Below are 72,089 nucleotides of genomic sequence, written 5' to 3'. Positions count from 1 at the left end.
CCGTGAGCCATGGCCGCTGAGCCTGCCCGTCCGGAGCCTGTGCTCCGCAACGGGAGAGGCCACAACAGTGAGAGGCCCACGTACTGCAAAAAAAAAAAAAAAAAAAAAGAATTCAGCTAAGAATATGATGAGGTCTTGGGAAGAGCATTCCCTTAGGAAACTCCTAAATGCTGATTTAGCTCTCCTAAGTGATCTGGCTCTCCTACTTTGGACTCTATTCCAAAATTTTTTTTTTTGGAGTGTATACCAACATGTATTAATGGGTGCTTTCTCAAAAGAGACAGTACATCATTATCACAAAGGAGCGGCCACTTTCAAATAAAAGAGTATATGGATTAGTGTACAAGGTAAACGTTTCGGTTACATCGAGCCTTGGTGAAACTGGTTTACCACTTTGGCTCTGTTGCCACATGGGTAGTGGATCAGGCAGCCAGAAAAGCATGGACTCATTTCAACTGTGGAAGTTCAGGGCGTTACTCCAAGCCAGAAGCGTGGCCATGGCCAGCTGTCTCAAGCCTCTGTGTGTACTCAGTAACCAAGAGTATGTTGCAGCATATGCTGTGTCAGATCCAGCCATTAGCCTTCCAGATCAAGTTAGGGGAGTCTTTCTTGCATTTGGTGCACTAGCAAGAAAGCTTCAGTTGAATTATAGGGATCAGGAAGCAGAAAGGTTGAGAGACTAAAGCTCAAAATACAATTTGGACTTTCACTTGTCAGCTCTTAATAGTAGCATATCTACTTTCGTCTCCTTATAGAACTAACATATACATAATATGTAGATGCAGTTTTTTCAAGACTCCACACATCAGCTGGAATGGAGAAGTTTCCTCTCTGAAAAATGTGCAAAAAAGGATATATTTACTCTCTTAAACATAAACCCCCAAGAGGTGTTGTTTTCTTTCTGTACTAAGCCTCTCCAGTTTTCTACATTTTTTTCTATAGGAATGTGATTATGTAGTATAAAGAAAAACTAAAAACTAATAGGAGAAAACAAATGACTTTGAGAGTCCAATGTCAAAGGTGTCATGCCAATTACAGTAAAAAATCAATTAATAAAAACACAGCTCTCAGCAGCAATGCAAATAAGTGGAAAGTCTGAATTGCCCTCTTTTATGTAAAACACAAAAAATGTCAGAAAAACAAGCTTATCTCATAGATGTTAGGAAAGTATGATTTTCAAGGTAAATTCTAGAGTTTGAACAAATTAAATCCATCTCCTTACATAAACCCGTCTACTATAGAATGAGTCATCGTTCCACATGGTAGCTCCAAATCCTTGATGCTCAGTCATCAAAGAAAGAGATGATTTTTTTAACATCCTTACTTACTAAACCACAAGAATAGCATAATAGAATTTTTAAAATTTGGTTTCTTTTTTTTTTAATTGGCTTTTTAACAAAGAGGAATTCTCAAGTTCAAAGACTCAGTTGTATTCATTGTACTGCCTCCAGTGCTTAGGCAGGTACATGGCACAGAGTTGGTACTCATAAATTCCTGATGAATCAAAGGAATTTTAACACCAATTGTAGGAGCTGTATAATTGTCCTGAAGAAGAAACAAAAAGTCATCTCAGCATTGATTGCATCTGGAAAAGAACCACGCTATAACTTCTATCACTACTGTGTCTCCATCAATGATCCGAGAATTCAATTATCTAAAAATGCAGTTTCCCCTATTTTTCAGGAATACATTGTCGGTATGGTTGAATTTTGCTAGGAGAGACAGACTGGCTTTCAGGCTGAAGTTGCGACCCTGAAGCTGATTGCTTGTACCCATAGTCCAGATGGTCATTACTAGCCGTGAAACCTTGGGCAAGCCACTTTACTTCTAAATACCTGTTTATCCTGGTAAGAATAGTGCCTACCTACTCAGCTTTTTGTGAGAATCTAGTTCATATATGTAAACCACTTGTAAAATGAATGTTCCCTAGCACTTCATACGTCTTAACTATTTTATTTTTAATGAGATTCATAAAAGGAAAGCATTATATCTCAAATGTCTTATCACTTATAATTTCTAAGACTTTCTAGAGTAACCAGAGAATAACTGATTTGCTTTTTAATATATTCCTGGATGTCAAAAAAAAAATAAGAAAGTTCATTTGGCCTCTAAAGTTTTGGTTTAAATATAAACCCACCATTATCTCTTGAAATCATCTTATGGCAGCCTTAAAGTAATACGATTTATTCAGAAGTTAGTAAAGAGATTTTCTATCCAAGAGAAGCTTATAATTCATTAGCCAGAGGCTGCAAGAAACATTATATACACATTTAGAGTCTGATTAAATGTCTGGATGGCTATTTTTTCTTAGGAAAAATGTTTTCTATTCTTTGGCTTGGTAATTTATTTTACTTTAATAAAGCCAATACTTTTTAAGACAATGAAAAATTCAATAAAATGACTATGATTCTAAGACCCACGTGAAAAATATTCTTTATTTTTTTTGGAGATAAAAATTCCGATAAATCAGTTCACATCCAGGTCACTGATACCAAGCAATTCTCTGCCACTATGGAAGCCTGTCTGAGTGGTTCTGTCCTGGGATTACTGACTTGTTTATAGAACGGGAACAACAGGACCAGAGTTATATTCTTGCTGCCTCTGTTGGTCAGGTAGCTGTGATATTTCCTTCACTCTTACAGTGCTCCTTATTCAGTAAAGCAAATTAATTTTTCACACATCTAAATATTCTAAGAGTCTCACCACCAACAAGAAAGGTTAAAGTGTCAATAAATATTTGGATTAAGGGTGAAATAGAAAAAAGTGAAAGCTATTGGCTTTTTAAAAATGAATAAATCCTTACTTCAATCCTTTTTCCAAAGCTAAGTGCTTAAGAGAAACATACGTGTCTTTCAGAGCTATGGGCTGAAACCAGTTTCCAAGTTGGAGGGATAAGAGCTGTAAAATTCAAAAAAATGCTTTCATTTACTTATGGATAATACGAGTCTGTAACAAAATCTAAAACGTAATTAATCAATTATAAAAATTCAAATAAAAATACACTGTAAGAGCACGAATTGTAAGTAATGTACCCATTTGTTGCTCTTTCCAGATTACTGTTTTAGGTGGTTCTTGGATTACTGAGACCTTTTCCTTTTTAGTGATGCAGTGAGAAAAGCATCAAGATAGCAAATCAGAAGATCTGAATTCAAATCCCTGTTATTTCCCATCCATCTGGCTGAAGGCAAGTCTCTTGACCTTCCTGAGCCTTAGTTAATATACCGATAAAATCAGAATTTTATGAGGAAGATAGAGATCATGAACCTAATGAAAATGTTATCAGTGTTTTAAAACAGCAGCAACTCAGGAAGTCTGGCCCTTGATCACAAACAAGAGTGCCTGGCACAGAGATGGAGTGAAATATATGTTCATTTGAACGTTCATCAATGCATGAATAAACAGATGAATGTATAGTAGATAAAAGACTGTGACATTTATTTCCCAGCCTGAGCGGAAAAAAAAAAAAAATAGAAGCAGGAACATCACCCTCATTTTAGATAGTGATTATACTATTTAAGTTGTCAGTTTCTCTAATGCATAAGATGCACACTGCTCAATATTTGGCAAGCTACAAAGGTAAAGATCCTGAATCCAGGGGCAGAGAGTGGAGATGCTCAAGCTCAGCCTAAGTATAGCTTTTGGAGCTTGAATCCCACCTCTGCACCTCAACTGCTGTGTGATATTAAGCAAGTCACTTAAATACTCTGTGCCTCAGTTTTGTCACACGTCAAATAGGAAAGATAACAGTTTTATTACAGTGTATTAAGCGTCAAAAGAGATAGCTGAAGTATAGCACTTGGTACTCCCCCCCAAAAAAACACATTTCTGGGGTAACTTCATCAGGGAGAACTGATAGAAAATACACCAAGATGGCAACATTGGTATAATTATTTCCACCTACAATATTATAAAAACTATCGAAGTTTCCCATTCTTAGGCAAAGTTATTTGGCTTGGTTTTAGCCGACATGGTCCCAGCAACATTCCACAGTTTCAGCTAGAGCTTGCAAAATACATGCATTTTTAAATAGGAGGTCAGATGCTAGATGAATTATGGAAATAGCAGCAACACCAAGTCTGTGCATATACTGATCTCTTGAAAGATCATGTTAATGTCACTTAGGTATAACTCTGAGAGCTACTTATAGTCTTCTCTGCCAGGTAAGTATTTTAAGTTAAAAAAGCAAGGCATTATCCAAGGCATTATCTCATTTAATTTCTAAAGCTCCAAGGCTATCACTACTGATCTTAATTTCTAAGATCTGAACTTTAGTTCTGGTTGTGACACTTATTAGTTAGACAAATTTATTATGTCACTTAAAGTCTCTGAGCTTCTGTTTCCTCACGGAGTTAATGAGATTCTCAGATTAACATAGTATCTGTGGAACAAATTACAAATGGCAAACCAAGCCAATGCTCTCTCCCGAGGTCAGTTGATGATGTTGTTTTTGTGCCCATTCCATTTTCAGAGGAGAGAAAACCAAGTATTTTTACATTTTAATTTAATTGAAAGAAATGTTGCTGGCGATGGTATGTTATCTTAAAGAAAAAGGGTGTTTTATCTCAGAAGTTATTGGGCAAATTTAATGGAAGACACACAGTGAGAAAGCAAAAATATCTGCAAAACGCCACACACAAAAAAGATTTTGGAGCTATTTTGGCAACCCAAGAAGGAGGAAGAGTGAGGTTACATGGAACCAAAAAGAGAGGATCACAGGTAAAGTCCTAGAGAAAAATGTTGAGAAGGAGAGGCCTGAGAAAAGACGGCAAAGAGGAAATTCCTAGTATATTATTGGCTAGGGAATTTTGCAGAAGAGGAATGCCTAATACTCAATTTTAAGTTGTTTGATCTGCGCTTGAAATAATCATCCTCTGTTTATCCTCAGCACTTTGGTAGAAAGATACTGCGTATAACTGTCTTGCACTGGTGATGCTTCAGGGTCAGGAAATAAAGTTCCTTTGTGTGATGGATTGCACACACTTGAACTTACAAAATGGGATTTAGTCTTTCCTTCAGTCTTAATTTAGTTGACCAACTTGAAATAATTTACTTTAAGGCTGCATCTTGTGAATGTGATTATTCATCAGGGAAATTCTCCCATAGCAACAGATTGCCAACAGGTCATGTAACCAATGTTTGTATTCTAAAATACATGTATTAAACATATTCATAGAGGAAGCATGTGACAGACAAGGAGCCACTTAACAGAGACACCATGGACCTGGGGTTGAAGAATAGAACACAAAACCAAAATTGAGTTGAGCTCAATGGTGTGGCCAAGATGTCCTAAAACATTAACCCTGTACATATCCCCATGGTGCCCCAAAACACACACAGCATTATTTCTAGGAGTCCTTAAATTCTGGCTTCTGTTTTCCGTGATGTATTCTTGCCTCTGAAATTAACGTGTTTAAAAAATATTTTTTAGCAACTAAATGCTCATTTTTAAGCAAAATTGTTCCCCCATGTTGTATGCATTGTGACATGTCCTTGTAAGCTTTTGGATCCTTTGGAAGAAAGAGAAATAGGAGTAAAAGACTTCAGTATCTATGCCTGTTGTGAAGGAGAAGTTTTGGAGTCGTTTATCAGAACTTAGAAAATATATTTGCTTGACGGCAAGTTTAGATCTTCTCAGAAGTATTTCATGAAAAGATGTGCTGAAAATTATATATAAAGTAAGCAGCCAAATTTCATAATATGAAATCTCTGAAATATAAACAGACCATTAAAAAAAGAACATATCATTTATTAGGCACATGCTTCCCAGAAGAGCTGAAATAAATATTTATCTCTATAATGCAGGAAATATTTTCCCAGAAATGGGTTATATTCTGTGTTTCATCAGCTCAACAAATGCCTGATGATCTCTTTTAACTTCTCTGTCTTGAATGTCAACCAAATACATCAGGTCAACCACACACTCTTCAATCTTTATGGAGACCTTGTTGCTAAGGATTCTCAGAAGCAAGGGGTAAAAGAAGTGGTCAACAGCAATTACACTGAAGAACGTTCAGCCCTGACCTCCGTACACAGTGAGGAGAGAGGCAATAGATGCCCTATAGTAATTCAACCTGTACCTGTTTAGTGCCTATCTCCAGGGAACTCAGGTACCACGAACCTTTGTTTGACCCATCTCCATAAGCAGAGCATGGATCTGGTCTCCACACTTGCAAAAATAGAGAACTAAGATGTAGCACAAGTAAATAATCTTCCCCAAGGCAAAAATCTGTAATGGTATTGAAAGTTGGGCCCAGGCTTCTTAAATGTCGAGTCACCGCTATTGTTTAGCATAGTTTCTATTAAAAATATTCAATTTGTCCGCCTGCCGATGCAGGGGATGCGGGTTCGTGCCCCGGTCTGGGAGGATCCCATATGCCGCGGAGCGGCTGGGCCCGTGAGCCATGGCCGCTGGGCCTGCGCGTCCGGAGCCTGTGCTCCGCAACGGGAGAGGCCACAACAGTGAGAGGCCCGCATACTGCAAAAAGAAAAAAAATATATATATATATTCAATTTAATCATCTTTTTTTCCTAGAGAGCATAAAGCAATTTAAAAGCGATCATGTATTTGAGCTGACTACAAAGAATAAAGATGCCTTGTCAAAAAGGAAAAAAAAAGTGCCTAAAGTATTAATTTCCCTTTCACACTGACAAAAGCATTAAAGAATCTCTCAGTTATAAAATGTGAACTTTCTTCCTCTATATTGATTTGGCAAGTTACCAAACTCTATTGACTCTTCCTTTATAATACATAGGCTATCTTTTCGTCTCACTTTCTATTCTTTCAAGACCTCATCCACTCTGATGGCTTTAATTACAACCTATATGTGGATGACTCTCTAATCTGTACCTCTGGCTGAGATTTTGTTGGGGCCATCAGATACCTCCCCTTGAATATTCCAGAAGGATGTTGAACTCAACATACCCAAAATTTAATTTATCATCTTTTCTCTGAAATTTGCATTTCTTGTCTCAGTAAATGGCATCACATCCAATTGTTCGAGCCAGGAACCTGGGAATTTCCCTGACCCCTTCCTCTCCCTGACCCTCCATTTCCAAGCAATCAGTAAGTCTTGTTACTTCCACATTCTTTTATTAATCCATTTGCATCACTTGAGACTCACCCTTGCTTCCAAAGCCCTGATTTACCTAATTGAACTATTTGATCTTTTAGCCTCCCTTGCTGCTAGCATAATTCTAGCCAATGAGGTGTAAATGGATTTCACCCCATAAGTTTTCCAGGATGGTTCTTTGAAAAGATGACTAACTAGCTGTCCCGTTGTTTCGGCCCTTGGTCTACAATTTTCCCCTTCATCCTGCATAGAATGTAGGTACAATGTTTGAAGTTATAGCAGCCCTTTTGTGGCTATGAGGAGAAAAGCCACATGTAAAATATGGTGAAGCCAGAAAATAGAAGTCTTGGTCCCTGATGACAATGTAGTACTACTGTGTTAGGATTCTCTGCCTTCAGATTTCTTATTATTTGAAAAAACAGACCAATAAACCAAAAAATCCATCTCTTATCTCATTGAGCAAGTCACTTGCTGTGTTTCTATTACATGAAGCCAAGAAGGCCTACCTCTGACACACCTCTCATATTCTGATTTTCAGATCCACCAGCAACATTCCCTTTCTTTTTTTTCTTTTTTTTCTTTTTTTGGCCACACCTGCATTGCTTATGGGATCTTAGTTCCCTGACCAGGGATTGAACCCACGCTCCCTGCAGTGGAAGCGCTGTCTTAACCACTGGACCACCAGGGAAATCCCAACATTTCCTTTCTTAAAATCCTTCATGCGCTCCCACTGCCCTTGGTATCTTTTTCAAACTCCTAAGCAGCACCTACAGTGTCCTTCAGATGTACTCCTTACCTTCAGCTTGAGCCTTATCTGCCCCATCAAGTTCCAAACGCTAGCCTCAATGAACTACTTTCAGTTCCCCACACATATCATTCTATCTCTCAGCCAAGACTTTGCATATGGTACTCCTTCTATGCAGAATGTCTTCCTTTTATAACTTCTCAACTTTATTTGGCTAATTTCAATAGTTTTCCAAAACCTGCTTAGGAAACATCCCCTAAAGGAAACCTTTCCTAATCCACCAAGCCTAAATCAGGTTCCTCTCATCTAGGTCTCCATGACAACTGGATACCCGGTATTTATCCCTATCAGAATGGGAAAAAGATTTAAAAAGTAATGGCAACTGTTTTTAAACTTCTCTCTCTTCCCCAAAAGACAATAAATTCCCTAAGAAAAAGACTGTGTCTTAAGGACTATTGTAACTCCAGATATTGTACTACAGTATCTGATAAATCATTCATAGTTGTTGAATGAGTAGATGAATGAATGCATTTACATCACACATATCTATCATTCAAACTCAAACCCCTCTCATTATGTGCCCATATAATTATCCATTCTAATTCATCTGCTATTATTCAAGAAGTTGCTGTGTATAATTAAACACAGAACAAAAATAATGAAAATCAGGAGCTTGCCTTGAGCCACATTTTAACCAGAAGAAGGTATTGATCCCCGAGTAAGTAAATGGGGATACCCGTGCTCTTTAGTGTAATTAAGCTTATACTTAGATGTATTTAAATAATAGAATTTAGTAACATATATATTAATATCTTTTCTTTTCTCTGTTTTTTTTTTTTTATTGATTGCTGTGATTGAAAAAACCTCATATAAAGACACTCCTTAGGTGCACTGAATCAGTACATACTGACCTGGAAACAATCTTAAGATTGATGACTTACTGAATCTATAAGAACTGATTTCCAAAGTGGAGGCAAAACCAAATTTTTCTAATTGATGATTTCCAGGCTTACAAACACTTCTTGAGAATTAAAACATTCCAAGAGTTTGGAATGTAAATTTGATGTTAGTTTCTTTTTTGTTTGTTTTTTTACAGTTTTATGAAGTTATAAGTTATATACCATACAATTAACCAATTGTAAGTGAAGAGTTGGAATTTTTAGTGTATTTATATAGTTGTGCAACCATCACTGTAAAACAAATTTATAACACATCTATCACTTCCCGGAGTTCCACTGTGCCCATATGAAATCAATTCCAGCTTCCGCCCCCAGCCTCAGGCAACTACTCATCTGCTTTCTATCTTGAGAGTCTTGCCTATCCTAGAAATTTTGTATAAAAGGAATAATATAATACTTAGTAATTTTTGTCTGGTTTCCTCTACTTTGAATAATTTGGAGAGAAGCCATCATCTATATTGTTCCACGTTATCAGCAGTTTGTTCCTTATAGTATTGGTCCATTGTATGGACACACTACTTGATGGACAAAATCCATCCACTGCTTGATGGACACTTGTGTTGTTTCCAGTTTTTGACTATTATGAATAATACTGTTATGAAAATTCATGTACAAGAATTTGTGTGGACATATGTTGTCATTTCTCTTGGATAGCTATCAAAGAATTGAATTGATGGCTTATATTTTAAGTTTATATTTAACTTTTAAAGGAACTGCCAAACTGTTTTCCAAAGTGACTGTACCATTTTACATCCTTACCAATAAAGAATGAGAGTTCCAGTTTATTACATCCTAGCCAAAACTTAGTACTATCACTTTAAAAAAAATATTATGGCTAGTCTAATCTGTGTATAATGGTATCTCCTTGGAATTTAATGAGTAATGACATTGGGCATCTTTCCATACATATATTAGCTATTTGTTGTCTTTGTAGAAATGTCTGTTCAATTATTTAGCTCATGTTTTTTTATTTAGTCAGTTGCATTTTATTACTCAATTTTTTACAAGTCCTTTATTGAATATATGGTTTACAGATATTTTCTTCCAGTCTGTGACTTGTCTATTTATTCTTAATGAGGTGTATGGGTGCTTAAGCACAAATGTTTTAAATTTGGAAGTAGTATAATTTATCAATTTCTTTTATGGACCATGGTTTTGGTGTAATATTTAAGAAAGTTTTGCCTAACTCAAGGTCACAAAGTTCTTCTTTTATGTTTTCTTCTGTAAGTTTTATAGTTTTGTCTCTTATATTTCAGTTTTTTATCCATTTTGAGTTAATTTTTGAGTACGGTGTGAGATGTGGTTCTAAGTTCATTTCTTTTCATGTGGCAATTCAATTTTCCATGTGGCATCATTTGTTAAAATGACTATCATTTTCCCCACTGAATTGCCTTGGTACCTTTGCCAACAATCAATGTGAGGATTTATTTCCATTTGACTTTTTTTAAAATGTGTTTTTATAAATACGAGGTTTAAAATGTAAAAATAAAATAATTTTTTTTACAAACTGCATGCAATTAAATTAACTTATGGGAGAGAACTTTAATCGAATAAGATGCTTATATGTGGATGGACAAAGATAAAACCAAGTTCAGAGTTGAGTTATATCACCTTGCTAGGAAATTCCTTCAGGAGATGAGGTTGTCATTTTGCTGTTATCCTGTTTTAACTAGTAAAACACTTCAGCCTTGGGATATGCTTGTTTCATATTCTGTTTGTCATTTCCCTCCAGATATCACCTAAGCTGGATGAGTAATAATTAAAATGCACAAGAACAGATGTTATTCGGTCTGTCAGGCACTGAATAAATGTCTGATGTGTCATTCCTTCCCATTAACTGTGGATAAATATCACAAGAATGGTATCTTAGTTTCCTAGGGCTGCCATAACAAATTACCACAAATTCGGTGGCTTAAAATAACAGAAACTTATTATCTCACAGTTCTGAAGGCCAGAAGTACGAAATCGAGGTGTTGGCAGGGGAGGGTGATTCCTTGCTTCTTCTAGTTTCTGGTTGCTCCAGGTGTGCCTTAGCTAAAGGCTGCATAACCTCGACCTCTGCCTCTGTCCTCGCATGGCCTTCTCATTTTGTCCCTGTGTCTCTTTTGAGTGTGTCTTATAAGGACACTTGTCATTGGATTTAAGGACCACCCAGATAACCCAGATAATTCATCTTGAGATCATTAGCTTAGTTACATCTGCAAAGACCCTTTAGCCAAATAAGATCATATTCACAGGTTCCGGGCATTGGAATATGGACATATCTTTTATGGAGCCACCATTCAACCTATGAAAAAATGGGTAGAAGAATGGGGAAGGCGGCAGAATATCACTTGTTATTCACTTCAGTGGCATGTCATTTTTGGACAAGCACAAATCTCAAACCTGGGATTTCAATGCCTTGGGAAGTGGAAGATGAAAAATTCAGGAAAATGTGGAATCACAGAGATAATTTCATAAACGAGCCACTAATTCTTATCTTTTTACATTTACTATTTTTTTAGGTTTTTTTTAACATCTTTATTGGAGTATAATTGCTTTAAAATGTTGTGTTAGTTTCTGCTGTATAACAAAGTGAATCAGCTATACATATACATATATCCCTGTATCTCCTCCCTCTTGCCTCTCCCTCCCACCCTCCCTATCCCACCCCTCTAGGTGGTCACAAAGCACTGAGCTGATCTCCCTGTGCTATGCAGCTGCTTCCCACTAGCTATCTATTTTACATTAACCTCTTCTAATTTTATACCAGCTGAAAACTTGATTGGTTTATTGTTTATGTCAGAATTATGTTTTAAAGAGAAAGCATAGTTGACTTGTATTTCAATGTCTAACTTAATTTTCTAGATAACTGAGAGTTAAGTCTTTAAAGTTTCAGTAGAAATCTTTCTACTGAAAAAGAAAGATTTAGTGGGCGTTAGATATTTTTCACACACTAAAAAGGATACATTTAATATCATTTGACAAATTCCTTTCATTTACTCAATCCTCTCTTCCCTTTTAAAATTTATGTCATTCATTGATTCCATATTTCCTGGGTTATCAAGGAACTTGCACAAAGTTTTTAAACAATAGCAACAGGCTCACAACTTTTAACATTTCACAGACCACGTTCCATTAATACTTTCTTTACAACATTTTTTTCTTCATCGACAAATTTCATAGTAAATTATGCTAGATTCCACTGTCTCATTTACCACACCATTCAATTTTAACTGCACTCTGGTTTAAACACTGTTTAGAACCCTTAAGAAAAAATACAGTATATTCTTAGATGCTGAGAGTAAGTAAGCAGGAGAGATATGGGTCAATATAGGTAAGTGATATTATTAGTTTTCATATTATTGTGACTGTTCAATAATGACTTTCCCAGTGGTTATGAGACTCCTTGTCACTCCTTTCCTCTCATCTTGATGAAATCTCTTCACTGAGTGATCTCTTTCATTCATAACGTGGTATTTATAAATTATTGACTTCTAAATCCCATGGCTTATTCTCAACCTTCATCTTATGCTTCCATGCATTAATTGGAACCAATTATACATTTAGACTTTCTTGTTCTTTGGCTTCCATGACATTTTGCTCCCTCTGTGATCTGTTTGCTAGCCCTTCTTTTGCCTTCTGGCCCCTGAATATAGACTCTCTTGGTATTCATACTTGAATATTCAAGTATGATATGCTATTCATACTTGAATATTCAAGTATGATATTCAAGTATGGTATTCTTGAACTTCTTTTCTCACTCAAAATTCCACTTTTATCTATAATCTCCATACTTATGACTCTCAGATTGAAATCTCAAATTCTAGATTTCCCCCTAGAATCAAGACCTGCATTCCAAAATGCCTGCCTGTAATCTCCATCCTGTTGTTTCCCTTTCCCTTAAAGTCACCCAGCCTCATTATTTTCCCTTCAAAATTATTTTTTTCCACAACCAGAGTTTCTTAGTGGCAATAGTGTTTTTTCCTGTCACCCAGATTGAAACTGAAAAGTGTTTTTTAAGATCACATTTCTTGGTAAATCCTAGCTAAAAGTAGAGCAATCCTCTCTAGTCTATGAAAGTCCTCTACTTTGAATATCCACCTATTTAAAAGCTCCCGTATTTATCAGTGAGGGAAAAAGGGAACTATATTTCCAAGCCAGATGAGAAAAAAATTAATCCTGGAGACCATAGTCTCCATGAGAAAGGAAAGCACTGTATGATTACAATATATGAGTTTTTTTTTAAATTTCTCTTTATCTGTTGTTCTCAACATTCAGTGACTTACCAAGCCATATACATTTGTCTTCTTCAAGATCAAAAGGACTGGGAACACAGATTGAGCTCTAAAGATGTTTATCACAGTGTTATAATATTAGAAATTTTAAATTCCCAACACTAGTGCATTGATTGACTAAATCATGTTTTACATATAAAACATGTAATGAATAATCTGCACTAATTTAAATTTTGTTGTAATAGTCTATTCATTAATATAGAAAGATATTATATGCATCATTGAGTTTAAAAAAAATGTTGGAAAGAACAGGAATAGGACATCCAAGGAAAAATACTAAGGACTATTGCTTCAAACTGTTACCAGTGGATTTCTGCATATGAATGTAAAGAATGTATGTTCATTGTGTGCCAGGCAATGCTTAAAAAAGAAATGAAAGGGGCTTCCCTGGTGGCGCAGTGGTTGAGAGTCCACCTGCCGATGCAGGGGACACGGGTTCGTGCCCCGGTCCGGGAAGATCCCACATGCCGTGGAGCGGCTGGGCCCGTGAGCCGTGGCCACTGAGCCTGCACGTCTGGAGCCTGTGCTCCGCAACGGGAGAGGCCACAACAGTGAGAGGCCCACGTACCTCAAAAAAAAAAAAGAGAAAAGAAATGAAAGAAGTAAAATAGATTTAGAATAGTCTAAGTAGCTTAAAGAACACCTATTTTCAAAGAATCATAGAATTCAGAAAGTATATTAAACATCAAGTCCAAACTCACTTTATATGCCTTGTGGCAATGGAAGTTGAGTGATTTGCTCTATGTCATACAGTTGATTATGACAAATGTGGAATTTGAGGCCTCTAACACCATTCTATTAATTCCCACCATTTTCCTATCACTGTTAATATGACAAATGCATCCACTTTTGACATTTTAAGCATGTGTGAAAATGAATGCACCTTCAAAGCTTGAGAATATTCAGCTTTATGGAATCCAAATAGCATTTTAAAGCAGGAATTTTTAGACATAATTTGTATTTGAATTTCTTTTGTCCCCTTTTCAATGGGTGACTATTAGTCAGGGTTCTCCAGAGAAACAGAACCAACAGGATATATCTCTATCTCTATCACTATCTCTATCTCTATCTATCTGTATATATCTATTTCTAGAAAGAGAAAGATTTATTATAAGAAACTGGCTTACATAATTATGGAGGATGAGAAGTCCCACAGTCTGCCATCTGCAAGCTGAAGGCCCAGGAAAGCTAGTGGCATAGCTTCAGTCCAATCCCAAAGACCTCGAGAATCAGGGGAGACAATGGTGTAAATCCCAGTCCCAGTCCAAAGGCCTGAGAACGAGGATAAATAATGCTGTAAGTTCCGGTCCAAGTGCAGGAAAAAGCCAGTCCCAGTTCAAGTGCTCAGACAGAGAGCAAGTTCTCTCTCTCTCTGTCTTTTTGTTGTACTCAGGCCCTCAAAGGATTGGATGAGGCCCATTCACTTTGGGGAGGCCAACCTGCTTTACTCGGTTTACCAGCCCAAATGCTAATCTCATCTGGAAACATCCTCACAGACGTGCCCAGAAGTAATGTATAGCCAAGTATCTGGCACCCATGATCCAGTCAAGTTGACTAATAAAATCAACCATCACAGTGACCTTGGCAAAACTGCTTAACTTTTCTGAGCCTCAGGTACTTTGCCTGTAAAATGAGGGAATTACTATCTATTCCACAGGGCTATTTTAAGGTTTAAATAAGATAAATAAGTTAAGAGACCTATCCTTGCACATAATGACTGTTCAATCAATGCCAGTTCCTTTCCCTCCCTTTCCCTTTATTGCTTATGAAAAGATCAGTTTAGTTGTACTACAAACCTGTTGTTATGGGTTGAATTGAGTCTCCCCAGGCAAAAATAATTACATGTTGAAGTTCTAATCCCCAGTACCTCATAATGTAACTCTGTTTAGACACAGGGTTGTTAAACAGGTAATCAAGTTAAAATGAGATCATTAAGGGGAGTCCTAATCCATTACAAATTGTATGTCTATAAAAAGGGAAACATTTGGACACAGAGACACACACACACAGGGAGAACTCTACTTGAAGATTGGAGTTATGCTTTCACAAGCCAAGGCACTCAGAGGCTATGAGATGGGCCTGGAACAAATCCTTTCCTGGTGTCTTCAGAAGAGGCATGGCCTTGCCAATACCTTGATCTCAGATTTCTAGCCTCCAGAATAGTGAGACAAAAAATTTTTGTTGTTTAAGCCACTTAGTTTGTGATACTTTGTTACAGCAGCCATAAGAAACAAATCTACCTGTATTTCTTAGATTGACCATAATTTGAAATGACATCTCTTAGGGATAATTCCTTATTAGTTCTTATCAGAATACGTAAGGTTCTTCTTTTCCAATTTCAAAGAAACTAGGTCCAAAACCCCTTCTGGCCCAACTCTTAGTTAACATGCCTCTTCAAGAATGGAGAAGGTGGGCTTCCCTGGTGGCGCAGTGGTTGAGAGTCTGCCTGCCGATGCAGGGGACACGGGTTCGTGCCCCGGTCCGGGAGGATCCCACATGCTGCGGAGCGGCTGGGCCCGTGAACCATGGCCACTGAGCCTGCGCATCCGGAGCCTGTGCTCCGCAACGGGAGAGGCCACAACAGTGAGAGGACCGCGTACCGAAAAAAAAAAAAAAAAAAAAAAAAGGAGGAGGTAAGAAATCTCCCTGCTATAGGACCTGGTTCTAGTTTTTCAGAATCTTACTAAGTCTAGGCTACTCATACAGGTCATGGGGTTGATGGAACAGATAGGTAGAACAGATGGATAGGTAGATAGATAGACAGATAACAGATAAATATAGAAAGAGAGAGAAGGAGATCTCTATTTCTATCTCTGTATGTATGTCTATATTTGTAGTTACATTATCTGTATCTATATCTGTTCTGCTTTTTAACAAATGTGATACCACAAGGTTTTTTCTCCCCATTTTGTCAAAAACTTGCTGAAAACACCATTTTAATAAAATTGTCATGCTGTACTCTCATGCATTTGTACTTAATGATGACTTACCAACCATTAACATATCATTAAGCAACTGATGTCCTTTCGCCTTTTGGCCACATCTTTTAAATAAAGCTTTGCCCGCATTTCAGAATATTTTTTTTCAGACAGTGTACCAGAAGGCCAATTACTAGGGCAAAGGCCATAAACATTTTTAAGATTCTTGATACTTATTGCAAAATTGCTTTGCAGTGAAGTGGTGTTCCTTCCTTTGGGGTTCAATCCCAAGACAATTCTTTGTAGCAAGAGAAGAAAGAAATAAGGTCATGGAGGTCAGTTGGGAGTATTAGTGTTCAACTGCCACCAGCAGCAAGTAATGAATATTTCCTTGTGAAAAAGCTCAATGCCATGCATAACGATTACATCATATGTAGGTAATTCAAGAAATGTCTGGCTCAATCTTTCTGGAGCCCCAACATTTAAGTGCAATTTGGGTATTAAATTGTCCATTCATGCACTGAGTTGAAGGTATCTCTGTCCCCTCTGTTCTCTGAGTGTTTCTGCTGACCCGCACACTTGAGTGTTTAGTTCAGAGATAATTTTCAATAAATTGTTGTCACTTGAAAATAAACAGTCTGGACAATGTATGGTTCATTTGGAACACTGAGAAAATAAACAACCTAGGATATGCTTCCTTCCTGTTTTACAGCCCTTTTTGGAATGTGTGTTCCAGATATTTCCCCGTCTTCCCTAAAGAAGAAGGTTTTATTTAAAATAAAGCTGTTTATTTGGCACTTCTGGGCAGCGAACCACAGCAATGGGTGGCTTTGCAGCCCATCTTCGAAGGAATCAGTTCATCCTCCTGGTGCTCTTTCTTTTGCAAATTCAGAGTCTGGGTCTGGACGTTGATAGTCGTCCTACGACTGAAGTCTGTGCCACACACATAGTTTCACCAGGACCCAAAGGTGAGGAAAGAAAAATGAAATGCTCATATCTAGTAAGTAAGCTCTCTTACTTCATCTCTTAACCCCTCTAGCCCCCAATGACTTTCTCTACTCCCTTCCTTAGAGTTCTCTCACTTTCCTTCTATTTTAGAAAAATCAATGTCTTGTTACTTATTTTAAGATCTCCCTTGGTGTTAGGTAAGAGAACGTGGGAAGGCGCTGGAAGGCTGGGGCAGGGATGTGATGGAATTCACCCAGGGCGGGGGGAAGTTCCATCTTCCATGCTGCTCCAGGGGAGATACACAAGCAAGACATCAACCTTCTGGAATCCTTTCCTTAAGAGCATCTCTGTTCATGGGCTGTTTTTACTCCAACTGCTTTCTCAGACTGATTTTGGTAAAGCTACTAGACAAAAGCTCAGTAAAGTAAAAATGAATTCTTTCATGTATTTCATACATTAATGGGCTTCTGGGTTCCAATGAAGAGGAGAATTTTCATCAAGGATTGGAGGTGGCATAGAAATGAACATTTCTTTATTTGAAAGTGGAGTTTTAGGGCCAAGTGCCTTCAGCTGAAGGATGATAGAATATTGCAAACATTGTTTTTCAAGTAGAGCCAAGGTCCAAATGAGCTTCAAGCAACTGGTTGGTAAAAAAAAAAAATGCTGCTGTTTTCCTGGTTTCAGCTCTGACCCTTTTGTTCTGAAAGTGGTCACTGCAGTACAAATTGGTGCTCCCTCATTCGTAATTCATGCTATGTTTCTCCAGGCTAGATGGTGGAAGAACTGCATCTGCTTAAAATTTTAAGTAGAAAAAAAGGGTCTTTAAAAAAAAATAGAAAAACATTGCCCCGTGCTTGTCAGTTATTTAAATGTGTATTGCTTAAAGTGCATTTTTCTTAATCAGTGAATTAATTTCCTCCTAAGATTGCAATCCAAGTTTTAACCTTTGATACCATAGAATAAATGCAGGGAAGGACAATGAGGCCTTGGGGCTTCCAAATCATTTCTTGGGTGAATAAATGAATAATGCGAGGGTAAATGTTCAGAAAACAAAGTATCAATTAGAAATAAAGTACTTACTTAAAACCATTGCTGGACTTTTCATAGAATAGAGGACATTTTGTATTATTCCTGGGCTTTCATGGGAAATGCTAAAAATTAAAATTAAAACTTGGTCCCTTCAAATGGGAGAATCCATTTTAGAACAGAACTGTTAAGCAGTTTTCCTTGCAGAGAAACTGCAACTTTCAAACTGGAAGAAGAATGGACAAAGAATTGTTAAAATCGTGTCCAAAATATCGTCCCATTCAACAGTTCTATTCATTCCAACTCAGCCAGCATACATTGAATACCTATTAAGTGCTAAGCACGATTTTAGGCACAAGTGATGCATTCAATTATATATATTAGTGTCATGAGCAATGGAGACGTAAATAATTTAGGAGGGAGAGCGGGGGGCAATTAATATTTGCTGGATACCAGCGTGGGGTCCACCATGAGGCTTCCAACCCTCATTTTTTTAACGTAACACAAAACTTCTCCCTTCCCATTAGAAACTCTAAGGTTTCAAACAATGGAAACCTCTTTAACTCTCTTCCTGAGCCTGTGTAGAAATTATGAGATGATTACAAGCAGAAGTGTGACAGAATGAAGAAGCAAGTGCTCCTGGGGAGGAAAGACTTGGGAAGGAGCCCTCTAGAGCTCCGGGTTTCGGAACTAAGTTATGGACTTGGTATGATTTCTCCTTCCCCTAGAACCTGGGGGCTTGGCATCAAATGGGTTCTCAGTGGCTTTTTTTATTAAAAAGATTATAAGATTCTGGAACGTACTGCATACCAACTAAGTCCCAGGCATCATGTGGGATTCTAAAGGTTTCAAGCTAAGGAAGAACTTGTACCTACATTGAAAGCTGGTGTTAGAGTGCAAACTCTTGGGGTCAGTTAACTCATTTTTAGTTTGCAAATTGCCTGTATGTGTACCACATGCATAACATCAAAAGCCTATTCATTACTACCCTTCCTCTGCTCTATGTCCTGTGCTAGACATTGTGGATACACCAAAACACAAGACATGTTTTTTTTTTTGTCTTCTCTCGAGATATAAACTGCCATCTACTCTACTTCATCCTGTCATGAACACGGTGACAGTCCTCCCCACCCATGAATAAGGCAGATTTGTATATTTATCTCTACAAAATGACAAAAAAAAAAGCTTGATGGCTAAGCAAACATTTTAAAGAACTGGATTATTGCTTTTGTTTAATATATATTTTTTAAGAGCACGCTGGTCTATATTTTTCTCCATGGCTAAACATCTCAATACCATAGTTATCAGCACTGTGTGCAGAAACTTCCAGATACTCTGAGAAACAAACAATAAAAGGAGTTTTCCCTAAATTCATTTGGGAGACTTGGAATTTAATAAAAATATATAGAGTTGCAAATGGAAAACCATTAATACTGCTCTGTCATATAATATATCGTCTAAGACAGACACACCATTTTTTATTGCACTGCTTCCCAAGCTTGACTTAGTGGGAAAAAAAGACATTGGATTGAATCTGCTTGATCTTCAGGATGGTATTACATCTGTTTATGCTTCCATTCTTTATTTGCAAAATGAGCCTCATCACAGACCTCTTTTAAGAATAACATCGGATAATCAAAGTGAACTTTAAGCTGTGTAGACATTATGAATAGATACTTAACAGATTCTATTTATCTTTCCTTCTTCTTATTTGTCTAAGTCTTTTGAGTAGTCATTTTGAGAATAAGTATTGCTCTAGTTATAAAAAATTCTTCATTGAAAGCCATTTTTATTTTTCTTTCTATGCCTTAAGCTTATTTTATGCTGCTTAGTAGGAAAATGTTCTCTTCTTTTTTCCCCCCACGTTGGTGGTTTCTTTAAACAATTTGTGTGAAATTCTGACCTCTAGTGGTTTTACTTGAAAACAGCAATAACAAGAAATTTTAACAAGAACTGTTAAAAAGAAATGTAAAACCAATAAGAAATATTTGGGTGATGCTTCACAATTTCCAAGGAACTTTCAAATACATTATCTTGTTTAAGTTTCACAATTTTTCAACGTGGTAGCAATTACTTTAACCTGAAAGATAAGGAAACAGTCTCTATGAGGCCAAGTGGAGGTCCCAAGGTCTTCCATGTAGATATTACACAGTCATGCAACTTGAACTTGACCCCTGGCCTTCTGGCTCTGTGTCCACCATCATTCCATGACATCTACTAGAGTCTATTAGAATCATGTTTGAAAATACAGCCCACTGACCCCTTTTTGATAAATGGATAGGCTCTGCCTCAGAACATGGAATTTATGCAAGCTCACAGCCCAACATTGTACTGGACCCTAAAACATGCTGAAAGTGATCACGTGCCTCATCTTTGATAATGAACTCCATCACTTCATTCGTTTGTTTGGAAATTAATGATATTTCACCCTATTGCTTATTTTGGTTTTTGGTTTAGGAGGTTTTTCTTTCAATGAAATTTGGGTGTATGTCTATGTATGTGGTCTTAAAGCTCCTTTGCGATCCATCTGGCTTCTCCCAACTTCTCCCACCTCAAACTACTTGTCCACTTGTAGTCTGCTTCAGGCATCCTTGCTTTGTCTCCCACTCCCGACCCAGGATTTTTGCACTTGATGTTCCCTCTGTCTGACCCAAACTTGCCCCAGATCTTCCCAAGGAGAGTTCCTTCTTCTCATTCTGGTTTTAGCTCAAATGCCATTTGCACAGTGGGGCCCTGCCTGACGACCCCCTTCACTCTCTGTCATAGTTCCCAAGACATTTTGTTGTTATTTTCACAGACTTACTACTAAATGAAAATCCCTTGTGTTTTTATATATCTACAGTCAGTCCTAGAATACAAGCTTCATGAAAGCAGGGGCCCTGTTCATCTTGCTGAGTGTATTTTCCTACTGTCTAGAAGAGTTCCTGACACATAGCGATTGCTCAATAAATACTTTTTTTTTAAGATTCCTTTTTTTTTAAAATGGTACAGTTACTTTTTAATTTATTTAATTAATTTATTTACTTATATTACTTTTGGCTGTGTTGGGTCTTCGTTTCTGTGCGAGGGCTTTCCCTAGTTGTGGCAGGTGGGGGCCACTCTTCAACGCGGTGCGCGGGCCTCTCACTATTGTGGCCTCTCTTGTTGCGGAGCACAGGCTCCAGACGCGCAGGCTCAGTAGTTGTGGCTCACGGGCCTAGTTGCTCCGTGGCATGTGGGATCTTCCCAGACCAGGGCTCGAACCCGTGTCCCCTGCATTAGCAGGTAGATTCTCAACCACTGCACCACCAGGGAAGCCCTCAATAAATACTTTTGATGAAATAAACAAACCCAAATTTTCCAAGATCCCCTGACCGTTGCTTGAAAATAGTTTCCAAGGATGTCTTGCAGTTCCCCAAAACGTGTTGCAATGCTTCCAAGAAAACAACTGGTCTTGGGAGACACTGCCATTGTACCACTTCAGTGGTCAAAGAACTTTCCCACCAGTGGCCACTGGTTTTCTGTAAGCACAGCTGTGCCACCATTTCCCTGGTACCCCCTGTCTCAACCTGGCCTGGCCATTAACTCAGTGCCACTTCACTCAGTAAGGAAGGCTTTCCTTTGCTTCTGAGGGCACAGCAACTCCTACAAGTCGCCATCTTGACTCCACGCAACTGGCCTGTGATGAACTCATGGGGCCAAGCAAGGCTCTCTCCCCTTCAGCGTGACTGTAATGACAACCTCAGTCCTGGTGGTGGCAGCAGTAATACTAACACACATTGGCTAGACGCCATCGACCCGGCACTGCGTGAGTGCTATCCAGCCATTTTTAAGTTGAACTATCTCAGTAGACTTTGAGAAAGAAGACATTATAATTCTCATCTGACAGATGAGGAAACCGAGGTTAGAACTATTAAGTCACTAGCCTAAGGCCACACAGCTGGAAGGTGGCGGGTTGAAACCTGATTCAATTCTGGTTGGACTTCATGCTCCAATCAGAATGCTAAACCGTCTAATCAGCTGGAGGGGCCCCTAAGCAGTGTTGACTGCATCACAGGATTTTACAGGGCAGGATGAAACAGCTACTTTAGTTTTTGCTTAAAGCTCCTATTGGTCCCTATGGAACCCATGCACGGGTGGTCCAGGGCCCACATCTGAGTGCCAGACACTACAAGGTACATGTGGCTTTGCCAGGACGTAAACCTCTGTCTTATGGGATAGTTTCTTTCCCAGAAAACCCCTTACCTCTAGGAAATGGACTTCAATCTGGCCAGTATTTTTTCTGAACATGGCTCTGCATCCCAGCAGTTGACACACTTGAGTTACTTCCCAGAAGTGTTCTCAGCCTCCAAACAGATGGCCAGTATGCCCAGCAATATCTGGGTCACTTTCACACTCCAATCAGAAGTCTCACTATGTGTAAAATAACTTCAGAGTTTATTTGATTTAACCCCAGTTATTTTTACATTTGTGAAAACTGAAACCCAGAGAGGTAAAATCACTTGTTCTAGTTTACACAGCTGTTCATTGGTGGCAGAGCTAAAACTCCTCTTCCAGATTCCCAAGCCAGTCATTGTTCCATTCCGCCATGTTCTACCATTGTCCTCAGGTTTTTGTTTTGTTTTGTTTTTGTTTTTGTTTTTTTGTTTTTCAATATGCGGGCCTCTCACTGCCGTGGCCTCTCGCATTGCGGAGCACATGCTCCAGACACGCAGGCTCAGCGGCCATGGCTCATGGGCCCAGCCGCTCTGTGGCATGTGCGATCCTCCCGGACCGGGGCACAAACCCGTGTCCCCTGCATCGGCAGGCGGACCCTCAACCACTGCGCCACCAGGGAAGCCCTGTCCTCAGGTTTTATCATCCTCATTAGGCATGAAATGATCCTTCCTTAGGTTTTATAAATTCACATTAGAAAAGGAGGTCAATGTATAAACATGGTACAGAACTGTTTTAGCTGGGTCACCTTGGTACAAATTAAGTTGCTGATTTCTTTCTGGTGACTTTATCAGAGAGGTTAAGCAAGTAGGTATTTTCCCAAAACCTTTTTTTTAATTGTATTAATTCACCGGATTCTTTCATTAAGAGTTTTAATGTGTATGTTATGCACAAGGTCAGACCAAAATTTTAAGAGGCTTGGCTTTTTCAACTTTATATTCCAATGGATGGATGTTCTGAACCAATTTTTCTCCTCTTTTTCTCTTTGAATAGATGCCAAGAAAACATTTCAAGGTTAGGTCAGGAGGGGAGAAATAAAAGTCCAGTCAATCAAAGTGTGGGCAAAGATGAGTGAGGATGTAATAACCAAAAAAAAAAAAAAATTAGCTTGTTTCATTTAAGAAAGTCGTATCCTTTACCTATACCATTTCTCCCCCCAACTCACATAATAATTTGGCTATATATCAGTTGTTACTAGGGACTGTAGTAATAGGTGCTTGCATGTTGGTAAAGATCATGGGCTTTGGAGACAATGTATGGTTATGAATTTGAGCTCTGCCACTTACCTACCGATGTGATCTTAAGTCTCAGTGTCCTCATTTTTTAAATGGAGATAATTTTATTGCCAATCTCAAAAGCTGAATTTGAAAATCAAGACACGTTTAGCGTATAGCTCAGCTATCATCATTATTTTTCATTAGCTTCCATTGCTGTTAGTAGTCACCATAAGTCTTCTCTCCCACATCCCTAAACAAAGGCTCATAGGTTGTAACCTTGGTTCTACAAACAGAAATCTACCAGGGAAATGCACCACCTTCTGCTCCTTGCTGCCATTTCCTACCTATTTTAGTCTCACTGCAAAGTCAACTTTTATTCATCAGACGCTCACAAACTTGAGACCACCCTTTCTCTTCACTAATGGTGCTTGCTTTCTGTAGTTCTCCAATTGAGCCTGGGGCTTCTTATCAATTAAATAGGAATAATAATAGTGTAAATATACCCTAGTAGGATTAAATGAATTAAGACAGAAAAAACCAAGCCTCAGTCCTTTTATCTGTAACATGGGTTAATAATGGTATGACTACTTCATAGGATTGTGATGAGGAGAAATCAGCTAAGCCACATAAAGCATTTAGCACCATCTCTGACACATTGTTAAGGACTCTTTAAATATTAGAAAACCACAGATTAGCAAAACCCAAGGGAGAATGAGAATTATTTTTCCTTCTTCTTCTTTTTTTCCTTTAAGGAATATTTTCCTTTAGCCACTGTCTGTACCCTAGGGAGGCAATTCTGTTGGTCTTAGGTCATTAGCCATATGTGTAGGCCAGATACAACTTAGATGTCTTTTTTTATTTGTGTTTATAAAATACTACTTCTGGAAACTTTCTAATTCTGTTAGAAATGGTTTTATTTGGCCTCTCCACATCTTTTCAGGATATTCCAACTGATAACCAGTCTGTCTGGTTTTCACACTGCTATGTGATCTGCAATATTCTATAATTTTCCAAAATTCTTTCAGTTATATTTTACAGCTTTCTCTGCTCTTTTATAAAGGAATTATAAATATATGCAGTTAAAATCTGACACTCAGAGACTCAAGTCAAGTAGCATCTGAATAATTTAATTGTTTTCATATTGTTTATCATGATTGTTCTTGATTTGAAAACTCTGGAAGCATCCTTTCAGGTCTCTTGACAATACTTGTATCTGTGAAATAAATCATATAAATGCGAGTCTTTAAAATTTACAAAGGGTTTATCCATTATTTCGCTTTAGCTCCACTGACGTATTATAGGAATCATTATCCCTATCTAAAGAGAAGGAAACTAAAGCACAGTACTCTTGTTTGTGACTCTTCTGAAGGTCATTTATGTAACATATCACCCAGGGATGGGTGTATGTGTAAGACATTACAATATTGGTTGCAGTCAAAAATATTTTACATGGTGTTGTTCTGCCTGGCCTGAGATGAACAAATATTTAGAAAAAGATTTTGATATTCAGAGCCAATAGCTATGACTATAACATCTCTCTCATCAGACCACATGCTGAGTGACCAAATGACAGGACAACCAAAAGGAAGAGACCCATATGTCCAATGGGAAGTTGGCAGCAAGGGTGACAGTGTGCTCCAGACCAAAATGAAAGTCCACAAAGAGACTGGGAGACTTTGATATACCACAAAGGAGCGTCTCTGGAACTGTTTTATCAGTGTTGCCCTAGCACTTGAAGAGCAAGTCTTGGACAATGCCACCAATGATCTTGGGAAAAAGCCAGTACTAGACCATAGGCACAGACCAAATACACTGAAATAAAGCTCACCTAGAGTGTACAAAGGGCTATGACCTGCCTTCCTAGATTAGAGTACTCCTAAGGGGACATTATATTTTTATTAAAATGGGCAATTTTTGATTAACATATACATAGGTATCTATATCTATATTGAGAAATAAAATATTGCCTGTCATATCAGTAAACAAAGGATGTCACAGGTATCAGCGATTACAGATTGCAGCCGCCTCCAAAGGCCAGCTGGTGAGCCCTGAGGGAACACAGGAAGGAAAGAATACCTGCCGTCCAGTAGCCATCAGACTGCAGCAACCCCCAGCGGTGAGCCCTGAGGAAACTCAAGTGTGAAAACACAGGATACTGGCCCCAGAGAGCTGAGGTGCACATCAAAGGAATGATTTCTGTGAGCCCAGACTCTTGCATCTTCCCATACATAGAAAAGCACTAAATTCCTAAACTTGAGATATCTAGTTTTCTTTCATAAACAGTAATCTTTTGTTCCGACTACCTGCCCTTTGTTGCAAAACTCCTCTATATCCTAGCTGCCCCCTCGCTTCCCCAGAACAGTTTTCTCAGGGTTACCTGAGATGCTGCCTCCAGGGCTTGAAGTCCTGTTTGTCTGCCAAATAAAACATAACTCTCAACTCTTAGGTTGTACCTATTTTTTAATCAACAATATCTATATCTATATCTACATCTATCATCTCCTGATGATCAAGGAAAGCAATACCATGTTGGTATTATTCTAATGTTGCCCAACAATACTAACATGGAACTTGTTCCTGCTCCCTCTTTCTTGACTAACATTTTAACTCTGAACAAATGAGCGTATGCAAAACTAAAACGTCCAGCATTCACAGCTCCCAAGGTGTTCCTGTGCCTTCCTAAAAAGTTTTATTACTGGGAACTGAAACTACCAAAATGCATCGTCCCACTGCCTGTCCTCCTATATCCCTTTCTGTCTTACCTTTTGGAATGAGGTTAGGGCGCAGTACTCTGCCATGTCAAAAAACATCACTCATGTAACAAAGTGACTTGTCAGTAGAGACCTAGTCTTGGAGCAGGGGTGTCCAGTGGAAGAGGAACTAAGTTTCACTCTACCTCCTTTTAGGTAAATAGGATGGATCTTTATTTTTATTTTTTATTTTTTTGCGGTACACGGGCCTCTCACTGTTGCGACCTCTCCCGTTGCGGAGCACAGGCTCCGGACGCGCAGGCTCAGCAGCCATGGCTCACGGGCCCAGCTGCTCCGCGGCATGTGGGATCTTCCCAGACCGGGGCACGAACCCGTGTCCCCTGCATCGGCAGATGGACTCTCAACCACTGCGCCACCAGGGAAACCCTAGGATGGATCTTTTAATAAGGTAGAAGACAGAATTTTTTCCCTATCCCAGCTCCAGTGGCTTCTATGTAAATATTCATATGCTTCATTATGCTTTGTTAACCTCATCTTCATCGTACCTTGGGTTTTCTTTTTTCTTCTCTTTCTTTCTTTCTTTCTTTCTTTCTTTCTTTCTTTCTTTCTTTCTTTTTTCCAGGTTTCATAGCTATTCTGTAGAAGTTGTATTTATTGGGTCTGAGCAGCCAAATGATTGTATAAACCAGAGTAGCCAATGGAAGTTTTTGAGTAGGAGAATGATGTAATTAAATTTGTTTTTCAGGCAGGTAAATCTCTTGGAAGGGATGATGATAGACTGAAGGATGTGAGAAGCTCCTGGTGGAACATGAATTACAAACAAGGGATGCATTAAGGCTGTCGGGAGAGGGTGTATTAGAGAGATTTTAGAAGCAAAATGGCAGATTATAATGAGTTCCACACTGTGTTTGAGCCACCTATGAACATCCAGATGGAAAAGTCCAATAGGCAGTTGAAAATAGACATCATAAATACTTTTTAGGCATTTTTTCTTAATAAAAGCTAATCACATGACCTGTAGCCTCGACTCTTAGTTTTTATATTTTGTCTTATTTAGTGATAGCAGGGAGGACTGCCTTTCTCACAGATAGTCGGGGGATATTCGTTTATATAATAGCAGTTATGACTTACACTTAATAACAACACTACTCTTTTTCTTTAAATTTGTTTCTGCCCCACTTTGTACTGAAAGAAAATTTAGACAGAATATTGTATGTTACATCTATAGAGTATTGTAAACATTTCAATGCCAGAAGCACAAATCTCTGGAAGCAAAAATATATATCAGCCAGGGCGTGGCAAATCCACACAGCCAAGGTGTGAGCTAAAAGATGCATTGCTTCCCCTTGGCCTCTTCTTTTTATCCCTCTAATTTCTTTTCTTTTTTCTTTCTTTCTTTCTTTTTTTTTTTTTTTTTTGAGGGGGTTTCTCATTCTCTTTATTTTATTGTTTTTTAAATTGAAGTATAGTTCATTTACAATGTTGTATTAGTTTCAGGTATACATATATATGTATATATAAGTGTGTATATATATGTATATATATCCAAGATATACATATATTTTTTTTCAGATTCTTTTCCCTTATAGGTTATTACAAAATATGTATCCCTCTAATTTCTAGTGGCTGGAAACTCTGGGGGCCGATTGGATGATACTGTCATAATGTAATATTTGCTGAGCACTCACTGCATTCCAGGCACCGTTTGGCCCTTCACATGTATCATCACATTTACTCCTCTCCACAGCACCCTGGGGAAGATATTTCACTGTTCTGATTTACTAATGAGGAAACTGATGCTGAAAGAATTGAAGTAGTTGCAAAATCTCACAGCCAGTGAGTGCTGATCCCAGATGCCCTGTTCTTAACCACTGCATTGCATTGCAGAAACACAGCACTCAGTCCTAGATGGATGGGATACCTCCTCCTTGCATTTGTTTCTGCTGACTTGGCTGTGACTGCATTTGAATAATGAATGATATGTTCAGGCAGAAGAAAACCTGCCCCACAAAACTTAATGTTGTATTTTTCATTAAGGATAATGTTAGTTGTGTTTTGTTTTTTGTTTTTTTCCTCCCTGTTACTCAGACATGCAGTGACTGCAAAAGACTTGTAGGTTCCAAGTAGGAATTCTTTTTAAACAAAATAAGCCTGAAAACAAAGAGTGGGTGCTTTGTAATTCAAGTAGGAAAGATTGCAGGATTCTTGAAATTCTCACTTTTTTTTGCTAGGTTACACAGGACTGAGGTGAAGGGGGAATGAAGTTTATGGGTCCCTGGAATGGATGGGTAACAGTAAAGGGATTGGTTGACAGCATGCCATGCATATTAACAACCCAGCTAGGGCCATATTAAGCACCTGATAAACATTAGCTGTTATCATTATTGACGTTGGTATTATTGTTATTGTGATAAATTAGTCACAATATACATATCTCCTTACATTTTGTATTTCCTTGCATTTGTTTAGCATATTAATATTGAAAAAGCACTTCCATTTTATTTTCTTATTTGATATGTAATCTTGTCATCTGAGGAGAAGCAGTAGAGATGAGTAAAAGCCTAGTCTCCTTACCCCTACATCATTGATCTTTCCAAAGGCTCACCTTGTTAGACGCCAACAAAACAGGCAGTAATTTCCCCTTCAGAACATTCGTGACATTTACAAGACCTTGCTTGGTGCCTCCTTCCCACCAAACTTTTCGGCTTAGGTCATGTCTTGTCCAAGCTAATGTTGTATCCCTAGGATCCAGCACAGAACTTGGTAGCTGGTTGAAACTCAGTAAATATTTGTCCAAGGAATGAATGAGTGAGCACATTGTGAAGTTTAAACAGCTCTTGAGAACAAAGTGTAGAATGTCTGCCCTTATCACAAGGAACTTACATTCTGAAGTTAAATAACAATGCAATTTAAAATAATACTTCAAGGCAGCAATTAGAAAGTAGTAACAAGGCACCAGATGGTGAATTACCAAGGAAATAATTTTACCAGTAAATTCAGATAATTTAGAATTTAATTTGAGGCACGACTCATTGGTACGATTTATAAAAGGAGAAAAGGGCCACAGTTCCTTTATATTATTTATGATTTATTTTTTAAATCATAAGAGTAATTCAGGTTTGTCGTAACACATAGCATGTATAAATGTGTACAAAATAAAGATATATAAAGAAAAAGGTAATGATCTCTCTTTTCACTGTGACGCTGCCCTCGACAGATCCAAATCTCTCCTGTAACCATCATTAATAGCTTGGTATTAACACTTTTCTCTATATTTGCTCTGTTCATTTGTTCTTTCTTCTAAATGGGATCATATGCATATGACTCTCTAAGAGACATTCTTTACATAATATAACATGGAGCTCACTCCTTATTCAGAGATCTTTCTCATTATTTTTAGTAGTTGCACAATATTCCTCATATTTTCATCAGTCTCGTGATGATAAACTTTCAGATTGTTTATTTTTTTTGTTTTTGCCACTACAAGCAAACAGTCTCATGTATACATTTGTTCTTACAGTTAAGTCCCATAAAATAGGTTCGCTAAGGTAAAACAGAGTATGTGGATTTTTAATTTTAATCATGATTGACAGATTATTTTGCAGAAATGTTGTAGCAATTTATGTTGCCAAAAGCAATGACTGAGTGCTTTCTGTAGCTATGGCAACTTCAGATGCAATTAATCTTTTATAATTATTACTAAATTTGGAAAAATATGATATTGACATCTACACATGTATGTTTTTCTGACTAATAGTCTGGGCATTTTATCCATCATTTACTGTTTATATTTTTAGATTACCTTTTAATTTCATTTGTTGTCTTGTTTTGCAAAGCAGTTTGCAAAAACGTTTTGTACGTTAAAAATATTAATCATTTTTTATGTCAGTGTTTGATTTTTTCCTTGTCTCTCATATTTTTGTTGATAAACTTTATATATTTATGTGGCATATTTTGTCATATAAAGACTTTTAATTTCTCATATGGTCATATATGTCTTTTACTTTATAACTTTTTCCCCTGAGGAGATGAATTTCAAACAGAGAGAAAACCATGTGCCTTTCAATGGGAGCAAACATTGAAAGACATTTTAATGAACAATGGATAGACAAGTTGGGCAGGAATAGAAGGTTATGCAGGTCAATGTCAGAAAATAATGCCAGAAAGTTCCATTGATACCAGTCTGTGAAAGTCCAAACACTAGACTAATTAGTTTGGACTTGGCCTAGAAACACAGAGGAACTGCTGAAATGTTTTCAATGGGGCAGTTTTATAATGAAAATGTGATTTTATACAGATTAGTTTGCAAGATGGTTTGAAAAAGTGAAGTTCAGATCCAAAGAAACCAGGATTTCAACAACTATATATAGAACAGACACGATTCTAGGCCCTTGGAACCACCAGTGAATAAAACACCATGAAGACCATTTAGGGCTCACCTGCAAGGAACACGGGTTAGTGTACAAGGGCAGGAAGAGGTAAAACAATGGCAGTAGAGATAGAAGGAAAAAGAGAGGATGGACGTGAGAAAAAATAAGGATCAAGGTGGGAGTTAGGAAGGAGGAAGAGTCAAAGCCAGTTTGGGTGTCGAGCCTGGGGGATTGGAGCCTGGGGCATTGAAGCCTGGGGCATTGGAGCCTGGGGGACTGGAGCCTGGGGGACTGGAGTCTGGGGCATTGGAGCATGACACTGATACTGGAAGATGGGTAAATCAGAAGAGGAAACAAAAATATGAAGTGGAGGGAACAGTAGAGACAGATATTGGTGTACAGATCATACTCAACTTACAATGCGGTTGCATCCAGATAAACCCTTCCTAAGTGGAAAATATCATAGTTGAAAGTGCATTTAATACACCTAACCTAGGCAACGCCATAGCTTAGCCTAGCCTGCCTTAGACATGCTCAGAACACTTACATTAGCCTACAGTTGGGCAAAATTATCTTTTTAAAAATAAGGTGTTGAATATCTCATGTAATTTATTAGCTACTGTACTGAAAGTGAAAAACAGAACAGTTGTCTGGGTACAGATGGTTGTCAGTGTATTGATTGTTTACCCTCGTGATTGCATGACTGACTGGGAACTGCAGCTCACTGCCACCACCCAGCATCAAGAGGAAGTATCATCTTGCATATCGCTAGCCTAGGAAAAGAGCAAAATTCAAAAGCTGAAGTACAGTTTCTACTGAATGCATATCACTTTTGTATCACTGTAAAGTCAAAAAATTGGTACATCAAACCATCGTAAATCGGGGACTGTCTGTACTTGCCTGGGCTGCCTTACTAGATTATAAGCCTTTCCCATAGACCCCCCAGCAGGCTGAAGTCAATTCATTAATCAGCCATTATTAAGAATGACATTTCAATCAATTAGTAATTAATTTGACTGTATTTTCATTAACCTCACATTTATCCATCTTGTTTTTAAGGATGTTATTCCTTTTACTTTGAAGCCTTTATTGAGAAAGCACCTATTGCATCTGAGACCCTGTGCCATGTACTAGGGATACAAAGAAAATAATATATCATCCCCAATGCATCCCATCATCTATGACACAATGTGGTGGATGCTATGAAGTCCGAGGGGAATTACCTTCAGAGAATGAGATTAATCCAGACTGCTAAAGAGGGAGATGGGGGCAGATGCTGAGAAGACTCTTGGGTAGAGGAGGTGACACATTAGCTGGACCTACAGGGTGCATGGAATTGGACAAAAGATAAAAATCCACATGAATTTTATTGATGAGAACGTTTTAGTATCAACCTGCCCTAATATATTGACAAATCTGTATTTTAGGTTATTTTCTTCTGCACTTACCTTGAGATATAGTTTATTCTGGTGGAGCCCAATGAAAGGGATCTCGTTTACTTCTTCTGGAGAAAGAATAGAGGAGAGTTTTAGGTGTGAGCAAGCAGAGTTAGATATTTTCTCCTTTATGTTCCCATAACTGCTACTCTTCCAGCATCTATCACAGTAATTATGTTTACTTGCCCATTCTCTCCTGAAGTTTTGATCTCCTCATAAGAAGATTCTGATCAGTGTCTAGTAGTTATAATAGTAAGGAAACTTGTGTTTGCAAGTGAAAGAAACAAAACCAAATCCAACTTAAACTGGTTAATCATACAAACAAAAGAGAGAAGAGGAATTTATAGACTCATGTAACAGGGAGGGTTTCAGGCAGAGCTATATCCAGGCTCAAGTGATGTGTTCAGAATCAAACACACCTTGGTTCTCTTTTCCCTTATAATGACTTCATTTTAAAGAAGGTTCTTATTTTGTGGTGCTAAAATAGATTCAGATACTTCAGTAATAGTCTATCCTCTCTGCAACCCCTGCAGAAAGAGCAAGTCTCTGTCTTGAAATTCATAACTGTTTGAGTTATTGAGGAGACTTATCTATGAATTGAAATTTGTTGGCTCTCGTTGGGCCATATGTCTACTGCTGAACCAGTTACTGTGGAGACGGTTCAAACTACGTGGATTGAGAATAAGCTAGTATTGTTTCCTATGGCAAGTTGTGGGGCCGTTACCAGAAGCACAGGTAGAAGCTCCCAGGTAGGTGAAAGTTACAGATTTTGTGGATTAATGAGTCCCCTCAGTGCAAGGGACTCCTCTATGAATTTTACCATCCATAGTATTATTTAATATTACAGTAACTCCATGAGACATGTGTAACTATCCTAATTTTCCAGGGTAGAAAATTGAAGCAGAGGGGATAATTATTTAGGATAAGATTAAAGAGCTGTTAAGTGGAGATTTAGGATTTGCACCTAGATCTCTGTGACTATGATTCCATTTGCTAGGGCTGCCATAACAAAATATCACAAACCGGGGGGCTTAAACAACAGAAGTTTATTGTCTTACAGTTCTGGAGACTGGAAGCCCAAGGTCAAAGAGTTGGCAGATTTGGTCTCTCTTAGCCAAGACCTCTCTCCTTGGCTTGCAGTTGGCTGTCTTCTCACTGTGTCCTTACATGGCCTTTTCAGGGATGTGTGCACACATCCCTCATGTTCCTTTGTGTGTCCAAATTTCCTCTTCACATAAGGACACCAGTCAGATTGGATTAAAACTGCCCTAAAAGCCACAGTTTAACTTAACCACCTATTTACAGGCCTTATCTCCAAATATAGTTCCATTCTGAAGTGCTGAGGTAGGGCTTCAACATACGGATTTTGGGGAGAAGATACAATTCAGCCCATAACAGACTATAAAACTCCTGTTCTGTTCATTGCACCAAGCTTCTGGAGGAAACTTAAATGACAGTCCTGTCACTCATTCAGTTTGAATAGACTAAATGGTTCTGAAGGCTGAGCCCCTTGAAAATTTCACCTTGATTAAAAGCTGTTACCTTCCATGTAAGATTCTCCCTGGGACAGCTTTCCTCCTTAAAGACATGAAGTTTCCTATGGACTAAGATGAACATGGTTCTTTGGTAAACATATCCCTACTGTGAACAGGAATAAACAGTATTTTGTGAACATGTCGAATGTGGAAAAGTTAGGAAAAGCGTTAACTGTTTAGAAGAATGGTCTTATTTCACGCACATTCATCATAACCAGGTGAGGTAATGTTAGGGAAGAATCTCAGAAAAATCTCTTAGAGGACGTATGTGCTACCACCATATTTTTACTAATCATGGAGAAACATACTGTTGTTTATTGTTCTTAAGCAAGGTTGACCAAGGTCAGGGTCTCCCCTATCAACAGATAAGCTACCTCATGGCCATGAAGATGGCAAACACAATGTTTACACGCGATTTTTCACTTAGAAATCATGCTTGCTTACTCAATTTTTATGTTTTCATTAAAAGAAATATGAAGAAAATTGCCCCTCAGAGTCTCAAATAAAGAAAGATGCTGTGATAAAATGTCACTATGGATCTGTAGTCTCTCTACACTGTATACCCAGTGCTATCTTTGGGGGATCAGTAAGCCATACCTGGTTTTAAATTAAAGATAATCTTCTCCTTAAAAAATTTTAAAATATATATCTAAATGTAGTCTTTCCCTATTGGCTCCCAGTAACCAAGTGATGGGTGCCAGTTCTAGGGTACAGGACTATTTAGACAGTTAAAGAATCCCACTTTCAGGCAATGAACAGGAGCCGTACAAGTAAGACTAGACAGGGAATAAAGGAAGTGAGAAACCTTGTTAGTGATGTTTTCCTCTGCCCGCAATTACCATCCCAAAGCTATTGAAATGAATCAAAGTACCATGTGTCTCGGAGTAAGGAAACAGCCCTCAATATGGGAGACTAAACATGTAGGTACTCTAGTTATTTCCAATTACAGATGAAACAGAAACTTTGAAAGGTTAAATATTACCCCTAAGTTCACAAAGCTGGAAAGTGATATAATTAGGACTTGAACTCAGGATATGTAAGAGTGGAACCTGTGGGCTTCATCAATATATCACCCCAGCTTCCCAGGAACTGCTGTCTTCTGTGAAAGACCAGTGGAAACTTGTCTTCTTCCAATCACTCTGGTCATGGCAGTTTCTTAGTAGTCCTTTCAGAAGAGAAAGTGAAATTATTTGTCATGATTTGTCTTCAAAGAACCTCGGTTTACTCCTCTGAATGTCTTTTCCTCTTTCTAAGTGCTTGCCTGTTTTTCATTAGATTATATTATATACAGCACAGTAGTATGGGCTCCAGATAAATGAAATCACAAAACACAAATCCTGGGTTTCCCTGGTGGCGCAGTGGTTGAGAGTCCGCCTGGCGATGCAGGGGACACGGGTTCGTGCCCCGGTCCGGGAAGATCCCACATGTCGCGGAGCAGCTGGGCCCATGAGCCATGGCTGCTGAGCCTGCGCGTCCGGAGCCTGTGCTCCGCAATGGGAGAGGCCACAACAGTGAGAGGCCCGCGTACTGCAAAAACAACAACAACAGAAACACAAATCCCTGCAGCCCACTAAAAAGTAAGATTGATATAATGATATTTTGTTTACATAGGAGAATGTTCTTACCTTTTAGAGACACTTGCTGAAGTCTTTGAGAAATATTGGTTATAATTTACTTTTAAAAAAATCAGTAAAAATAAATAGATGAAGCAATGCCAACTTGTTAATTGTTAAAGATACCTCAGTATCTTTAATGGGTGTATATTTACTTAGCTATCTTTGTGTGAAAATCTTCATAGTAATGAGTAAAAAAAATGCATAGTCAAATAAAAAAGTAAGTAATGATTTTAAAATAAGGATTGAAATAGGTTCAAAAGAGATGACCTTTCATCGTAATCATCATCATCATTTTTGTACCTCCATTCTGTTCTCACTAAAACAAGAATAGATGAGTTTACCAAGCACCAGACACTGTGCTGAACACCTCTCATGCATTGTCTCCTTTAGTCTCTGACAATCCCTTGACGTAAGGATTTTTTCCTCCATTTTACGGATGAAACTGAGACTCAGAGAAATGAAATGACTTTCTCCAGAGCTCTTTTCTCCAGTGCAGTGCACTCCTTTTTCCTTAGGGTGAGCCTTGTGAATGTGACTGAGTTGAAGGGATCCAGGACCTATGGGGAGGTCGGTGGAGGCACAGAGGGACTGGTAACCTGGGTGAATAGAGGAAAGGCAAACAATAGCAGGTCCCAGTGAGGCCTAAAAGTTTTCTTTTTCTTTTATATTAAAAAAATTTGTTTTGGAGTAAAGTTGATTTACAATGTTGTGTTAGTTTCAGGTGTACAGCAAAGTGAATCAGGTATACATATACACATATCCACTCTTTTTTAAGATTCTTTTCCCATATAGGTCATTACAGAGTACTGAGTAGAGTTCCCTGTGCTCTACAGTAGGTCCTTATTAGTTATCTATTTTATATACAGTAGTGTGTACCTGTCAACCCCAATCTCCCAATTTATCCCTCCCCTCTTCTCCCCCAGTAACCATAAGTTTGTTTTCTACATCTGTGACTCTATTTCTGTTTTGTAAATAAGTTCATTTGTACCATTTTCTTTTAGATTTCACATATGTGATATCATACGATATTTGCCTTTGACTGACTTACTTCACTCAGTATAACAATTTCTAGGTCCATCCATCTTGCTACAAATAGCATTATTTTGTTCTTTTTTATGTTTCTGTGGAATGATGAGGTCGTGATTGAGGAAGGAGAAGTACTGGGATGCGGTCCACTTTATGACCTTACTAGTGTATCTCATATATATGAGAGGTCCAGATGATAACTGATACAACTATGAAAATTTCCAAAAATGAAGATGCAATCAGCATACATGGAAAAAGGGCATAAGTAGGGTTGGGGAGGATATATTTTAGGTAGGAATCTGGCCTCATTGATAAAGCATACCATAACACCTGTATCACTCAATTCCAAGGCTGACCAGGAGAAGGACTGTTAACAACTTGCCCCCAGTCCATAAGATTATTCTGGCAGTGGGAAAAGTACAGCTTCCAGTGAATTTTCTTTGGCATTTCCAAAACCAATTCACTAAGTTTTAATAATTACTTCCTTTGAGCAGGGGTAATGACCTAGGTTCGGCTATTTCATTTCAAACTAGAATTTCATTTTAAAAGAGTTTTTGCTTTTTGGGGAAAAAAATTGTACCTAAGAAAAATTGGTCAGCTGTGTGCTCTGCTGGAATTCTGCTGGAGAGATTATCACAGCAAGCTGGTGGCCTGGCAGGGGCTGAAACAAATAATTTTTGTAAAACTGAAATTAGTTCATCACAGTTTATAGCTTTTCATTTAATTTTAAAATGTAAGTGGCTATTTTTAAAAGAAGGAAAGTAAGTCTAAATTGCCCTACTAATCCAATGAAATATTGCCAAGAGGGTAAAAGCAGACAACTGTGCGTCATGTGGGAGATCCTTTCCAAAGCCTGCTTTTATGCCTCTCTTCTGTTCTCATTAAAACAAGTCCCAAAGATCAAATGAAGCTGGGACCCAAGCTGAAGGCAAGGGTACACGTTGTTTACTTCATCGCTGCCAGTAGCCCTCTCACCACCAGGCTGGGATTCAGGCACACAGGGCAGAAGAATAATAATCCTGTTTTCACCCTCCCAGGTCTCCATCAGGAACCACCAGGGAGCAGCAGATGACTGAGTCACTCACCTGGCTGCCTCCAGTTAGATACTTGCTTCAAAATGAATGGGCAAGCTCATAAGAAGGGGGAGAGAAGAAATAATAATGGCACCAATAATTCACACTAGTGTCGTTTTATGATTATATTAAAAAACCACGTACATGCCTGAATTTGATTTTGCCTTTTGGCGAGCAGGACATGCATCTTTGGTCCCGTTGTGCAGAATAGCAATTCCCAAACCCAGAAATGTTAAAACAGAAATTTGTTCCCAATCATACACCTTGTTCAGAACAAAAGCTTTGAAGGCGTTTTCCCTGGTTTGAATTCTGACTTTATTACTTACGAGCTATGAGACCTTGGGAAGTTATTGAACCTCTCTTTGACCTCATTTTCTCATCTGTAAAATGGAGCTAAGGGGCTTCCCTGGTGGCGCAGTGGTTGAGAGTCCGCCTGCAGATGCAGGGGACGCAGGTCCAGGAAGATTCCACATGCCGCGAAGTGGCTGGGCCTGTGAGCCATGGCCGCTGAGCCTGCACGTCCGGAGCCTGTACTCGGCAATGGGAGAGGCCACAACAGTGAGAGGCCCACGTACCGCAGGAAAAAAAAAACAAAAAATACTCTCTGAAAAAAGTATTATTTTGTCCATTCTACAAACGGGTGAAACAAGGCCCAAGGTCAAGGACCTCCCAGGGTCCCTCAGCTCATGAGTGAGAAAGCCAGGTCTGACTTATACTAAATTACCTCAAGGATACATTCCCTATGAATTAAGTCATTGAGACCTTGAGCTGGTTTCATCTTCCCCACTATCCATCTTATTTAAAAAGAAACAAGACTCACTTTCTGTATCTCCACTTTTCTCCCTGAAAAATGTGGCACAGTGCCAAGTTCTGTAAAATCCCCGGTCTGATGAGAGTCACGGAATCCTAGACTAGAAGGAACAATTACCTGCTAGTAGGGATCTGGAGAGGCAGAGACATACATATTGTCGAATCCTACTTCTATCACTCACAAGCTCTACGACAACAGGGTAACAACTTAACCTCGGTGGGCCTCAGTTTTTCCATTCAGAAAATGGAGCAGTAATTGTTTCCACCTCCTAGAATTGCTGTGGTGATCACATTAGCACAGTGCTGGCACCCAGGATAACTGCTTGATAAACAGTCACGAATAACTTTAGCTAGAGAAACACCATCTAGCTCATCCACTTCACCCCACTGGTTTGATCACACAAATCATCTGTGCAGTTTATTTTGAAACCTTCCCCAGAAGGAGATACTAGAGCTTCGTGTGTGAAGGGTTCCAATGCCTGACCAATCTCACAACCTGGAAATCTAACTGCTCCGTTTAAAATATTATTTCATTTAAAATATTAATGTTCTAAAAAAAATAAAATATTAACATTCATTCTCCGAAAAAAGTAGAGAATGACTTGTTATGCTTTTTCTGGATAAATGAACACCTCAACATTCTCTCTCCCAAGCTAATCTAATCTAATCCCAGGAATTTCATTTTTGTCTTACGAAGTCTGTTATCTACCACTTTCCACTGGTGATGACGAGGATGCCTTCCTGTCCTGAGGTTGCTGTGGTGATAAGGCAGGTAGCTCGTCTTAATAATATTGTGTGGTGTGCTCTTTATTTTCAGAGCACATTCACATGCTTACCTTGTTGATCCTAATACAACTGGGAGAGTTAGGGAGGGTGGGGGTTATCTCTACATTAAGGATGAGGAACCTGAAGTATAAAGGAAAGAACAATGATAGCAACCATGGCTAAGCACTTATATTCCACGTCTTTTTTTGTTAATTTTTATTTTATATTGGAATATAGTTGATTAACAGTGTTGTGTAAGTTTCAGGTGTACAGCAACATTCCAGGTCTTTCACACATAATATCTTATTTAAACTTCTCAAGAGCCTTCTTTAGTAGGTGTTATTAGCTCAGTTTAGAGGAAACGAAAATGAGGCTCATAAAGGGAGGTGACATAGCCAACTTTCTCCAGATACTGAACGGTAGAGCTGAGAACCTCCAGATCTACCTCACTCCAAAGCCAATAAGCTCAGTCACTGACTTTTGAAAATTTGCTTAACCCATCAGTGACTAAAATGGCATTAAAATCCAGGATTCCTGATTCACAGTTCGGGACACCTTTCATCAAACCACTAATTCAGTTCTTCCTGACTGGGTAAGTTGCTAGAGCTAGACCCACCTATGACTAGAATAGCCACTGCTCACACAGAACTGCTTTGCAGCTGTTCCCCATTCCTAGCTAGTCTTCTGCTCTTATCTTCCAGGTCCATGCCTATGATTTGGGGGTTCTCAAGCATGTAGTCAGAGGGTTATCAATTTATATATATGTTTACATATCTATCTATTATATATGTATACAATGTATATATATTTACATAATATATAAATATATATATATTTGTATTATATATTTATACATATTGTGCATAGATATTCATGTATATGGATATATATACATGCACAGGCTTCCAGAATTTGCCAGATTCTCCAGCAAGAATCAAGATTTGCTAGGCCAAACAAACTTCTCAGGGATTTGCCAATAAGTGTAATTCTTTAAATACAGATTTGGATGTGTGTTGGTTCGCAATTTTGGGAATTTCCTCGGTGAATTCTGAAACTGGCCCCATACACAGAGGGCAAGGGGAGATGAAGAAAGAGGCAGGCCACTCCAGATTGGTAGGTGCGAGGTTTAATAAGCAAGGGAAGTTACAAGGCTCGTCTTGAGTGGCCTTAAGACTAGTCGATCTCTGCACTCACCCACCAGAATCTTAAAGGTTTATATAGATGCCTTAACTGGGTTTGGGCATGTATTCAGTCCAGGTGGTCTCAAGGCTGCATCTTTGAAATGACTTGGGCTAAGAGAACTGGGTGGAACATACATTCCAAGGACAGGGGAGAGGGTAAGGAGCCTCTGATTGCCAGGGTCTAGCTTGCTGGTCAACCAGTGGTCACATCCTCTTGATTACCTCTTCCAACAACATGGGAGAAGTGAAAGAAAAATGTTAATGGGAGTTTCTTCTCTTTCCCTGAGTGTCCCGTTCACATGGGCCTATAGACATAATCAAATCGAAGTTGTAAGCCCAGCACTGAGCTGAGGGATGGATTCTAACCATGTTCAGCTTTTCCTGGGGAGTCTGTGCTTATGTTCCTATTTGAGCTGCTCCACTCATCATTCATTTTCCATTTCAAAAGGAGATGAGGGTGAAAAAGGAGATCCAGGAGAGGAGGGAAAGCACGGCAAAGTGGGACGCATGGGGCCAAAAGGTAGGTAACATGATATGACTTTGACACTTTTCTCTCTCTCTACTGGACTTGCCTTGGAAGTTAGCAGCTTTCATAATGCCCTCTGCTCCAAAGATTCATGAGATGTGTTTCCTAGATGAATTTACTTGCCACCAGAGAGTTCCTATGAGATTGCCTGTCGACAAGACTCGGACACATTTCTCAAGCTTCATCCTTAGGGCTGGTGGGAAAGGAACACCCTGGGAGCCCTGGGGAATTGCAGTCTCTGGGAATATCTAAGAAACTCTGAGTTTTAGAAACACAGCCATGTTCACCGCTGTGTCTCCCCTCAGATGCCATGCTAAGCACCTCTGGCCGGCTGGCTTAGAGTGTGAGGGGAAAGAAAAGCAAGAGCAGAAAGAGCTGTCTGATCCATTGATTTACTCACTTTTCTCCAAGATCTCTTGGCAAATGGTGGGGTATGTATGGGAAGAACAGGAGAAAAGAAAATGAGAATATAACACACAGGCTATTAGGGAATGGTTTTACTCACAGGCCAAAACTCAGCCTCGCCAGAATACAGCTTCTGGATTGTGATGTGTCAGCGCGTGCCTTCCGAGCACTAGAACTATTCCTTGCCATCTGCTACAAGATAGTGGCCCTAGACCACTGATTTTAAAATCTTCAGTAAGTTAAAGAGAGAAAAAGACTCATAGGATTTTGAGACTTCAATTTGAGAAATGCTGATTTCAACTCTTCTTATTCTATAATTATGTACAATCAACTGCAAAATTATTCTCACAACTAGATAGCTTTACAACTGGTAAATATTGTTTAGATAATCATAGATTAAAAATGCAAATTAGTAACAATTTTGTAGGCACTCAGGAACCCCTGATTATATTTTTTTGGATGAAAACTTGGTGGGGCAATCTCTGATGTCCCTTTAATCACTAGGTTTTATGATTGTATGTTCCCTCCCCTTTGAAAAAAATGGCTAAGCTAGTCCAATTTGTTTTAAGGTAGCGAGGAAATAGAATCCCAAAGTGAAGCCAAAATGGATCTCAGGAGGAATAGAATTCGAAAAAACTGCAAGAATTTTTTCACTCATCTCCTTATCTGACCTTTAGATTAAACATCCTCTGCTGTAGGTCTTTAGAAATATTGCATTTTAATATCATCAGGCCCAGGACTGTCACACTCACCCACATTTTAATTTTAATACATACATTATAATGCTATTAAAATAGTAAATATAGCACAGGATGTTTATTATATACCACAGATAGAAGAATGCACTTTTCAGTATTTCCTTCAAGTGAATATCATATACTAGGCACATCATTAAAGGGAAGATAAAACCTTAGGATATAAAGATGACATGCTTTGCTTTTCAGGAATTAAAGGAGAACTGGGTGATGTAGGAGATCAAGGCAATATTGGCAAGACCGGGCCCTTTGGTAGGAAGGGTAAGCTACATTTTACTATTTATCCTCCAGGAGCAATTTAAAGCCAATTGAACCTACCCTCGATATATGCTGAAATGTTCTGTACCGTGAAAAACGATTCCTTTCCTTTCTTTTAAAACACGCATTTTCTCTTTCCTCCTATGTTGGCAGTTTCTTCCATACGTAAGCAATGTGTCTTTAAAAAAAGGCCTTGAGCAAAATTCAACTGAAATTCAGGGACAGATTCAAACATAAAGTTCAGTTAGTCTCTACCCAGAACTCTCTCCTGGGATCTACTGGTTATAATCCTTTATGCAATTAAAACGGGTGTCATGACCATGAAGCACACTCAGTTGTAGAAAATAATTATTCATAAAACTCAAGGTAGTTGAGGGCAGTATAATATTCCTTTTTAATCTGAGTGGAATAATAATAAGTCTGTGTCTGAGATCTACTAATAGGATAGGAGTTTGAGGTGTGTGTATATACATCCTTTTGTTTTCAGTCATATCCTGATCCTGCAGGTTCCTGCTTCCATATTATAAAACAGAGGTAGCCTCCCCTTTATTATCTAAGCACCCTAGCCCATCATATTCTCCTAAAGCACTACAATGGTAGCAGGTTCTTTTTTTTTTTTAATAGATCTTTACTGAGTATAATTGCTTCATGATACTGTGTTAGTTTCTGTTGTACACCAAAGTGAATCAGCCATATGCATACATATGTCCCCATATCCTCTTCCTCTTGAGCCTCCCTCCCACCCTCCCTTATTGCTTCTGATATTCAGCAATTTGTACAGACATCGTTCTGTTGGTTTGAAGTTACAAAGTGATCTCCTTTTACCTGGATACACAATTTATTTGAGCATAGGAGAATGGGCTCAAGTGGGGATGATTTGCATCACAGGGGCATTTTAAGCAGATACTTGCTACACTGGAGCTCACCACAGTAGTAGTGGGAGGTGGCTACGAAATTATGACCTAAGTACAGTATTTACTCCAGTTAATTTTATGCAGTTATGATTTAATACTACATCTTTACATTTGCTTACATTTCTCGCAACTGGGAATGGCACCATGTATGGTCTGTAGTCGTGTCTGTAAGTTTTGATAAATTTTAACTTTTTATAATCAGTTTGTGTATATTTTATGGTGTAAATGATAAAATAGATTAGTATCTACATATATTTTATACATTGATGACATACCTAAATTTTTCTTAATTTTTTCAGTATTTCTAGGCTATGTGGTTTACCTGTGAGTTTTTTCAAATTGTTGCAAATCTCCCCAAACTTCCCCAATATATTTCTTTTAAAACTTTGTGCATAAGTGAACCCACACATTTCAAACCCGTGTTGTTCAAGGGTCAACTGTATAATGCTGCATAACTACAGGACTACTATAGGAACCATGTCAGAGAGTAAAGCCAGATTGGTATGAAGAAGAGCTGACTGAGGTCTTGAAGAATAGTAACATGTTTATGGAAACAGGGATAAAGCATTTGAGGAAGATGCAAGAGATACTTGTGCAAAGGTGCAGAGTGGGGAAACTCAGTGCTATGGGTAATAGAATTCTGCAGCCTCGATGTCCCCTCCAGCCTTCCATATGTGCTTGAGCAGCTGCATAGTTAAACCAGCAGTGGCCAGCAGTGTGTTCTCCTGGGCAGGTTGATGGACGACAGGCTGAGCTGAGGCTATGGCCCCTCTCCTCTCATTCTGTGGCTTGGAACACCTTCCAGTTCGTTCCTTTGAGAAACTTCCTTCGACCTGCATTTGAGGGCAGAAATAGAAGGCAGTACCACTGAAAAGAAGTTATTATGGTTCCTTTTGATCCAGTGGCTTATATCCACCGTATAGTGTATATTCACTTGAAGTTGAAATCCTTGTAGCTGAAGAAGAGCTACATGGACCCCTCATAGTTCATGGTCCTGCTGTAGGATGTACCTGTGGTGGTTTTACCATGAAGCTGATGTTTTGGCTTCAGAGCCCCGCACTTGTTTGGGTTTTTCCCAAGCCGCCAAGAGGAGCCTCGGCGATGGGTTCACATGGCCACAAGTCTTGGTGAAATTTGTAAAATAACCTTAACTCATCAAAATGGTGCCTCTCAACATTTAAAAAAAATCAATGCCTTGCCAACAAGCCTTTTGAGACATATTACCCCCTTAATGAGATTTTTAGACATATTTTCCTTCTTGCCCACCCCTCCGTGAAATTTTAACACCATCCATGGACTATATGTTATGTAGTTTGTGTGTATTTATACTTTATATATTAAAAAAGAGTAAGATTTTTTCACATCCCCTGCACTGACTTTTGCATCCATGAGGTGGTACTGTCCCCATTGGAATGCATGGATTAAGGGTACTGTCTCCTTTTGCTGTTTCCCAAACATGCCAAGGTGCCTTCTTCTGCCCTCTGCCTTTGCTCAGACAGTTTCCTACCCCTACACACCTCTTCGTCCATCACTGTGTGTCAAAATACCACTTATTCTTCAAGACCATGAAAAATAGACTTCTTTATAAAGCTTTTCCTGAACCCTTCCTTTGTGTTCTCAACCTGAGTTTACACATCTGTTAAGGTGTGAACATCTCCCATCATGGATTATTTGGGCTGCCATACAGCAGAATATTTGAACTCTTGAGGTTCGAAATCGGAATGATTGGGTTTCAATCCTGACTCAGTGTCTTTCTTGCCATGTGACCTTGTATACATTTCTTAACCTATCTGTGCTTCAGTTCCCTCATGGACAAAATAAAGACAATAACAGCCTTAAAAAAATAAAGAGAGAGAGAGAGAGAGCAGTGTCTCCTGCGCCAACTTCCCTCCAACATACTTCTCCTTGTATCAGTTTTTGGAGTGGATACAAGTATTTTGGGAGCTAGCTAAGAAGAACTTGAGTGGGGGAGATATTTCCTTTGGACTTAATGAGATATATCTGTGTAGTTTGCAGTTACTTCCATGTACAGTTAAGTTCTTGCTAACAGTTCCAAAGTAAGAATAACTTCCAAGAATACTCCTACCACCGACTGTGCAGCTCTATCCAAAGTCATAATGAAAAAGTGCAGGGGCAGAAGTCAGATCATCATAAGAATGTGTCCGGGGCATTCAGCCCAAGAAATCTGTCGATTGTGCAAAAGAAAGAAGGCTTGAAATGTACCAGGCCAGAGTTAATCTGTGGAAAAACTTTCCAAATCTAACAGCTCAGATATGAACAAGACTTTACAGAGGTATTCTCAAAGTTGACAATATTCTTAATTTACATACACCATCAATAACAAGTTGTGAAGGTGAAAGCAACTTCTTACATTATTAATAATAAAAATTAAAGTCAGGTTTCTGCTACGGGCCATGAGAGATTCACCTGCATTAATCCTTCTGCTAAGCATGACTAGTTGAGTCAAAAAATAAATAAAACCATATCTGAAGGCATGAGAGGGCAACCAAATTGAAAAAGACTTTAGGGGAGCCACGCTAAGGTAAGCTCTACATCCTGTGCTAATTTTCCACATTTACCAATTCATACTTGAGGCAGCATTAAGAGACTAAGAGACTTGAGCAGAAAGCTGCTCAAACTGAATTGGGAATTCAAGGTCTGCCAGAGATGAGTAGCCCAGGAAATGCCACTCTTTTTCTCATTTCAAAAACAAAAATTTCCAGTTAAAATTCCAGGAATTCTGAAAAAACATTTAATTAAACATATGCCCATTCGTGTTAAAAAAATGTAGCAAACTAGAAATAGAGGGAAACATTTAATATGAAAAGAATGTCAACAACAACAGAAACCTATTTAAAAATCATAGTTGGTAGCGAAATATTGAACACTTCTCTCCTGATATTGGAAATGAGATGAGCATAGCCTTCATCACCAAGTCTAATCAGCAATTATACTCCAATAAAGATGTTAAAAAAAAAACATTATATTATAGAAGAGGTGCCAGCCAGAGCGAAAATGCAAGAACAAGAGATAAGAATCATAATAATTGGAAATGAAGAAGAGGGTGATTATTTCTTGATGACATGATAACATACCCAGAAAATACAAAAGAATCTAGAAATTAGCTATTTGTATTAAGTTTTATAGACAGCTTAACTTATAAAAATCAATTTTGTTTCTAAATACTAGAAACAATTTTAAGAACTGAAATTAAAAAGATTCCACCTATAATAGCATCAAATGGTCAAATATCTAAGAATAAATCCAACAAAAGATGCATAAGCTCTCTATGACAAACACCACATGTTGATAATGAGAGAAATGAAAGAATATCTAAGGATATGGAGGTAAAGCTACATTCATAGATTGGTTGACTCAGTATTAAGATGATCAATATTATTAAGATGATCCTCAAATTGATCAATAGATTCAGTGCTATTTCATTAACATCCCAGAAGTAGTTCTCTTGGAATAGATAAGCCAATTCAAAATTTATATGGAAATGAAAAGGACCATGAATACCCAAGGACGATCTTGAAAAATAAAAACAAAAGTGAAAGATTTAAATTACTGCATTTAAATATTTATTATAAAGTTAAACAGTTAAGATAGTATTGATTTAGTGCAGAGACAAATAGAGCAATGGAATTGAATACAGCATGCAGAAACAGACCCCAAACTTGAATTATGCAAAGATGATATTTTTTTTGAAATGGGAAATTATGCACCTATCCATAGGTCAATGGATGTATATGAATGCAGCCAAACATATGCAGCACATAATATATGAAAAAAAAGAATTATAGAAGTGCAAAATTCTTTTATTAAAATTATATGATTTTTAGTGAATTTTGTAATGTGGTAATTGGCTCCTTTTAAAATTTAGTGACTTAGTTTTCTTTTCTTATAATAAGGATTCATTTTTATAAGTACTTTGTCATTTGTAATTTAGTATTTTTTTTTAAAGAAGTCTCCTCAAATTGTATAAGCTTCAGATAAAAATACATCATGAATCTGCTTCTGGCTCTCTCAGCTTCATTTAACAAATGGTTAAAGGGAGGGAAAGGTGTAGCCAGAGTGTGGGATGTTGGACTTCAAGATTTCTGAGATGCGACCAAGTTATATAAGGTTAAGATCTCAAGTATTGCCCTAGAGATGAGCAGAAGTAGAGTGGGAGGCTAAGTCATTGCCATGAACACGTCCAGAATTCAAGGCCTTCATTAATTATTCTAGACGTTGCACATTCCTAGATTTAGATGTGCCAAATCTAGATGAGACTCCAACCAGGAGGGTTGAAGTTCATGATCTTGAGCCTGGTCTTAATCCTTTCATAGAATAAGACTAGGCAACTTTGGAAGGAAGGGTGGTGGATGACAGAGTCAAGGGGTAGGATCAAAAGTTTTCGTATGATTTTCTGAGCCTTAAAATGGATGAACTTCCAAAAACTGGAGAAGTAAGAGTCTGGAACGGATAGGGTTAACCAACCTTATCTTCTTCAGGCAATTCCTTATTCAAACTCAGTTGCCTACACACCTAGCACACACCTCCATCAGTTTATTATCGTCATGGCTTATTAGGTTGTCTGTTTCATCCAATACACCGTAGATTTCTGGAGGAAACAAATGAACAAAAGCTATATCACGTCTCTTTGTTTAAAGTGTATGTGAGGATGCTGCTTTTTAACCATTTTATTCTAATGTCTACTATACAGTAGAAACTTTCTAAATGTTTGTTGCATTAAGGATGAAAAAATAAATGATATACATTATTTCCTATGATGTGACCTTCTTTTCTACTCTTTATTTCTAAGTACCACTTTCCCTTAACATCCGTTTTCACCATTGGTTAAGATTTTTTTCTCCTCCAGAGCTATGTCATGTCCTGGAATTTCAAATTTATGAGGGTGTCCTGGAATTCAAAAAAAAAATGGAAGTTCAGTGCTCTGGCTCACCCGGATAAATTTCATTTTTAATCTGAACTTTGAAATGTATTGTTCTCATTTTGTCATTGGTCCTTCTAAATTTTTCACTGACTCAGATTAATCTCAGCTTTCTGGGCTAACCTTAATGTTGTCACTTGAATGGATAAGGTAGCTTTCTGGATGTCAATATTTCATTTCAGGAATAGGAAAGGATGATTTAGTGTAGGTAAATTCAATCTCACGACAAAATAGATGCTTTTACTTGAGGTTAATAATCTTTTTTACAGTGAAAGTATTATGGTGCTTGTTTGTTTAAAGGCAATCTCTAATTCTTCAACATGAAGACAGTTAACACAGAGGTGTTCTCACTTATGGGTCAAAAATAAGTTTTTGTGTATGCTTTAAACCAGATTTCGTTTTGGGGAGTAGACACTCTGAGCTCACATTCACCATGAATTGGCTAAGTACTTGGCACACTTTTCTTTACCATAACTCTGATTTAGGGGGCAGAAGCTAACACTGGTTGAACATCCTCTGGGAGTCAAGCACAGACCTAATCCCATGATAACATTATCTAATTTATCCTTCTTAATGATCTTATGACTTAAGGTACCACTATTCCACTTTAAAAATGAAAGACATGGAGGCTTAAAGGAATTACGTAACCTGTTCATGTTTAGCTATTAAGTGGCATAGTCAAGATTCAAGCCCTGGTTTTTCAGACTTGCATGGTTTTGCATTCCACCACACTGCATTGACTTTCCCATCTGTTAAAAAAATGGAAAGGAATTCATGTCAAAATACTGGAAAGTAGTCACAGTGCTTACATCTTCTCAGAAAAAAAAAATCCATGTATCAATTCAAGTATCTATTTCCCACATTAAGATCCAGTTAAAGGCTACTGCTTCAATGAATCTTTCCCTACTCTGATCCACAGCCGTCTTTACGTTCTCTGAAAACCTACCAGGCAATTCCTTTATTTCATTCTGTTTGTAGACAATGGTGCTAATGTCTCATCTCCTTGGTTTCTTATGTGCACTTTGTTTTCCTTAAAAACCTATTTTTTTGGCCGTGCTGCACGGCTTACAGGATCTTTGTTCCCTGACAAGGGATTGAACCCGTACCCTCGGCAGTGAAAGAGTCCCAGCCACTGGACGGCCAGGGAAGTCCCACCAAACCTATCATTTTCTAAAGCAAATACTCTATGTATGCTTTTTAAAAAATATTCATTATTGGGCTTAGACCAGAACTAGGATCATAGCAGAACTAGAATCAATTTTCAACCTATGTTGAATTGAAAGGATTCACATATAAAGAAAAGAAACTATTTTTAATTAAAAATTAAGCCATATTCATATGAACTTTCAAGTCCATATTGCTTTTGGTGATGATAGGACTGATATTCCTTTCAACTTTTTATAACATTTTTTGAAGACTTTGCTTCCCTTCATTAAGTCATTGTTATTTGAAAAACACCATGAATTGGGGAGTCAGAAGTGGTTGGGTTTCAATACCAGCACTGCTATTGAATTGCTGGATGTCCTTGAGCAATTTATTTTGCCTCTCTGATCTTCAATATCTTCAGTTGTAGAATAAAGATAATGATAGTACCTAGCTCATTGGATTTAATATGATAATACCTATAAAGTATCTGAACAGTATTTGACAAATGATTGGCACTCAGCAAGTATATATTCCTTTTCTTCCATTAACACACTCTCAAAATCTAGTCTTATCTTTTCCAATTTACATATAAAGGAAATGAGGAGTTTGCAGGACGCAGCTTAGGTGTGTCCAGATCAATCTTCCTCATCAGGGTGCTCGGCATATTTTTATGCTTCTTTCCCAACTGTACCTCTGCTGTACATTGTTTCCTATGTTGCTCCCACCTTCACCTGCTGAAGCTCCAATGCCATCTCCTCAGGAGAGCCTTCCTTCATTCTTCCAGCTGGGGCACTACCTCTTCCAACTCCCTTCTGCATTGGACAGGGTATGTTATCTCTGTTCATGGTCTTTCTCATAATATTTATCACATTCCATTGTCATAGATTTCACCATTGTCTCATTTCATCCTAGTACAAGTTCTGAGGCATTCCCCAGCATACTTAAACTACATTTGGGGATTCAAGGACTCCTCTCCTTTTGTCTGGGGAACTCATGAATGTCTGGCATCACTGTAAAGAAAAGTGTCCACACGGGTCAATTTGGAAAGGCTCAGCAAATCCTGGGGGCCCTGGCAGGCATGCCTTTCTGCATGATCAGTGGCCAGTATGTACAGGACTCAATGAAAAGCAGTCAGCAGACAGTGATGAAAGAATAGCTAGTGGGCAGGCAACATGGGGAACCCTTTGGGTTTTAGAGTGGCTCCCAGGTTTTCCCTTTTGCTGGGAAAGGAAGAGGTTAGGCAGAACCTCAATGTTGACCCCATTGCCCCTTACATTGCTCCCTCGGTCATATACCCAATTCCTGGCCACATCTTTATCCTACAAGAGTAAGCCTCATACTCTTCTCTAGCCTGGATGACCTTCATCCTGTATTCATCCCCCTGAATTCTTTCTTATTCTTTTTCCAGATCACCGTTGAAGCATAAACTCTATTTTACTTCTATCAGGGTCTTCTCTTTTGAAAAGAGAACTTCAGGGCCCAAAACTTCAGGCAAACATTTCCTCTTATAAATCAAAAGCTTTTGCTTTCAATTATTGTGCCTCATGTGGGCTTCAAGAGCTTATTTTGAAGTTGAAAAAATTCAACATTTTTTTTCTCTCTGGTTTAATAATTCTGATTCTCTGAGAACTGTTTTGTGGATGTCTCTGGCTGAACAAGAAAAGGGTCAAATACAAAAAAGAGCAGAGAGGAAAATTATCAAGGTTGATATGTCAGTATAATATTTTGGACACAAGTTTATACTATGGATATTTGCATACATCACATCTCTTCCAAAAAGCATAAACTCTTTCAAGCCAGATGTTTAATCTTGTCCCTCTTTATACCCTTTCAAAGTACCAAGCAAGTCTTCTGTTTTGCATAGAGTAAGTAAATAGTAAGTGTTTGTTGAATTAAATTGAAAAAGCACGATACATGTTTTTGAAAATCCAAGGGCAAAGCCACATGGAAGAACTTGGGGGCATAATAAATACACAGACACTGTGTAGTGCTAATCAGTTGATCCAGATATGTAAAACAATGGCACTTTTTAAATTAAAAACATGCAGAATATTGTCTTAGCTTTGCCCAGAAGGCCACATTATAAAAACATGTTAGGAAGATCAGTGACACAAACTTAAACATTTATACATCCACTGGAATTCTGAATTCCATCTAATTAAATTAAGACTTGTTTGATTTATTGTACCTGTACAGCCAACTCAAAATCAAATTATTTTTATAAAACCAAGGAATATTTGTTGGAGATATTGCAATGAATTTTAAAACCTCTTTCCTGTTATTTTACGTGTATAAGATATTGTCTGCCTGAAATAATTTTATTTCATTAGATTTTATGTGTTCTATTCTGTTCATCAATAACACTATTTCATTTAGTTGTTCTTGTCATGGCTATTGTTTTTCTTCAGGTGACAAAGGGGAAAAGGGTTTGCCTGGGATACCTGGAGGAAAAGGCAAAGCAGGTATAATATACTTAGTTTTTCTTCTTAATTTTTAGCATCATTCCAAATCTATTCATCTTAAAAATGAATATAGTTCATAGAAAAACAATAGTCTTTTCAGTGGGATTAACCTCATTTTCCTTGGGCCAGAAGAAAGGGAAGAATGAAAATTTCCTCTCTATCTGCTGGTGACTTTCCAAGCCTCTGGGGAAGGGGAGGATGGTGTATTCCACCCCTCCCATGCTTACCATGAGGCAGCAAACCCAGCACATCAGGAAGCAGCCCTCATTCTCCGAGACGAGGAGGAAAATCCACGAGGGCCACAATAATTGGACCAGCACGTCTTACATTCCACCAACATCTCAGCCAAATACTGGCCAAGTAGTTTGCCAGCAACAAACTGGCCTGATCCAGTGAGGCCCTGTGGTTACAGAACATGCCTCAATGGCCGGGGAGCTTCTCCCTGTTACTGAAAGAGAGGTCTATTTCCAGCGCTTGATGCAAGGGAAAAAGTAGCTTGTTCTTGGTGAGCTTCAATTATTTCTATCCGTAAAGGTGTAGTGCAGACTAATTCTAGGAGCTCTTTTAACTTCCTTATATTTAACTGTGAATGTGGATAAATAAAGCCACAGATTTTTTTTTCCTTTGGCTAATAGAATTCATTTTGCTTTTCAACAACCAAAGAAACAAAGCAAATGGAAATGTTGACATGAAGCAGCCATTAAATAGGAAAAGGGAATCATTTGAATTTTTTTTAACTTTTTATTTTATATTGGAGTATAGTTGATTAACAATGTGTTAGTTTCAGGTGTGCAGCAAAGTGATTCAGTTATACATATACACGTGTCTATTCTTTTTCACATTCTTTTCCCATTGAGGTTGTTACATAATATTGAGCAGAGTTCCCTGTGCTATACAGCAGGCCCTTGTTGGTTATCTGGGAATCACTTGAATTTTACATAATTTTCCTTACAATTCTTTCTCTGCCACATTACCAGTAGGTAAGTGAAAAGGTAAATGAGCAAAGGGGAATTAATGGCAGAAGTTAAAAATCATAGTTAATCCACAAATGGAACAACCGACTCTTGAAATTGTAAGATAGATCTATTCACAAGATTTAAACTTAGTCCTTGAAACATTAAGCTATACTCCAAATGGATAATCAGAATTAACATTTATTTCATTGTGAAAGTTTTCTCCTGTCTTGGCAGAGTTGTGTGAGCCAGTGAACAATGCAGTAACACAAGAGAAGACTGGCTAGAAATATGTTTTTTAAAAGCTGTAAAGATTTTATTCTGAGACTGGTATGTTCTGTGTTCAACAAAAATGCCAAATGGTCCAGAATATGTGTACAGTGGTTAGTCATATTTACTGTTCTTTAAAAAAATCTGGTTTAGAAGTGTGTTTTAACTAATTTAAAATATTTAAAAAGATATTTTCTGAATTCCTAAAGACAAGGTATATCAGAAACCCTGTCTTAAATAAAAGATGAAAAGCATAGCCATTCACAGAGAGATGTAGCAAGACTAGAAGAAGACAGTAAATATTGGGAAGAGAGCAATTGCTCTTTTCAACCAGTCTGCTTGTGCTTCAACATGAATTCACAGCTTTGTCATTTAAAAGGGACTGTCTGTGATTGCGGAAGATACCGAAAAGTTGTTGGACAACTGGATGTCAGTGTGGCTCGCCTCAAGACATCAATGAAGTTTGTCAAGAATGGTGAGTCTCTTCTATTGCTTTGTACTATTTATCCGTGGATTTATCTCTTTCAACACTGCAATTCCAACATCCCTAGCGGGAAATAATTTGGGCAAAGGCCTACTGAGATAGTGTCATCAGTTTAAAGGTCTCTCAAAATCCTAATTATCCACTCATTCTAGGACACTTCAGGTCCACTTCCTGTGGACATACATATGTGCGTTCCTATGGGTACTAAAGGGTGCTTTAGCGAGAGAGGGGAATGAAGAAGAGGCAGCGTTTGGCTAGCTGGGCCTTAAGAAAAAAAAGGGCCCAGCTTTCATCGGCCAGCATCTCAGAAGATAAAAGTCACAATAAAAACAACAGCTACTTTCTTGAGTACTTGGAATAATATTAATTTTTATGATTAGACCGAAGCTTAGAGAGATTATCTTACACATAGATACAAGCTAATGAACAGTGGAGCACGGATCTGAACACAGGTTTCATGACTCCTCTACCCTAAGTGCAAATCAATAGGAACATTATGCATTTCTCTAAATTGTGCAATTTTCCATATCAGTCATTTTTGTTTTCCCTTGTATTTCCCTATTAAAGTTCTCAATAAAGCCCCTAAAGTGGGGCTTATGTGCCCTCTCCTGAGACAGTATGAATGAGGGAACTGTTTTAGTTACTGTTACGGTTGGTTTCACTTTGTTGTACTTTTATTTATTATAATCCAGCCATATTTATTGTACAGTACTGGAGGCACACAGATGCCATCTTGTGTCCATTCTCATCTTGTGATACTAAAGGTATAGGAAATGTTTGATATGAACTAACCCTCAGTTAAAACTCTGGTTATAACCTACAGAAGATGCTTCATCTGACATGACTTGGACCTTAATGAATAAACCAGACCCCAGAGGTTCAACATAGCACAATAGTCCTTAATATTTGAGTGCTCATAGATTTATTTGTAAATTTTAACTTATAGACCCTAAAAAGATGTATGTAGATGCCCCCATAGGCCAAAACGTACATAGCATATTATGAGCTCGGGATGATTCTGAGTCCCCAATTCTGTCCTGAATCTTACTCAGAAGCTCAGTCTACTTCATGTACCTGGAGTGAAGTATAGACCATCTCAGTTGATGTATATGTTCACAATCTAGGAATCTGTCCCATAGGGACAAACTTCTGTATTATTTCCATATCAGTCCAATAAGCCTTTACCACCCCCTAATGCTGTTCCAGGCACTGAGGCTACAGAGTGGCAAAGACATGGTCACTGGCCTCAAGATGCTCACAGTTCAGTAGAAGAGACACACAAACAATTAGACTAGAATGTGTCAAGTGTTGTGAAGTGAAAGGGACAATGGAAACATAGGGGAGAATGCACAAGAGTGCTCATGTCTGTCCAGGAGCATTGAAAAGGCTCTTATAGGAGAGAACACTTCCACTAAGATCTAAAGGACAGGTAGGAATTTGCCGGATAAAGCAGTAAGAAGACCTTCCAGCCATGAAAGGCACGGAAGTGGAAGAGAGAAGGTCATGCTCAGGGAACTGTAAGTGTGGCAAAAGCATAAACTAGGAGGGGAAAAACTGTCTGAGATGAGCTGAGTGACAGTTCATATAACACATCTTTGTCAAAATAGCTCTATGCTTCACATTGTGAGGGAAGTGAAGGAGAAAAAGACAAGGGAGGACCAATGATAGGAGTTTGTTCCCCATTTGACAACTAGAAAGGTGGAGAAAATATTGAACCAGTGCCCACCTCATGATAGGGTCTTGGAAAATAATTTTAAACTTTGAATAAATGAATTTAAATTAGCAATATTTTATACTTAGCATTTCTCTTTTTGACATATATAATCACATTCTTCTTTTCCTTGCTGCAAAGTCATAGCAGGGATTAGGGAAACCGAAGAGAAATTCTACTACATCGTTCAGGAGGAGAAGAACTACAGGGAATCCCTGACCCACTGCCGGGTCCGGGGTGGAATGCTAGCCATGCCAAAGGATGAAGCTGCCAACATGCTCCTGGCAGACTACGTCTCCAAGAGTGGCTTCTTCCGGGTGTTCATCGGGGTGAACGACCTTGAGAGAGAGGGCCAGTACGTGTTCACCGACAACACTCCACTCCAGAACTACAGCAACTGGAAGGAGGGTGAGCCCAGCGACCCCTACGGCCACGAGGACTGTGTGGAAATGCTGAGTTCAGGCAGGTGGAATGACACAGAGTGCCATCTTACCATGTACTTTGTCTGTGAGTTTGTCAAGAAGAAAAAGTAACTTCCCTCTTGCTGCACATTTGTCATTTCCCTGTGACTACCATGGCAGTTATTTTTATCCATCTTTTTCTGTCTAATTACGCTAAATTCATTCTGACTCAAGGCAAGTGAGAAATGCTAGACTGAGGTTTGGAATCTCCATCACCATGCTCGTCCATGACGATTTTGAACATTTTCATACACAGTATGTTATTGAGCCATAAGCTCACCAGGTTATGGGTCCCAAGAGAGAGCTTGAATTACTAGTTGTGCAGGAGGTTGTTGTCTATGTCTCAAATGAAATTCTCACTTGGCATTTGCTCTGCCACCTCTCCCTAGGTAAACCACTGTCTATCTAGCCCAGTGGATAATTGGATAGTTGGTTGGGGATGATTAGGCTCCAAGCCAGACATATGAGAGGCTCTTCTCTTAGGAATGTCAAGGTATTATCTGTCTTTGAACCCAAGATCCCCAATTCTTTGACCAGTCACCCACCATGGCCATAGCCACACAAGCAAGGTCCTCTTCTTTGCATAGACTCAGAAATACTTCAACTCTAAGCCTCTGTATGAGGAACTTCTAGCCTAGTGCCCTGTTCCAGACCATATGGAATCATACAGATAACTTTTGTTCTTCTGGTTGACAGCCTTCACTGAAGTATACCAAGCCTTGGCCCCCTTTCTGTAGGCCCACAGGTAAATTCCAGGCTTCCAGATTAACCCTCTGATCTGAGGAAAAGGGAGCCCTAGAAATTGAAAAGAAAAAAAGGAAAGGTTAGTTCCCACACAATATTATTTATAATCCTCCTGCTAAATTGCCCCCTTCTATTAATATGGCTCCATTTTTCCTCATCTTTAGTTTATCCATAGCAACTTTTCTCCCCTTGGGCATGGAGAATGAAGGAAAGGGTTTGTGAAGCCTTCAGAAAACTCTAGAAGCTTCAGGGTGCTACCAACACCAAGTCTCTAAGACCCTTCTCTGCCTCTAATATATCATGCATGGTGACATTTTGTGGGAGGCCCTTTATTCTCGGCTACTGTATGTTGTAAAAATCTCACCTCAGTGATGCTTTCAAGTACTATGACATCACAAGAATGTGTCAAGTGTGGAGTTTGGAACATGCCTGAGACTCACATTTACTAAGCTGGTAAAATTCTACTTTGAACTGCAGATCAAACCTCAAAGCAGGTCTAAATTGAAATTTAAAAATAAAAGTTCAACAAAACCCTAGATTATCCCCTTATAAACTGCTGCTCCATTTATAGTTTGTGACATACAATTAAACATTTAAAATGCTGGCAAAACAGTTAACAAAGTAAGAGAAACAGATCAACGACATATGTTCACCTTAAACCACCTGTCTATGATTTCAACCATGACTAACTGGTTATGAGATAGGACTTAATTAGGTTATTTCTGTGAGTTTATCAAGGGTCACAAGCTCAGGTTCTACAGAGGCCATACAGATGACATAAATAAATGAAGTGGAGCAGGTGGGGATCCTGGTACACTGAACACAGCTTGCCCTCCCAAAGGAACAGCTGCTTCTCAGTCACTGCTATTTTTGCCATGGAGGACCCAATGTTGCTACATGTTCTGATATTTAAGAGAAGTCAGAAAGCTGGAACTTTATAAGGTATCTTTATATTTTTAAATGTTGGCAACTAATCAATTCTTAATCCACATTCTAAGTCATACAAAACAGTCTGCTAGCCAAAATTGTGCCCTTTCCACTTCTTACCTCTGGGGAAAAGTTCTGAAGGTTCTAACTGTGTAGGATGTCATTAGGGCACAGTGACATCAAAGTCAAGATCTCCCATTTATACCTCATTCAATTCAGCTCATAACAGGACTTCAGTCAATGTTTGTCATTCCTCAGGTTAATAGATTAGTTACTAATTCAGACTTTTGAGAATGTGGCATATTTTGAACGCAGGGCAGTTAAATCAAAATTACAAAGCAGGATACCATATCAAATCCAGTATCCTGGGGTAGAATGCCAGCCAAGAGCTTGAGGAACAAGAATCTAGAAGCACTTAGAGGAAAAGAAAGGAATTAGAAAAGAGGAGAGAGGGAACAGACAGGAAACATTGCCTATGGGCAGCTCACACTGGGATTTATATTCTGATTTGTTCTAAGCCCCCCAAGTATGAATATTAATTGTGTGTACTGTCCATGCTATTCTAATTTCTATTATGATTATTATAATAATAACAACATTTCTCTCAATGACTCATCGTTGCTGCCAGTGCTTCCAAGAGAAGATGACAGAGTTTCAAAGGTAGGATTCATCCTGAGACCTTGCCTGGGAGAAATTTTGAAGGCACCACACAGTTAATTAGATTTGCTATAAAACTTACTTTGTGCTTTACAAAATAAATGTCTTCACATAACATTTTCCATGTGATCCTGATAAACTCTGTGAAGTAAGAAGGGCTGACGTTTTTACTGCCATCTTTCCAATGAGAATACTGAGGTCCAAGGAAGCTAAGCAGTTTACCAAAATCAACTCATTTGAAAGAAAAGCAGGATTTCACTCTGCTGATTGAAACTGTCAATCCAGTGTTCTCTCCAGCCTATGCTTTTTGCTCTTATATTGAATGGAATTTCATCCACGATTCTCTTGTGATAACAGGGGCTCAAATAATCTCTCTTAATTACTTTCCAAAGTTAAAGATTAGGGTTAATTAATAGAATTGCTGGGGATTCAGAAACTTGCCTTACAAATATGGTACTCACTGGTTTCTTTTTAAATTCAGGAATGTCCTCACATGTCATTAATGTTGAGGGGGTGATTTAGTACAGTGTCACTACAGTTTTGCAAATAACTACAGATTTAGGGAAAGCAAGGCAGATATATTAAAATTGAGATTTACCAAAAATAAAAATGAGCAAGTAATTATTTGCCCCATAAGAGAATAAAGTAGATAATTCCCTTAAATAATAAACATTTGAAATCAATTTCATTCTCAAAAGTTAAATGTATATTCAACTTTTCAGGAACATATCTGGGCACTCCCCAAGATGACATAAATGTTCCAGGGGAAGAAAATTAAAAATTTGTTCACAATTGCACAATGCTGCCTTTTCAAAGCAACACACACTATAGCCAGACAAGAAGAAATATCTTATGCCCAGAGTCATTGCCCAAACACTGTATAAAGTTATACACCCTGTGTTGAGAGAAATATAACAAACATTGATTACACTTTGGACAACTCACCCATAAAAACTACTGGCATTAAAGAAAAGGTATTTTTTCCTGCTTAGATGTATGAGCTTCTTTGATTGTTATTAACCAATTAATTTTCAGCTCTCTGGATTGCATACCTGGAGACCATAAGACGTCTGTGGAATAAGAAAGGTTAACTAAATAACAGCACCCACTGCATTTGCCACAGATATGGTATACATTAATTTTTTTTGAATATAGGACTTTCTTTTACTGCACTCCTAACAGGTGGTCACACAGTCCATATTTGAAGGTTTTGGGTAATTTTCTAACCCCATTAGAAAGTTTTTCCTTACAGTGAAGTAAAATATGCTGTCTCTAATTTCCATCTATTTCCTTGTTCTCCCTTCTGCTGTTCATAACTCTGAGAGGTCTGACCCTGAGACCAGCTGGATCAGGCTCTAAATGAAAGTACAAATCAGGACAGGGAGAGCTGTGCTCACTGCGGCACTGGTTACTAAGGTGAATACCCAGTTTTGTACATTTCTCTAACCCTATATGGTATACTCCACTCCCAGTGAATTCAAATTTTGTTGGTGAGGCATTAGAGGCACAGATATAGAGTAGAACTGGGATTGAACGTCATGTGGGGCATCTCAATTATAAATAATCTATTTATTAGGAGAGAGTATTCAGTGGAGAGGGTTCAACCCTAAGGGAGGAGGCCGTTAAGAGGTTGATGGTTTGGTAAGACCTGATTGAGAGGGTTCAGGGCAGGTGTCCAGTGCCAGTGGGATGAAGTCCAAGTCAGAGACCAGGTTTGTGAAACTGACATGGTGAACAATTTGCTTAGGTACCTAGTAGACCTCACTAACTCATTAATTCATCAAATGTACTTATGGAGCATTTACCATGTGATGAGGGCTGGAGACACAATGGAAGAGAAGACAGATCAGACTTCTAGCCTCATGAACAGAGCTCTCCTTCGGCTCATTGAACATCTATGTTACCACACTGAAGCCCAAGAGTTAATCCACTGTCACGGATGGAATATATAAACCTATTCTATTTTTACTCCTACTTCCTCTTCAACATAACGCCTCTTCAAAATTATACTGAAATAAGTTGGACAAAGAGAATTTTTTTGTGTGTAAAAGTACAACGTTACCATTTCTTGAAGAGCAACATTGACACATCTCTTCAAGTACATTTATAAATTCCTGTAGGCTGGCTAATTTTGATGTGAACAAGAAGTTCTCATGTCGTTGTGTATACTCACCCACACCACTTCCTCACAAGACAGAATATATCCTTGTGATTGTGCATGGATGAGCATTAACACTTGGTAAATATTCCTCCACATTATTTTTTTCTGGTGACCTACAGCTGACATTCAGTGAAACCCAGATTTCCCACAGACTGTCACTTTCATACTAAAATAAAGACAGGTAGGGAGAAGGTGGAAGGGAATCAGAATTTTATAATTTATTAAAATGTGAGCACAGCAACCTTAAATTAATCACCATGTTGGCATCTGCAGCTGGGAAATAATGCAGATTCATGTGTGTCCACACAATTTTAAAGCTATGTAATGCTTTGGCCTATGTGTTTTTCACTTTAGAACCCTTAAACAGATGAATTTATCAAGAGGTAAGTCTTATCCTTTGTACAAACTGGGTTGGTGGGCTTCTGGGGGAGGTGATAGAGATGAGGATTGTCTACAACTCACCCCTCGATATATTGATAGAACGTCAGTCAGGAAGAATACTCATAAGCTCCGCCATGATATGTGAAAAACCAAGGCAGGCACAGAAATTTCCTAAGTCTTGAGAAAATGAGGTAAGTGGAGACATAATTGCAAAACATATTCAATTTACATCCAATAAAGTCTAGGTGAATATTTTTACTAAGTGTAGTGCACATAATAGACAACTGTGGGAGACTCTTTCCTAGGAGATCACAATTTCATATGGATATTTCCTGAATCAACTCAGAGAAAATGATTCTGGAGAAAGCTTACCAGGAGAAACATATGTGTTTTACAAATAGATGCTTTTTGGAAATGTTTATGTTTAAAATAATAATGTTTCAAAATATGTTTCCCCAAACTCCCTGGTTTGTCTGATCTTATCTTTGATTCTGCTGATGTTGGTACTTTTCAGGGACTCAGTCTCCAGGAAGGATGAAGGATTTTTGTACAGGCACACAATTACAATCACCACAATTGTCTCTTCCACAGAATAGGGATATTATCTTTGCCCTAAAGGACCTTAGGGCTTAAAGAATAGAGTGAACAAATATCTCCAAGAGTCCAAAATTTTGATCTCTACATTTGAGAAAAAGGAGATCCAAAAATACATTTTGAGACACTGGAATGAAATATCAAAAAGCACCATTTTTAAAGAAGCTTGAAAATATTTGTTCTGGAGTTTCTAACCCTAAACACCCTTGCATGGAGATATTTTATAAAAAGTGAAGGGCAGGGAGTAAATATATATGTTTGTGTCTCCATCTTTGAAAGTGTAAAAGAAAAAATACCTAAACTCTTCTTTCCTCAGATAATCTATGTTACTGGGGATGGGATGGAGCATTACACTACTGCTCCTTTTAAAAAGTTTTGTTGTAAGTTTTCCTCATTCTTACATTTTCAAAAATTCAGTAGCTCAGTATGCACTAATGTCCAGGCCTCACTGATTCATGCCTGTATGAATTATCAAGATAGTATCTGGAGGGTGAAATTATACATGAAAAAATGATGTGTTCCTTTGCTCACCACAAACAATCCCTCAGTTCCATATGGAGAGGAATAACGTGATATCTGGGCCCTGGTACGTAAACACCTTATACTGGAAATCTTTACTGTCAAACTGTCTGTAATCACTCCAGAGTGAATCAGCTGTAAGTATACATATATCCCCATATCCCCTCCCTCTTGCGTTTCCCTTCCCCCCTCCCTATCCCACCCCTCTAGGTGGTCACAAAGCACCGAGCTGACCTCCCTGTGCTATGCGGCTGCTTCCCCTTAGCTATCTATTTTACATTTGATAGTGTATATATGTCCATGCCACTCTCTCACTTCATCCCAGCTTACCCTTTCCCTGCCCTGTGTCCTCAAGTCCATTCTCTATGTCTGTGTCTTTATTCCTGTCCTGCCCCTAAGTTTATCAGAACCAATTTTTTTTTAGGTTTCATATATATGTGTTAGCATACAGTATTCATTTTTCTCTTTCTGACTAAGTACTTCACTCTGTATGACAGACTCTACGTCCATCCACCTCAGTACAAATAACTCAATTTCGTTTCTTTTTATGGCTGAATAATATCCATTGCATATATGTGCCACATCTTCTTTATCCATTCACCTGTTGATGGACACTTAGGTTGCTTCCATGTCCTGGCTATTGTAAATAGTGCTGCAGTGAACATTGCGGTACATGACTCTTTTTGAAGTATGTTTTTTTTCAGGGTATATGCCCAGTAGTGGGATTGCTGAGTTGTATGGTAGTTCTATTTTTAGTTTTTTAAGGAACCTCCATACTGTTCTCCATAGTGGCTGTATCAATTTACATTCCCACCAGCAGTGCAAGAGGGTTCCCTTTTCTCCACACCCTCTCCAGCATTTATTGTTTCTAGATTTTTTTTTTTTTTTTTGCGGTACGTGAGCCTCTCACTGTTGTGGCCTCTCCCGTTGCGGAGCACAGGCTCCAGACGCGCAGGCTCAGCAGCCATGGCTCACGGGCCCAGCCGCTCCACGGCATGTGGGATCTTCCCGGACCGGGGCACGAACCTGTGTCTCCTGCATCAGCAGGCAGACTCTCAACCACTGCACCACCAGGGAAGCCCTGTTTGTAGATTTTTAATGATGGCCATTCTGACTGGTGTGAGGCGATACCTCATTGTAGTTTTGAATTGCATTTCTCTAATGATTAGTGATGTTGCGCATTCTTTCATGTGTTTGTTGGCAATCTGTATATCTTCTCTGGAGAAATGTCTATTTAGGTCTTCTGCCCATTTTTGGATTGGGTTGTTTGTTTTCTTGATATTGAGCTGCATGAGCTGCTTGTAAATTTTGGAGATTAATCCTTTGTCAGTTGCTTCATTTGCAAATATTTTCTCCCATTCTGAGGGCTGTCTTTTCATCTTGTTTATGGTTTCCTTTGCTGTGCAAAAGCTTTTAAGTTTCATTAGGGCCCATTTGTTTATTTTTGTTTTTATTTCCATTTCTCTAGGATAGCTAGAGAGATCAAGTTTAGCAGAAAGCTAGGACGCTGAGAATAGAACAGGGAAGCAGAAAGCGGAAACCTCCACCTCTCTAGATCACATAGTAATCAAAAAGGCAGTACATGGAGTTGCTGATCACGCAGGTGATGGGGCCATTGGCCAGAAACCTCAGTGCCCACCAGGAATCTTTAAGTTAGAGGGAATTCATTAAACATGAGACTTCTGAGGAAAGCCCTGGAAGAGCTGGGGTACAGAAAATGATCAAATATGACAAAGTCTCAAAGCTTTAATTCCTTGAGGTTTCTAAAGTCCATTGAGTATCCCAGGTTCTTCTGCTGCTTGCCACTGAATAGAGTATTTTCCACATTATCCTTTACCACAACCAGCAGCTTCAGCTGAGATCATCTAGTCGGAGTATGGTGAGAAGTGTTTGAGACCCAAGCTAGACAGTATAACTGTAAAAATGGCATTCTTCTAGGACAAATATTTCCTGAACCTGGGATACCAGTTAGATAATCAATTTGACTGGTTTTGGTGAGTTGAAGTGGACTTTATTGAACTTGATGGGAAGGAGATTCTCTAGATCAAAGGCTTAACCAAAAGTCCTTTATGGGTGTTGAGCACATAAGCCTAAATGAGGGTGGGGTTACTTTCAGTGATTTTTGCACAAGATAAAGTAGAATTGCATTTTACTCTTCATCATTGGATGTCAGTGGAAGAAGTCATGTTAAGAGTAAAGGAACTAACTTGCTCAGATGTATAATTTGGTAGTAAAAATTATCTAGTAACTTATATGGGAGGAAAGGAAGCAAGGATAATACAGCACTCTCCTCATGTCAGAGGAGGCTAATGCTAAGCTTGGTACCTGGTGGTAAAAGAATAAAAGTCTTATTGGGCACATTCCTTTGATGAGAAAAAAGAGGAATTTATGCTGATGGATTCAAAAGGAGATAGATTAGAGACTAACACTTCTTTATTAGAGACTAACTCTTCTTTATTAGAGACTAACTCTAAGATAGCTCATGATGCTAAACGTCTTAAACCTAGATCAGAGAAATCAAGGATGAACTCAAAGACTGAAGAAATAAAACTCATTGATACTTTATTAATTAGGAAGAGTGATATCCACCAAATTATACATCTGAGCAAGTTTCCTTTCTATTTCTCACTAAGAATCACTCAAAACAGTGGTAATACTCAGCACCCCACATGAGGAGAGTAATGCACTATGTCTGAGAAGTCCTGAGCAATCAAGCTCCTTTCTCTTCAAAAGACCTTGTCAGAAACAACATATACTATTATATAACAATAATTCTGAAAATCAGCAAGCCATGTCATATATGCCTAAAGACCAGGTTCTAGACCTTGAAATTCTGTACTAGCAATTTTTAAATTTCAGTTTACTTGAGTCTGTATCATAACACATAGACATTTCCCATTCATCGTATTTTAGAGACTTTCCATGGGCAGTCCTGGCCAGAGTCCCCCACAGCAATCCTGGGTGTAGAGCTGAGATTTGAAGGTACAGAAATGGGAGAAGTTGCTTTGGGTAAGAATATTGAGTGAGGAGAGCAGATATCCCAGGCCTGAGATCTAAGTTATTCTAGTATTTAAAGGTTAGGAAGGATAAGGGTTGGTTTCTTATGGTTCATTGATAAAGGGTAGGCAGAGAATAGTAGTAGAATCAGGAACATTTCAGGAAGGGAGCATCAGATTTATTGAATGTCTCTGAGAGTTCAAGTACAAGCAGTTAAAAAGCACCTATTGGATTTGTCAACATGAAATCCTAAAGGAACTTAGCAAAAGTCTCAATAGTATGAGGGAGGCAAGATAAAGTAGAGCTGGGTTGATGGGGAAGTGGGCTGCAAAGAAGTAGAGATAGTATATACAGGTAATATTTTCCAGAAGCTTTTCAGTAAAGGAGAGTTGAAGCAATCCAATCAAGAATGGAAGTTGGACATTGTCAATCAAAATAATAGTAATAACTAATATAATTTGAGTGCTATGTTAAGCATTTTATATGTGGTTTCAATTTAATCCACAAATCAACCCTATGTAGTACATACTATTACTACCTCCATTTACCTATGAATAAATAGAAACACAGAGATTAAGTAGCATCTCTAAGGTCCATTGCTGGGCCTTAGAGCTGGGATTTCATTGCAGGCAGTTCAGTTCAGGGCTTTCATTGTTAAATCACTAAACTATTCCATCTTACCATATGATAATGGGCATATTTTGAAAGTCCAGAGTTTCTGCTATGGCTTTGCTACCTAGGTTCTAGATGAATTTCACAACTCACTCAATTTTTCTGGGCATGTTGTCGGCATGTACAACACACTTATTGATGGATGTATGGAAAAGAGGAAAAACTGTACAAACACATTCCTGTTTCACAACACCTCCATCAGTCCTGAATAGGTTTGAAACTTAAGAACATATTGTCCATGCCTCAAAAGGAACAAATAGATATTTCAAGAATTCTGAAGACTACTCTTTTTTCTGTCCCTCAGAAGGCAAGGAAAATTACAGCTTCACATAAAGGAAGTGACTAATAGAGACAGAGCGTTCCGAGGGGATCTGGCGGAAAGCACTTAAAGTCAGACATGAGGAAATTCCTGAAAAGAACCTTGAGAAGCAACTGCTCTGATCAAGAGGAGGAAAAATGACATAATTGGGGTCCCCTGGGCGGCTGAAGTGATGTGATCCTGGGATACAGTGTGGCAGGAAGATGGAGAGCTCAGGGGTCTTCTTAAAGGACACCGTGAGTGCCTCTGGAGGGAAGTGTGGCTGTGTGGGTCCCCCTTAGTGAGGACATTGAGTCCTCTGTTTGGGATTCTGAAAGCATTCAGGTCCCGCTGCTGTAGACAGTATTCTAGCCTGGAAAAACTACTCCCTGTCTTCCTCTTTTATTACTGTGATGTATATAGTGGGATATGCTGTTTTTATTTAATTTTAAGAATGAAGTATCACTTGTTCCATGATGGCAATAATGTTCTAGCCTTTGCAGTTCTACATCACAGAAATCTTGCCTCCAATCCTGTCCGGTACTCTTATAGTCCTATGGGATAAAGCCAAGAATTCATAATGTAACATACTATGAAACTTAGATACTTGATGGACGAATATGCAATCTTTGTAATATGGCTTCTGCCTACATTTTCAGCCCCTCCGTTCATGACCCCTTCTAAGTACACACCTCCAAATCTGCACATGTACTAGAAGTTTCCACGGCAGTTTCATCTCTCTAATTTGTGTATGTTGCCTTTGCATATTTTTCCCTATTGTCTGCTTAGCAAATTTTCACTCATCCAATGAAACGCAATTTATACATCTCAGCTTTCTAAGACCCTCAGGGGTTTCTTCCACAGCTCTCTCTCCACACAATTCTATATGTTCCTGTCAGGGCATTTCTGTTGAGGCCAGGGATTATACCATATTCATCTTTGTAGCACAATGGCTGAGGAAAATATCTAGGATATAATAAGTAACCAGTATATGTTGGCTCAATAACTACCTTATAAAAGGTGAATCCAGGAACAGAATTCAAAGTCTCTTGGTGTACCTTTGTCCTACTATGTTCAGAGCAGCACTTTAGGACCAAGGGGTGTTTTATTCAGGGTCCTTATGGGAAAGAGATGGCACATGCAAATGAGGTGATTGAGAAGTCTTGAAAAGGGAAATTTTACAAAGGTGTAGACAGAGTTAAGGGAAACCACCAAGAGGTGATGAAACATGTAGGGTAGTAACAGCAGGACCTGTAGGGCCAATGTGAGGAATGGGTTACCAGACCTGGAGAGAGCTCATGGGACAGCTACCCAAGAGGATCTGTGGCTTTAGAGGTAGGAAAGCAACCTGCTGCCAGGTAGGGAGGGAAACCAACAGATCATTAGCTGACTAGCATCTCCTAGTGCTTCCTGTTAACCCACAAGTGCTTCCCATTGGCCAATCCCAACCAGAAACCAGAGAGTAAAGGATCCAGTTGTTGTAGGCTAAAAAATTCAACCTCCCCAGTCTCTAAACATGGTGGAGCCAGGTAAAGATGTAGTTGAAGGGCAAACAAAAATATCTAGCACAGAGACCGGAGTCCAAGCTTTCTTCTTCAGCAAGCAGAGGCTGACAATACCTATTAGGGATTTTAGGAGCTAGGATAAGATAAGGAAGTTGGAAGATCATTGAAATTAGAAAGGCAGCAAGCAGTGGACAGCCAGGATTAATACAGAGAGTCCTAATAAAGCATCAGAATAAAGAACTAGGCAGAATGGTGGATACAATTTGTGAGGCAATGGGACATGAACCCAGGATTGAACAGGAAATTGTCAATGAAAATTAGAAGGCGGGGCCAGGAGACTCTCTAAAATAATAGAGTTCATTGTAGGGACTTTTCACAAAATGTTTACAGATTTATTCACAGGAGAAGAAGGAGCTACTAAGTATACAGAGCTGGGTTTTGCATATGCAAAGGGGACTAATGTATGAGTCCTAACTTTAGGAGCTTTCTAAATTGCCAACGCAAAAGGGTCAGATGGAGTTCAAGTGTATTGTCCACCCCTTGGCATATCCTGGCTTCTCAGGTCTTGGAGGACCCTCTTACGATCCCCAATCCTTGAGAACTATATTTTAAAATTTCCACAAGACCCTGAAATTCTTTGCTGTCATGGCCATCGTGCTTATAGAATGAAAATGTATATATACAGTTATATGTTTAAATTCTCCAAAAAGTTACCAATAAGTTCGTTATCATGAGTCTATTTTAATTCTAATTAAAACTCAACACACAGGTCGACTCAAAATTTTATTCTCAATCACAATCAGCTCAATCAAGCAAAAGTCATTTGTGCAAGTAGTATGGTTACTCTAGAAATGTGGTTCCCCATTCCCTCTGCACCACCACTTCTGGGCTTATAGCTCTCCCTTTGTGCCTCTTTGGACCAGAATATTTTAATAGCAAGAAAGAGAAACTCAACTCAGACTAACTGAAGTAGGGAAGGAAAGTGGGAAACATAGGGCTACAGCTGGATTGTGCTCATCTGGATCCAGGACCTGAAAGGACTCTGCCTTCTCTGGGTTCTCCTTGTCTTTGTCTCCTTACAGACTCTCATCCCATGATGGAATGCTGGTCACTTGTAAGCCTCATGTTGATTCTCATTCTTCCTCAAGGAAGAATGACCTCAAGGAAAATACAGTGTGTCTTGCTGACTGGGACACAATGTCCTGTTGTTGTCCCCAAGTAGCTCAGTTTGGTATTATGCCCTCCACTATGGCAGAAGAATAGGTCGGATGGGGCAGGACTAAGTAACAATTCCATTAACTCATGGAATCTCTTTCTGTGTGTCTCTCTTTTTTTCTTTCTATATTTTGATTTATCTATCTATCTATCTTGAAATACATCTATCTTTGTATGGAGTAATAATATTTTGAATTATGTTGATTTGAATTGGACTGAAGGGCTGAATAGCAGAAAGGAAAAGAAATTAAAAAGGATAAAGGACATAGCTGTGCTATTACTCCACCTTCATGTCACCTGGGAGACATCATACATCACAATAAACCCCAATTCCTTGTAAGGAACATTCATCCTTAAAAGTCCTAGACCTGAATTTTGTTCTTCTACCCAGTGACTTAAGACCAGTGGGATTTTAGATATAAATATCTAAAGGAGGCACCAATATCCATCCTGCTAAATTGTAAAATGCCTCCTACACCCCTTCTCTCCTTCTGTTCCCTCTCACCTCCCCATTTCTCAGTTAACTAAGGCAGGCAGAATTGTCTCTGCCAAGTGATTCAGCCCAGGGAAGCTGAAGTCTGCCAATGCCTCAAAAATACATTTATTTGCAGTTCCATAGCTCATCTCAAAAATTCATCTAAATGTCGCAATCTCACCTACAATATAGTGTGTTTATTTTAATATAAAACAATGTGCCTACCGGCTGTTTCAGGAAAACTGGCGGCAGAGAAAAGCAGACCACATTTCTCCTTTCCACTGTACCTTTGTGGCATACTGCTTGGAATACCTCAGTCCAATAAGCAAGACTGTGCTACTCTCCCACATGGAAACCAAAGTTGGGTAAGACCACGGGGATATGATTGCCAGCTGGAAATCCATCCGATTGTGCAGTATCACTTTCACATTTACTGAAATTTTAGTTGCTCTGAGTGTTTTGACAATTACTAGACATTTCCCAGATGAGGGACTAGCAATTATTGCAACGGCCATGAGATATTTCAAGTTGTTATAATGTTCATGGTGATCTTATTATCTATTTATTTTTTTATCAAGTTGACATTTTTGAGATGAAAAAGGCTCTTTCTATGATTTAAAGCAGCATATGGCTATGAAATTGACACATTATACCTGGCAATTTGACAGGGCCATCAGCCAATTCAAGAATCTAAAATTGTTCAGGCTGCAAGAATAAATGCATGTGTGCTCTTTTATTCTGCTGACCTACCACTCTCTTTCTACTCCTAGGGGGAATGCATTTGACCATTGTACTTTACCACCACTAGTTCTATCTGCAAGGAAGTTCTTCCTAGTTCATTATTCTCCTTGGCCATATCTGATGTGGGTGTTAGAGACCACGCCTTCTTTGGGGGTTAAATAGCCTTTGAAGCTTGACTATTTTCCTCAAAACTTTGGGACCTATGGGTTGTTTTAGGTCTCATCCAGTCAAAGGATCTTTTTTAAGCCAGAGTTGTGTTTTCTTTAACAATGCAATTCCTTAAAAATTTAGTAGGCTTCTGATCTTGCTTTAGGTTCCATCAGCAACCACATACAAAATTCTTTATAGGAAGAATTTTCAAGCCTGATGTATTTCTCTGCTTCCTTGCTCTGTGCCTGTGCCATCCCCTCTCTTTGAGGCTCTCTGGAACTGTGTTTGGGAAGTCTACAGTCTTCATCTGTCTTTGCTCAGATTACTTTATTCATCTCAGAAGTTTTATTAGACCTTTTCCTTGAATGTCTTCTGACATCTCATCTTCTTTAATTATTTGGCATCTTCTGACATAGCAAGACCCCAATTTCTGCATTCTACTCTCTTTCAATTCTATTTATTACTGGCCGGTTTTTTTCCCCAATTTTTTTTGGTAATAACCTTGCCAAAGGCAGCCAATAATAGCCAGTAGACACTAGTGGTCTTTTATTCATCCATTTCTCCTAAAACTACAAGTTAAATGTTCCTATCCTGTCTCCCGAGTTACTAAAAGCAACAGTTATTTCCAGTTGCTCTTCCACAGTATTAAAAGAATAGCTAGTTTCTCATATATCCTAGCCTTTGATATGGACCTTCTTGATGCCTAACAATGAAGACAATGTCATATAATTGATTTTAAAGCAATCTGATTCAAAATACCAATTTCTTTATTAGTCAGGATACATCAAGTTATGTGCAAGTAAATGTACTCTCAAATCATAGTGGTTTAATGTAATAAATGTTTCTTTCTCATTCATATTATCATTGAAAACAGATTGGGGAGTCCGTCTCCAACTCTTGGTGGTCCCATGTGGAACCCCTGGCTTCCTAGTTGCCAAAAGAGAGCGATCTGGAGGACAACAAAGAATGACTTTAAAGGCCAAGCCTGGAAGGAGGTTTACATCATTATTGCCTACATTCTTCTGGCCAGAACTCAGTCATTGGGACTTATCTAGTTTCAGGGCAATCGAGGAACTGTAGCCTTTCTGTGTGATCTGAAAGAGGAAAATGTTGTAGTAAACACATACCATTTTCTCTGCTACCTGCGACTACAAACTTGTAGTTAAGTGTAATGATTCTGATCTTACCATATAATGGCCGTGGGACATTGAGCAAGTTACTTAACCTCTGTGTGCTTCAGTTTCTTCCCCTGTAAAGTGGGGATCATGAAAGGGTAACTACATCAGATGGTCATAGGTTTATATATATATATATATAAGGTAATTAGAAAAAGCCTGGCATACAGTAAGTGCTATGTAAGGTTATATAAGTGTTACATAGCAAGTTGTTGAAATGCCAGTAGAGAGCACACCAGGATAATTAGCAAATGAGCCATTTTGTTTAATTTATATATATATATATATATATATATTTTTTTTTTTTTTTTTTTTTTTTTGCGGTACGCGGGCCTCTCACCGCTGTGGCTTCTCCCGTTGCGGAGCACAGGCTCCGGATGCGCAGGCTCAGCGGCCATGGCTCACGGGCCCAGCCGCTCCGCGGCATGTGGGATCTTCCCAGACCGGGGCACGAACCCGCGTCCCCTGCACCGGCAGGCGGACTCTCAACCACTGCGCCACCAGGGAAGCCCTAATTTATATTTTTAATACATTTATGTATTTATTTATCTTTGGCTGTGTTGGGTCTGTTGCTGCGTGCAGGCGTTCTCTAGTTGTGGCGAGCAGGGGCTACTCTTCATTGCAGTGGCTTATTTTGTTGCGGAGCATGGGCTCTAGGCGGGGGCTTCAGTAGCTGTGGCTCGCAGGCTGTAGAGCACTAGCTCAGTAGTTGTGGCACACGGGCTTAGTTGCTCCGCGGCATCTGGGATCTTCCAGGATGAGGGATTGAACCTGTGTCCCCTGCATTGGCAGGAAGATTCTTAACCACTGTGCCACCAGGGAAGTCCCCGCAAATGAGCCATTTTATAATAAGTCTATTTGACTAGAAAGACAGATATTTAAAAACGCCAGCCCAAGCTGAGGCTCCGCCTTCAGTCGGATCCGAGGCTGCGTGAACACAGCCTGAAGGGGGCTAGTGTGCCACGGCTAGCCGGGAGGGAGTCCGGGAAAAGGTCTGGAGCTGCCGAAGAGGCAAGAGACTTTTTCTTGCCTCTGTTTCCTGGTGCGCGCGGAGAGGGGATTAACAGCGCTGCTTAAAGGAGCTCCAGAGACGGGCGCGAGCTGCGGCTAAAAGCTCAGACCCCAGAGACGGGCATGAGACGCTAAGGCTGCTGCTGCCGCCACCAAGAAGCCTGTGTGCGAGCACAGGTCACTGTCCACACCTCCCCTCCTGGGAGCCTGTGCAGCTCGCCACTGCCAGGGTCCCGGGATCCAGGGTCAACTTCCCCGGGAGAATGCACGGCGCACCTCAGTCTGGTGCAACGTCACACCGGCCTCTGCCGCCACAGGATCACCCCGCATCTGTGCCCCTCCCTCCCCCCGGCCTGAGTGAGCCAGAGCCCCCGAATCAGCGGCTCCTTTAACCCCGTCCTGTCTGAGTGAAGAACAGATGCCCTCCGGCGACCTACATGCAGAGGTGGGGCCAAATCCAAAGCTGAGCCCCGGGAGCTGTGCTAACAAAGAAGAGACAGGGAAACTCTCCCAGCAGCCTTAGGAGCAGCGGATTAAATCTCCACAATCAACTTGATGTACCCTGCATCAGTGGAATACCTGAAGAGACAACGAATCATCCCAAATTGAGGAGGTGGACTTTGGGAGCAAAGATATATATATATTTCCCTTTTCCTCTTTTTGTGAGTGTGTATGTGTATGATTCTGTGTGTGATTTTGTCTGTAT

The 72,089-nt window shown here is 38.9% G+C and overlaps 1 protein-coding gene across 2 annotated transcripts; it reads left to right on the top strand.

The window, feature by feature from the left end:
* The first annotated feature begins 15,124 nt into the window (after nucleotides 1–15,124).
* On the top strand, nucleotides 15,125–58,442 carry COLEC10 (collectin subfamily member 10). 2 transcript variants are annotated; one of them, XM_082600764.1, is made up of 6 exons: nucleotides 15,125–16,937; nucleotides 40,326–40,397; nucleotides 41,753–41,824; nucleotides 51,229–51,282; nucleotides 52,885–52,980; nucleotides 54,842–58,442. In XM_082600764.1, the coding sequence occupies exons 1-6, from the start codon at nucleotides 16,790–16,792 to the stop codon at nucleotides 55,231–55,233; spliced, it is 834 nt and encodes a 277-aa protein (XP_082456890.1). In that variant the 5' UTR covers nucleotides 15,125–16,789; the 3' UTR covers nucleotides 55,234–58,442. The 2 variants fall into 2 exon arrangements, with proteins under 2 accessions (XP_082456890.1, XP_082456891.1); XM_082600765.1 differs by lacking the exon at nucleotides 51,229–51,282.
* The last annotated feature ends 13,647 nt before the right edge of the window (nucleotides 58,443–72,089 follow it).

Source organism: Mesoplodon mirus (genome assembly GCF_964341445.2).
Source record: "Mesoplodon mirus genome assembly, chromosome: 16".
Classification (NCBI taxonomy): Eukaryota; Metazoa; Chordata; class Mammalia; order Artiodactyla; family Ziphiidae; genus Mesoplodon; species Mesoplodon mirus.
This window is presented reverse-complemented; position numbering and strand designations above follow the sequence as displayed.

What these genes read in the sequence shown, in the direction of transcription:
- COLEC10 (XM_082600764.1), top strand. Translation starts at nt 16,790, where the DNA reads ATGGGTGGCTTTGCAGCCCATCTTCGAAGGAATCAGTTCATCCTCCTG. An exon ending in CGGGCCCTTTGGTAGGAAGG is followed by an intron (nt 41,825 to 51,228) that starts GTAAGCTACATT and finishes GTTTTTCTTCAG; the next exon opens with GTGACAAAGGGGAAAAGGGT. An exon ending in TGGAGGAAAAGGCAAAGCAG is followed by an intron (nt 51,283 to 52,884) that starts GTATAATATACT and finishes GTCATTTAAAAG; the next exon opens with GGACTGTCTGTGATTGCGGA.